Consider the following 61,979-nt stretch of genomic DNA (forward strand, 5'->3'; position numbering starts at 1 on the left):
TTTTATCTCTGGTGTTCATCACAAACTCATTTCCATAAATCTGTGTAGAAATCATTGAAAAATTTTAAAAAAGCGACGTCTGATATCTGCAGAACCTGCTTCAGAATGATCACATGATCACAGTGATCCAGTTCAGCAGACAGTTAATGAGCCCAGTCGTCTCAGTTTTGATCTTCTGTATGTGTGTAAAAGGTGAAACAGGAAGTTTAAATATAAACACCTGGGGGTGATGTAGGCCTGCAGGTCGGTTCCTTCCTCCGGAGCCAGAGGAGCGTCGCTGGCGATGTTCAGGAAGATCAGGTAAAAAGCCACAAAGTGTACGATGAGTCCCAGCAGCACCACCGGGTTCCTCCCGAACTTGTTGCACTTGTTCAGCATCCCGAACACGCCTCCTCCTGATCGCACGGAGAGGAGGAGAGAGAGAGAAACGGTTGCTTCCTGGTTCTCTCTGCAGTGTTTTTAACGTGACAAACTGCATCATGAACGAGGGTGATGAAGAAGAAGAAGAAGAAGAGACTGAAGACTCACCTAAGATCTCTCCTAAGCCGATGCAGATGCCGGAGATGCCGATCAGACTCTTGGCGTCTTTGCCGAACTGCGTCATGGCGCCGATACACGTCCCGTACACCCCGCTGTAAAAGGTGAGCTCCAAGCCTGTCGGGACAGACGGCGTGAAGTCAGACTCATCTCGGTTACATCATCATCATCAGTTTAACCTTCGTCTCAAACACGTTGAACTCACCTGAATACGCGATGGACAAGCTGAGCAGCAGCATCTCTTTAGTGACGAAGAGTTTACACGCTTTGACTGCAGACAGGAAACACACACAACATTTATAACAGTACAGAAACACTTTATAATGTAGTTATAAGTGTTTAATGTATTTGTCATCAACTAAAACAGTAAAACTGTTGTAATAATGTAAATATTATAATTGTTGATGATTGCTGTACATTAGAGCTGCAGCTAATGATTATTTTCTTTATTTTATGTATATTTTTGTCTATAAAATGGATAAAAAGTGATGAAAAACTGTCCTTTAGTTTTCCAGAGCTCAAGATAACGTCTTCAAATGTCCCAAAAACCCAAAAATATTCAGTTCATAAAGATATAAAACACATTTGAGAAGCTGGAATCAGATATTTGGTGTTTGTTTGCCAGATCTATCTGCTCTACTGTATGCTTTGTTTTTGTTTGTTTTATTTATTTGCACAAATAACAAGACGCAAAACCCCAAAAATGGATTAAAGGAGTAAAAAAAGGATGATGATGATGATGATGATGATGATGATGATGATGATGATGATGATGATGATGATGATGAGATTTAAAAAACCCAAAAAGGTTTTAAAAGACATTTCACCAAAAAACAAGAAAAACAACAAAAACATCTAAAACTGAAGAAAGAAAGAAATATAGACACACATTAATAAACTTATATCAGTTCACAACTACATTATGTTCATATACAGATAATAAAAGCTAAACAGGCTTTAAGTGTGAACAGTTGTTGTGATAAACGTACCAAAAGCATCCAGCGCTTGAGCTCCGAGACTCGACTGTGGTGAGCTGCAAAGAAAAAGCAGCAGCGAGATGAGACGCCTGCTGACGGAGGTGATTATATGAATATATTAATAACGATGTTACAGATATAACGAGAACCTTCCATCACCAGTCAACCCAGCGTGTGTGTGTGTGTGTGTGTGTGTGTGTGTGTGTGTGTGTGTGTGTGTGTGTGTGTAAAAAAGGCTTCTTGACTTTTCACAGGCTCATATTTTTTTTTCTCGGCGTTTCGCTTTCCAGCTCATCTCTAAACCGGATCGGTCGTCGTGGCGACCGTATCACAGCAGTTTCAATGAGACATGTAGAGAAGTATTTACAGTTAAAGGTCATCTGTCTCCTCTGCTGCAGGACCAACAACCGTCTCTTCAAAAATATATTATATAAAGACGTTCTTTTAATAATTTATGGAGGCAATTTATTAAATAAATGTCAAGTTAATGAAGAATTGAAAGAAAAGAGGCTCAAGCACAACGACGCTGGATGAACAATAAATTAATAATAATAATTATAATGAGTTGTTATTATTTAAAGAGCACCGTTCAAAACCCATGTTACTTCACTAAAGACAGAAAATTAAAATCATTTATCACGATACAGAAGAAAACAATTCCAGTAGTTTAAAGGACGAGTTCCCAGTGTTCCCAGTGTTCCCAGTGTTCCCAGTGTGTTAAACCAGCAGTCAGGTGTCTGTAATCATTCCTACTGGATATTCAAAGATCCTTCAAATGTGCTTTCAGTGGAAGTGATGGAGGATAAAATGCACAGTTTTATCATTTAAAGTCTGTGTGAAGCTTCTATCACATCAAGTTGATATCTGACACATTTACAGTCACGTTTAAGAAGCTGAATCAGAGAAATTTGACTTTTTTTCTTCTTAAAAATGACTCCAAACAATTATTTGATTGTTAAAATAGTTGGAAACTAATCTCTGAATAGTTGCAGCTCATGGAGTCTCAGACTCACCCGACTACAGAGCTGCTCTCTGCGAACTCCGACTCCGACGTCTCCGACGGAGCGGATTCGGCGTCGGGCTTCCGGATGAGGAAGAAGAGGAAGCAGCCGACCAGACTGATAACGGTGAGAGAGATGAAGACGGTCTGACGGTCCTTGTCTGAGACACACAGCATGAGTCACACTCTTTAAAACCAGAACTGGAGTCGATGAGCAGCAATAAACAGACTTTATAAAACATATTAAACTCTCTTCCTACCTGTTATGTGAACGTGTCCGTGCCAGGCGCAGTATATGTAGAGATTCCCAAAGAACAAGCTGCAGAGACATAAAGGACGTTGAATCAAACACATCAAACAGCACAATTCTACCAAAGAACAGAGTTAAAGGCAAAAAGATTCACCTGAACTGCAGCAGCGCCCAGAATATGCCGCTGTTTCTCCCGATGTTGGCGTCCGTGGAGTTGATGGCGAGCACGTTTCCCTGAGCGGTCCACAAGACTGGAACAAAACACGCAGACCATCAGAGAAACACACAAGAAGCAGGAAAAAACATGGAATCCACAGCTGGAAATAACATCTGTTTACCTGCTGCTGCTACTCCAACCAGCACAGACGCCGTGTAGAAGCTCCACGTATACGGATAGATGAACATGGCGATGTAACCGCTGCAGAAACACGACAACAACAGGCTGAATTCTGTTTATATTATATAGAATTATATCTTCTGTTATGATGATATGAAGGTACTTGAACCTAAATGTATCTGACAGACTCGACAGGAAATAAACTGGTTAAAACCTTCATTTAGAAACTGGAAATCAAATGTAAACTGCATTTTTTTAAAAAAAAGGAGGAGTGACGTCATGTGACGTCCACAACTAAATAATAATAGTGATTTATTGTGAGAGGAGGCAGATGTAGAGCTCTACATGACTTAGAGGATGATTTACTTTAGATGGTTAATCATGTTTCTATTCAGGGATGAAACTAACAGTTATTTTTTTGATTAATCAATTAGTTGTTTGGTCTTTAAAATGTCAGAAAATTGATCAAAGTGACGTCTTCAAATGTCTTGTTTTGTCCACAATCCAAAGAGATTCAGTTTACTGTCACAGAGACTAAAGAAACAAGAAAATATTCACATTTGAGAAGCTGAATCAGAGAATTTCAGCTTTTTTTTTCCCTTAAAAAATGACTCAAAACGATTAATTGGTTATGAAAACAGTTGGTGATTAATTGACTAATTGTTGCAGCAGTCTCTTTCTCTCATATATACATATACATATATATATATATATATATATATATATATATATATATGTTTATTTATTTATTACCATCTTCTTTCTCTCCTTCAGTTATTAATTCATTTCTTTGTTTGTCATCTTTATGCTAAATGTGTAAATATAGTAAGAATGCTGGAAGTTTACCGTCATATGTAAGCAAATATAAATCTACGTAGTGTAAAAACAGGAAGTCTGGATTATCATCGTGAGCAGAAGTTGAGGCGGGAGTCAGCGGTGAGCTCACCTGTACAAAAGCCCGCTGAAGAACATGGACAGCTGCGGTCCGATGACGGCCACCACCGACGGGGCGATCAGGTTGGATGCAGAGAAAACTCCGTAGATGATGGCCATGCTGCAGGAGGCAGACGGCACAACAGTCGGTGCTTAGTCATCATATTCTTGTTGCTTTCAAAGATTTCACTGATTCACAACGAGTTTGAAAGTAACACAGAAGTGATGTTTCCTGAAACCCGCCCTGACTGGAGCACACTGAGAAAACTTTTGTTCCCTTAAATAGTTTAGCTGAAATTTAATTATCCTTCTGGGATTTGATTATAGAAGCAGCCACCAGGTCTGCATCAATGGTGGCAAAGTCTTCAGTCAAATATTCTGCGCTGGAGCATCAGATAAAAGATAAAATGTAAAACATAACAGTTAACCTCGTGTATCCGCTGCCGTGGAACTCGGTGCTGTTGAAGCTCTTGATAACAGTTTGCTGTGAAGATGAAGAAAGATGATTGTTAAGGACTGAAAGACATAATTATCTCATCTTCAGTTATGTGAGATCAATCTGGAATGTGTCAAACCATCCCACCTCTATATTGCCGCATGTCTGAAACGCAGTAAACATGAACATGAAGCCGAAGCCGAGGATGATGATGTTTAACAGCCTCTTCCCCTCTGGAGTCATTTTGGAGGATATTTGCAAATCTCTTGATGAAGTGAATGGAAAATAAATCACCAGCACATCTGAGAATGAAAAAGCAGAAGAAGAAATCAGCAGAGTGTGTTATATCCGAGCAACATTAATGTACTCACTGCAACACTTCCTTGTTGGTGAGACAACAGCTGGTATTCTGTTTTTACACCAAACTCCATTCAGAAATCTGTAGTTTTATGAGAATCACGCGCACAGTTGAAGTCTGTGACAAATCATGTGTGTTTAATAAAATGTTGGACTTGCCAGGGTTCATTGATCACTTCGGCTTGCAATAGATCCAAATACAAATTACTTTATTTCGATAAAATATTAACTTTTAGAGATGTTTAGACTGCGCGCCGCCTCCCATCTCAGCGGCGGAACAACGCAGAAACTTACATTTCTCAAAGTTAGATTGCTTTAAAAGAAGTATTGTTTGTTTAATTTATTATATGCCGAATTATAAAGTGGGTCGTTCTGACTACTATAAGACATAAATGTATATTATATCAGATATTATCTTTGCATCTAAGCACAGGAAACCTTAATTGACTAATTTTTTAAAGGGAGTTTGTCTTCATTTCTAAAAAGGAAAGAATAAAGACTCTGGCTGACTTTACTTGACTGTATGACACAGAGGTATATTTATATATATGTCACGTAAAGCTGAAGAAAACAACTGTTAGTTTAACAGAGAAAACAACTCACCAACAGTGTTGAAGTGTTTAGCTAAACCTCTGGCTGCTCTTCTCTGCGGCTGCGCGGTCTCAGTGTGCTATTAATGACATAGTTAGCTCTTTGTTAAACCTGCGATATCTTTAGCCATTTGTCCTCTCTGTGTAGTTCTCAAACTAAATACAGCATGACTGAATCCGTCGTATAAAACAGATTATCAGCAGTTCTTTCGCGGCGCCGGTAAACAGGACCTGCCCGAAACTGGGAAAGTCATGTGAATTAATCAGCTGACTGTAATGTCGTGACCCAGCTAGCTGCTAGCTGCTAGCTAGCTATGCTTCAGCTACAAAACCGCAGATCTACAAACGCTGCGCGCGGAGGAGCTCCGTCAGCAGCGAGTCAGCTTAAACCAATCCAGTTTAGTTTACTGTGATTCATCTTCTTCTTCTGTTGTTTACTGGCGAACTACGAACCGACGTTAAAGGCGCATCAGGGCTTCCTGCTGTACCGGAGTCTGTATCATCATGACTTTAAATCACTGCTTTTACAGGCTTCTCATACGGCTCTTAGCCCAGGGCCAAAAGCTTTTAAATAACTTCCTTACCCCCAGGATAAGGGAGCTGTTAGCCTCAGGATAAGAAAGTTTTCACACTGGCACAGTCCTGGCACGCTTCAAAGTGGGCTAACCCCGATTTTAGCCCGGGGTTTGCTGGCCCTGCTCCAGAGTAGCCTTAGCCCCAAGTTTACAGAGTTATCCCCTGAAAACTGACTCAACACTGGGCTACAAGTGTGAACGCGGGCTAAAGTAAACAGTGGAGTACTAGTTGTAGTAGTAGTGGTAGATGTGCAGGGTTAATCTGGGTTTAGGTTAATCTGGGTTAACAGTGTGTGTGAAAAGGGGTTAATATATCCCAGGGTCAACACTTAACCCCCGGCTAAGCATATGTAGTGTGAAAAGCCCTAAAGTGGGATCCAGGGACCCCCAGAGGTCCTTGAGGAGGTTGCAGGGGGTCTCCAGCAAAAGGGGAATAATTTATTTTCACTGTAATTCCATCCATAAGTAACATAGTGACAGAATGACTATTTGGTCATGAGACTCATACACTTTCTGTAATGAAACATCTAAAAGCAAAAATCCTATCAGATGAGGGTCTGTGGTCTAATTTGTGTCAGTTTAGGGTCCTTGACATGAAAATGTTTGTGAAACACTGACTTAAACAACAAAGAAAACTAATGAAAAAAAACGTCATAACGAAGTTATATTCTGGACATTAAACCCATTTTGTTTAAATTTCTAGATAAAGCTCATGTGTGGAAACTTTCGGGACATTTTCACTCAAAGGCAGACATTAAAAGGAAACTAATTTTAAATCAAATTTCACAATATACAACTTCACAAGAGAGAGTTTCTTGTTTTTAAAAAATGGCACAATATACTATTTATTAAGTATTTTGAAGTACACTTACTGCTACAAGTACCAGAAATTAAACAATGTCCAAAATAAAACTCAATGAAACATCAAATAAAAGATTAAAGTCCACTTTGTTTTTTATCCTGTTAATTCAGTTATTACACAATATGTGAACATTGCAGATCTTTGTACTTTTTGTAATCACCAGAAAGAAAATATTCCTCATTTCTTTTCTTCCACTGTGATGTGGTTCAGACAATAGACTGTATATAAAGATACATAAATAATCATTAGATTATTAATAGTGAAGCATCAGTGTTAGAGCAGCATGTTACTGTTGTAGCTGCTGGAGGTGGAGCTAGTTTACACTACTTTATATACAGTTAGCTAGTTTAGTCCAGTGGTTCCCAACCTAGGGGTCGGGCCCCTCCAAAGGGTCAGCAGATAAATCTGAGGGGTGGTGAGATGATTAATGGGAGAGGAAAGAAGAAAAAACAAAGTTCTGATACACAAATCTGTTTTCAGTTTTTTGGACTTTTTCTCTAATCTTTGATTTTTGCTGAAATATTGGATCATTTGAACATTTATTGAAATGAAAGCATGTGAGAAGTTTAGAGGGAAATATCACTATTTGGTGGAGCTGTTAACAACTCATAGACATGTGAAATGTGACCCCGACTACACACTGCTTTTTGTAAGACGTCAAAAGCCAAAAAGGTTGGAAACCACTGGTTTCATCTTTAACAATGTGTTGTATTTTAAAAGCTTGTTATATTATCCATTGTGTTAAATCTTCATCTGAAAAGTAACTAAAGCTGTCAAATAAATGTAGTGGAGTAGAAAGTACAATATTTCCCTCTGAAATGTAGAAAGTAGCATCACATGGAAATACTCAAGTAAAGTACAAATACCTCAAAACTATACTTAAGTAAAGTACTTGAGTAAATGTACTTAGTTACTTTCTAGCGCTGTAAATAATTCCATATAAATAATAAATACATAAATACAAATCTTTATATACAGTCTGTGGTACAGGCCTTTTGGCAAGAACTTGCTAACCATGTGTTCAGCTTCATTGATGAGCCTTGTAGTTTGATTTTATATGATGTAATTGTATTTTTCTGAGACAAGAACAGTTCATTTCATCCTTTCAGAACATTGTCAATTTTTATGTTTCAATGGCTACATTTTATATCCACAAATGCAAATTTTCGAAAGTCTATATATGAAGAACCACTTTCTCATATATAACGTCAACAAGTTAGTTATATATAATTTGTTGACGTTTTTGTTTGCTTTTTGAGGTGATCAAATTAAAGCAGTTCCACAAGAAGGTATTAATGGAGCAAACATGATAGAGCCCCTATTTAAAGAGTAGAAGAAGTCTACAGTCACTGGTCAGTTCGAGGGTGGCGGTAAAGCACCAAGTAAAGCTGTTTGCCATCCGCCAAGAAATATCAGAAGAAGAAGAAGAAGAAGAAGCAAACGAAGAAGAAGAGGTTCGCCCACTGGACTGGGGCAGTTTGGAGCTGCAAGATGTAAGTTGTTTTGTGGCTGAAAAGCCTCCAAAATACCGCAGGCAAGACGATTTAATACAAATTACACCCTCGTATGTGTGTATGCAGTTTACCGAGCAGGTAGGCGGTGTGTCAGCCAGGATATAAAGTGTTTTGAGGAAGGCTGCGCTGGTTAAAGCATCATGAGCAGGCCCCCGCCCGACGTCGACGACTTGACTTCTCTCAAAGTGAACAACCTGACCTACCGGACATCGCCCGAAACCCTCAGACGGGTGTTCGAGAAGTACGGCCGGGTAGGCGACGTCCACATCCCCAGAGACCCCTACACAAAGGAAAACCGCGGCTTCGCGTTCGTGCGGTTCCACCACAAGCGGGATGCGGAGGATGCGTTGGACGCGATGGACCGCGCGCTGCTGGACGGGCGGGAGCTGCGCGTCGAGATGGCTCACGTCGAGGGCATCAAAGTGGACAATCTCACTTCCCTCAAAGTGGACAACCTGACTTACCGGACATCGCCCGAAACACTCAAAATGATGTTTGAGATGTACGGCCGGGTAGGGGACGTCCACATCCCCAGAGACCCCTACACAAAGGAAAGCAAAGGCTTCGCGTTCGTGCGGTTTCACAACAAGCGGGACGCGGAAGACGCGATGGACGCGATGGACGGCGCGCTGATGGACGGACGGGAGCTCCGCGTCCAGATGGCCCACGGAGGAGGAGGAGGAGGAGGAGGAGGAGGGCGGCGGGTAGGCCAGCCCCGGAGGTACGGGGGTCATGACCGCAGGAGCAGGAGGTGAGATTAACTCAGGTTTCTGTGGACAGACAACGCTTCTGATTCTAGCTGAAGGGAAACATAATTAATGATCTTTAGCGGCTGAATCTGCGTTTTTGCACCACGTACACCTGTGAAAAGGTGTTAGACATCATAGCAAAAGCCTCAACACTGTTTAACCCACTTCCAGATCTGTGAAACCCTTATTTTGCTCAGTAAAGGCCCCATGATAAGGAAATTAGAGCGTCTTTAGCTTCTATACTGTGATGAATGTCCTTTTTAACCCTTTTAGATGACATCACCAGTCATATGTGCACCTGTTAAGCAATATATGCCAAATATAATATAATATAAAATAAATTCTTATATCAAAATCCAATCATGTTTTCTTCCTGTATGACAAAATATGACGTGTGCTTATGTAGGCTTGAATCAATCAATAATATCATGACGTCAGTTAATCTATAATCTCAGGACCATCTGTTACAGAGAGCTCTTGACCTCAGCTATCATGTGAGTAAAGTCAACAACTGTGTTTACATCCCCTTAATCTCCTCAGTGTTCTCTCAATTCACTATTCACAACTTACAATTCAAGGAAAACAAATATTTAAAAAAAAAAAAAACTAAGATTCCCTAGAGCCACACCATACAGCTGGATAAAAATCAGCACCATAGTTGTAGTTTTTTCAGTTTAGGGTTGTAAATAGGGTCATAAAAAGACACGCTACTGAATATATCAGATATCTAGTGCAGCCGAACAAGTGATAACGCTGCATCTAGATGATCTGTGTTAAAAAAAAAAAGTAAAGATGTTGTTTTATTTCAGATATTTTAGCCAAAACAGGAGTTGAGCCACAACAAAATGGCTTTCTGAAGTAATTCAAACTGATGGCCGTAACATTAACCTGCTATATTGTTGAGTTATCAAAAACGCTTTTGTGTTTGTTGTGTTGAGAAATGTTAAAGATTCACTAACAGAAAACTTCAACACGGCGACAGTGAGGAAAATACTCGGATGTGATTGGCCGACCAGGGGTCCTCTGGTTGGCCAATCACAGAGCTTCAAATCCTGGATTTCTGGATCGGCGTCATACTGAATCTCAGTTCTGTGTAGCTGAGTGGTTTCAGTGATAGCAGCGTCCATAGCAACACCATAGCAACCTCCATAGCAACCACCATAGCGGCGATGGAAAGCCTGAAAAAATCTTCTCAATAACTAAAAGTAAATGACATCACTGAGTGAAGATTATGAAAAGACAATGCATCTTCCTCGCTGGAATGTTATCAAAATGCATTGTAATGCCGAAGCTATCTTAAAACATTGAACTGAGAATAAAAGTAAAGTCAGCCATGTTTTGTTTGTAGTGTATTGAGAGGACAGTGATTCTTAATCCATAAGAATGAACCATTTTATGTCATTTCTTCCTGCTGAATGGAGGATTCATAGTAGGTTGGATGAACATTTGAAACATTTCACAGGAAGACTAAAGACGGAGATTTTGATGTAAAAATACTCTGATATTGATGTTTTTTTGACATACTGTATATTTGGGAAGAGATGAAATTAACAATCAACACCTGTTAACTGTGTATTTAAATCAGAAAAAGGGGTGATTTCACTGCCTTTTTTTCCCATCCAGACCACATTAGAGCAGGTCCAGATCAAATACCACCATATGTAGACCTGAGGAGCCTCCAGAGACTCATTAAAACAGATTTAAACTTGTGAAACCTTTTCATTCTATTTGTGAAAACTGAAAAAAGGGGCTGATTTCACTGATCTTGCGGCTAGAAATTCACAGCATGTACATATGAAAGTAAATAACTCCAGCAGACTGTCTACATTAACCTAACCGCAAAAAAATAACTGTTTCTGAGTGAAAGAGTTTCTCTACATGGTCAATACGAACAAAACGGAGACACTGCCCAGCTAAAGCTCGCTAGCTATCTTCATCAGCCCTTTACTGACCGACAAGCCTGACAAACCAGAACACAAAGATCTGGAAACATGAAAAACCCTCTAAACCCGTTTCCTGTATCAGGGTATCTGCACAGGGCCGGAGTGGCTACAGGTTTTAATTTTAACAAGCAAGAGAACAGCTGATACTATTGTTTACATCCTGGTGTCATTATGCATATACATTAGTGCACAAGCTGTCTACATTACAGTTTATCATCACTGATCACCTGCTACAACTGTATTATACTATTTTACTATATTTTAACTTTCTATACGTACTGTTTGAGCGTTGTTGGAGGGAGCCTGAGATTTAATTTTCATTGCCAGATGTGCACATGACTAATAAAGAACTTCAGTGATGTTTTGTTTTGTTGTTTTTTTTTTTTAAACAGGTGTGAAAGCTTCACCTCAAACTGTACCTCCAGGGCAGGCAGTGTGACAGAGGGGCATTTCCCTGATGATGAATCCGCCGGGCCATCGCGGTTAACGTGGAACGACGGGAGGACTTTCGAGTTCCCCGACCGCCTCAGCCCCACCCCGAAACGAAGGAAACTAATGGACCTGACCGGCGCCGAGGATGAAGTCACGGATCATCTATACAACCCGGACATCATGCCTGCACAGACACCTCGAGCTTCAAAAAGTCTCGTGCTGCTGGAGAGTCTGGCAGTGCTCGCGGCAGAGAATGACATTCTGAGAGAAGAGAATGAGAAACTGAAAAGACAGCTGGAGAAACAGAAGCAAACTTTTTTCCTTTAGTCAGATTTCCTTCAATATTTCACCGGATTACCTGACGCTGCCACCGTTGGAAACACTTCAAATTTGAGCTACAGTATCATCCTGACCAGTCGATCAGTTGCTCCTCACCTTAACGAAGCTGTAACTTAATTGCAGACGACATTTCAACAAGGTTTAATCGTAGCACAACCACAGTAACCAACATCTTAACCACCATCATTGTCTGCTTCACTCAAACATCCACAGTTGTAGTGCAGGACGCTGCTCAACTGCACTGAGGTTGTCGTCTTTAGCTTTGAGAGGCTTGACACATGGTTATTTGTACAGCCAGTACAAAGGACGGAACACACCAGTGACCTGTATACTGGGAACGCCTCAGACAACTCTAACTGCCTCTACAACCAGGTGATATTATTAAGGCAGACAAGGGCTTCACAGTTCGGGACATTTTTGCCAGTGAGAGTCTTGTTCACACAGGAGGACGTGAACAATAACAGACTAATCTCCAGTGATGGGACACGTGGAGAAACTGATATTTTTAAGCATTTTGCACCACATCCAGTAACCAGTTGAACATTGTTGCTTTATCTTCTCTTCTTCCTGTTCTTCTGACTTATTTATGACTGTTAATTTTGCAGAAAACTTATTAAAAAAAAGTAATACCAGATAAATGAATGTGTTACTCTTCTTTAAATCAACATTTGTCAAACATGTTGTGTCATAACTTCACTTATTATAATTGTCACAATTAATACAAAGGACATTAGTACATAAATACAAGTACAGATATTAACTGACAGTTGTAACACAATGCAGTGTTTCTCCTGTGTCGTGCTTTGGGGCGGCGTCCTCAGGAGAGACTCAGCAGCCACATTTCTCTGTTCTCTAGTTCTCTGTTTAGCATCGTCAGGTTTGGCTAACACATTGTTGCTAACTTTAGGGCAACTCCCCTTCACTTTTCCAGCAGTCGGGGAAACAGACGAGACTTTTCCATGGATGTATTATAAGAGCTGGATACCGGACTAAAAATCATGGATGTATACAGAGAACTGGATACAGGAAGAGCGCCGGGCTTTGAAGCCAATTTGACATAGCGGTTAAACCGTGTAATTACAACGTCACGTGATGCACACTAGCCCAAAAAGACTTTTCCCCATAGACTTACATTGTGAGAGAGACGTCTGTAAATCAGTGGATACATTTTTCGGGGCATCACAACCCCCGCGAAATGACTCCTCTCACTATCAGGATTAAATCCGTTTGGTCTGATCACATTTCAAAAGCCTAGAAGAGCCGCATGATTGAATTGTTTTATCCCTGTTTTAGCCGGAGGGCTAAACTGGAAGTAGCCGACTCGGCCAGTGAAAGTCACTAGTGCGCATGCTCTATGGGCAGCACAATGCGGAAGATCCGGGTACTTTCATACTGGGAAGTTGATTTTTTTTATTTTTTTTATTTTTTATTTTTTTGGCTTCATGCGCCACTGAGCAACTTTCATAAGAATGAACGGGGCCCCGCCTCCGACGCTGTATCCAGTTCTCTTAATACATCCATGGCATCCAAAAAATACATCCAAATACATCCAAAAAAAGTTTCTAGCTTCCGGGTTTGCTTATATATATATACATATACATATACATATACATATGTATGTATATATATATATATATATATATATATATATATATATATTTCTGGACTCAGAATCCACCTCATCCCAGTACAAGTGATGACCAGGATACCAGTGCCTGTTACTGGGTGGCCGGTCTTTTGATTCCAGTTGAAACAACATCATAAAATGAGTAACAGTAATTGAAATTGTTCCAAGTGAGAATACCATCAATTCAACAGCCTTTTATTAGCACTATCCATTTATAGCACACCTTTAAACTAAGCTTTTAAAAAACCCACAGTGTCCCAGAATGCATCAGAAAAGATGAATGACTGGTAAACTAACGTTTCAGTATGGAGATGATGTTTGTAAAGTAGTACTGCAACACATCCTGAGTATATGTTAGCACCGTTTGATAAATATCTTAACATAATACAATGACTTTAAACCACATAATGTTAAGTGTTAACGTCATGTTGTGGATGATGTTCTTCTCAAACACTCTCACAGCTGCAAATTTGTTTGTTTTCATCCTTGTCCACACAAACCTGCTGCTGGTTGGACACTCGCAGCTCCTCTTCCTCTTTGCTCCTCTTCACTAATACTATCAGAGCTGAACTTTCACAAAAGTTTATGCCAACATCTCTGTTTTGTCCTCATCTGTCACAGCTGTAGTTTCATTGTAAATTAATTTCTTTCTTTTTTATTATTCCCCATATTTAAGCAATTTCTGTTTCTCCAAAAAAACCTTCTTTGCATTTTTAATTGTTTTCCTTGCATTAGTTTGCAACCTTTTATATGGAAATTATGATTATTTCAACAAAGCTTTATTTCAAAATTTTATTGCATTTTCACATTACTTCATCCACCATGGTACTATTTTATCTTTATTTTTACCTCCTAGCTTCACACATCAACACCCTGATTAACATCCAATTTTTTGCATTTAATCTGCTTATTTTTTCCCAATCAGCAGGATCACACTTTACCTGCCACTGTTTCTGATACTAAAGTAAGATCTGTGACTGATTCTGTACCATTTCCATCATTATAACTATCCCATAATATACTATGAGCATTAAAATCTCCATCAACTTTTCCTTCTAGATATACAGCTTGTTCTAATGAAAGCTCATTCCAGAGATTGTAAAAGTTAATTATTTTGACATATGATGCAGTTTTATCCTGCTGGGATGGAGAGCATCCTTACCTTTGGAATAACTGTCTAGTATGGAAACACCTCAGCGCAAGACAGGAAATGTCTTGACAAAATAATACACACAGCATCAAAAATCAAATGCCAGGAATTTCCATCCCTCACTGAGATCTACAGGCTACTATAAGACTAAAGGAAAAGGGACACAATGTTCTTCAAGACTCCTCTCTCTCTCTGCTAACCATCTTTTTAACTTCCTCCCTTCTTTTAAAAGACTGAGAAGTATCAGAACCAGTTTGTCTTGTTACAAATAGTCACTTTTTTCTAGATCTGGGTATGAAAAGGATCGAATGCAGGAATCGTTTGATTGGAGAAGTTTCGATACTACATGGTATTATTTCAGTTGATACCTTAATGGTAACTGGAATGCAAGATACACATATATACATACACGCACGTGCATATACAGATTCATATCAAACCATAATAATTCTTTACTTGGAGGAAAAGAAAAAACAAGAAGAAAAATGTTTTAAATAGGAAGATATGCCTTTAAAGTAAGTATATTACTGTTATACAAAATCAGACGTGGCTCAGTCATTTTGACCAATTTTCATCAAAGACATCAATTTGAGTTCTTAGTTTTATGTTGTGTATTTCAATATTTGGCCGATAAAGTTGGGAAAAAGTCAGAATGTCAAAAATTAAAATAAAATAAATCAACAAATAATCAGATAAAGATCAACGTCGACAAACACCTCTCAAAAAGTTAGTTTTATACGTTTCATTTTATTTTGTTTGCTTTTTGAAGTGATAAAAATAAAAATTAAAGCAGTTCCACAGGATGGCGCTGATGGGGTAAATATGACAGAGCGCCTATTTAAAGAGTAGAAGAAGTCAGCGCCTATTTACAGAGTAGAAGAAGACTACGCCCACTGGCTTGTGCTGTGTGGAGACGTGGTGAGTCGAGCTGCAAGAATCCGGTTGTTTTGTAACTGTTCAACCTTCAAAGTACCGCAGGCAAGACGATTTATTATAAATTACACCCTCGTATGTGTGTGTACAGTTTAACGAGCAGGTAGGCGGTGTTTTAGCCAGGATATTAAGTGTTTTGAAGAAGGCTGCGCTAGTTGAGCATCATGAGTTACGGTAGGCCTCCGCCTGATGTCGACGGCATGACTTCCCTCAAAGTGGACAACCTGACCTACCGGACATCTCCCGAAACACTCAGACGGGTGTTCGAGAAGTACGGCCGGGTAGGGGACGTCTACATCCCCAGAGACCGTTACACAAAGGAAAGCCGCGGTTTCGCGTTCGTGCGGTTCCACGATAAGCGGGACGCGGAGGACGCGATGGACGCGATGGATGGCGCGCTGCTGGACGGGCGGGAGTTGCGCGTGCAGATGGCCCGGTACGGCAGGCCGCCCGACTCCCACTACGGAGGCGGCGGCGGAGGAGGAGGAGGAGGGCGGCGGGGAGGCCAGCCTCGGAGGTACGGGGGACACGGCCGCAGAAGCAGGAGGTAAGAATAACTCAGGTTTCTGAGGAGAGACGACGCTGAAGTTAGATTCCGATTCCCAGTTAAAGGCCCAATATGTAACTTTCCCGCATTAAAATGTCTAAAAACAATTGTCATTATGTTATATATTTTAATGAGTTGTGTTTTTACATTATCTCAAATGTTTCCAACAATGTTAAAACATCGGAATCCACAATTTTAATCAACTTAAAGGCCCGTTTTATTTGGTCGCCTGTCAATGGCGTCATATCCCCTTTGCGCATGCGTCAGCGTTGTGTTTGTCATAAATTGGCTTTTTATCCAGTTTTAAGCCACACTTTTACAATATACTTTCTAGAGCTTGTTTGTTTTTTAACTATATCTTTGACCAGATGAAGGATTTTAGTCGTCGGACGTCTGGATCTTAAGTTATCAGAGAAACAAGCTGAGCAAATGCTAGCAGCAGCTCAGCTAACAGCCCCTACGGTCCGCCTGTGTCCGCTAAACACTGATTTTTAACATGAAAGTGCTTTATTCAGTGTTTTTACCAGTTTTAATCACAGTGTATGTTTGTTCTGGAGAGGACGAGACCTCTGCGGATAATTTGGCTCCCAGTAAAAACCTCCTGAACGATGAACACTGAAGGAATCCTAAGTAGGAAAAGCTGGTTGTTTAACAATGACGACGACAACTCCCATGATCCCACGCTACACCACGATGTTATCAAACTCCATCTTTTGTTATTGTTTTGATTGAGAGACCCAGTAGTGGCAGAAAATTATATTACATGTAATATTTTCCTCAGTTTGAGCTGTTTTCACATGGTAGACAATAACTCAACACACTGAATGTATCCAGCTCTTCCCCCAGCCCGAGACACAGGAGACGCAGCAGATCCCGCAGCAGGAGCCGCTCTCGCTCCCGAAGCCGATCCCGCTACAGCAGATCCAGGTCCCGGTCCTACTCCCGATCCAAGTCCCACTCTCCGAGGGACAAGAAGACCAAGGCCAAGTCCCCGTCCCGATCCAGATCGAGATCCAGGTCCAGGTCCCGGTCCAAGTCTAGGTCCAGAAGCCGCACCCCTTCCTCCAAAAGAGGATCCAGGTCCAGATCTAAAAGCCAGCCCAAGTCAGCAGCAGAGAATGGAGGAGAGTCCCCGTAGTGCCGAGCACATCAGCAACAGGTGAGCTTTGATAAGAAGAGGTTACTGTGCAGACAGGAATGGATTTTATCTGTAAAAGTTTAACGTTGTTAGTATCGAGGTTGGAGATTAATTAATTAAAGATGTGCTGTGGCTAATAAATATAACCTCTTTATCAGTGGTTCCCAACCTCTTAAAATAAAGTAATTCTACCTGGAACCTCGTCACACGTTGTGGCTTCTACCAGTTAAATTAATTAATTTCATTTTATTTTAATAACTTTTACAGGTTTAAGAAGATAAAATACAGTAATTAACAATGAATAAAGCAAATGTTTGAGGGTCGTCCCATCTCACGACCCCTTAGATTTATCCAGTGTCCCCTTGTTGGGGGCCCGACCCACAGGTTGGGAACCACTGACATTATTTAGCTGCAAAAACAGTTAAGAGTTGCCGTATTTAAACAGCAGCTGTTGCTTTCCTGTAGGAAACACATGTTTGGGATGGGGGGGGGGGTCTTGCTTGCCCTCTGAACTTGACCTGCAACACGAGATTCTTGTCATAACTCAGCCACAGCTCCTCATCCTCACTGAATACTAAAGCAAAGTGTTATTTAAGAAGAACAGTTCTGACGGTGAACCAAACGTGGAATTCTCTCCTTCCCAAAGCTGCTGCATCCTGATTTTTTTGCTAAAGTGGAGTTTGAGCTGAGCTGAGGCAGTATGAGGCAGGTAGGAGGTGTGAGGCAGCAGGATGAAGGCAGGAAGTGTTGGAGGTTTGGTGTTGAGGTACGTCTGGGGCGGGTGGGGTTACTGAGGTTTGTCCATTTCATCACTAAATCCATTTATCATGATTTAAGTACGACAGATTTTCAGTTAAATATATGTAGCAGGATGAGACGTTTGTTTGCATCTTCAGTCTTTAAAGCAACACGACCATGTTATCAGAGAATCTGCACACTGGTTTAGTTCAAACTGGTGCTGAGAAACACACACCAGACTCATGAAGCAACACAGTCAGTTTGCTCATTGTGTTCTTGCCGAGCGCTCAGTTCACACAACCATCCGCCGCTATTTATCTTTTTAACTGCATGCAGTCCCCTGATTGGTCGACCCTTCGGCTGCAGGGTTTACGTCATGTTGAAAGGATCAGTCGAGACGGGAGAGATTGTTTACAACTTGTGAGCTTTCAGGTCGACAGACGGTCGGTTGTGTGACAGTTAAAAGACATTATAAATTTACAATAAATCTCCACATTCATTAAATCTTAGATTAATTATATTCTTCACAACCCGGCTCAAGGCTTGACGAAGGCGGAGAGATCACACATGTAACTGAAAATAGGTTTTATTGTAGATAAATTAAAGACAAACTAAAGAGGCGGAGTGTGTGACAGCAGCCGGTTTATATAGAAGCCAGTGAGTCCTGGTGAAACGCATCACACTGACGGACTGACGTTTGTTTGTTTTTTAGGAACTTTGGTTTTATTAAGCTTCAAGTCAGATATATCAAAGCTTTCAGAAGAATCGGCGTAATTATTACTCTGATGTTGGCGTGAACGTCGTTTACAGGTTTGAATCTGCTTAATTACAGTAAATCTGATACGACACGAACGCAGCATCAGTCGGGTCTCAGTTTTCTTGATCAAAATCTTGATTGATCTTTGATTGTTGATTGAAATCTGGGCTTGTTCTTCTATCAGGTTTAAAAACACTGACGTGTCCTCCTTAGAGAATAACTCAGTTTGCAGGATCCTGTGATTAAAGTCAAAAGATGAAATGAGAAACTGATGGATTTGAGTTGATACAGGATTTTATATGAGAAGTAAATTGTGATGCGTGTTATTAAATATACACCACTGATACACATCAGGGTTTGTTTTTTAAAAAACACCAGTATTTGATTTTTTTTATTAGATTCATTTTTACTATCAGACGGCTGCAGCTAATGATTATATTCATGATTGATTGATCTGCAGATTATTGTCTCGATTAATCAAATAATTTAGTGAAAAATGCCTCCAATGAGACGTCTTCAAATGTCGTTTTTTTTCTGTCAGATTAACAGTCAATAACCCCAAAAATATTCAATTTATCATAATGTTAAAAAAAAACAAACACAAAAACAGCAAATCTTTGCATTTTTGCTTAAAGAATAATTAAAACAAATAGCTGCTGATTCATTTTCCATCAATCAACTAATCGAACACAAAAACAAACCTGTAGCCTGAAACATGACGGACATCATCGCTCTAGTCTCAGCTGTAGGGCTGCAGTCTGCTGGTCCATTAGTTGGTCGATATGCTCTCGTCCGACTGAATTCTCATTGGTCGAATAATCTCCGTGTTATTTTCATAAGGAGAAAAGTGCTGCATCAACAGCTTTCCAGGATTAATCCATTATTTCCTGCGGCGGGAGGGAAAGACTAACAAATTACCTGTGAAAACAACGGGGGTGTTTTGAATACACCCCTGTTGTTTTCACAACTTTGAACTCGCCCAACCTAACGGAGCCTGCTGGGTCTAACGGTACTCAACGTTTACTGAATCTGTGTTTCTCCATAATGACACAACGAGAACCCCCGCCAGGCCAAAAAATATATATTTTTTAATATTTGATATCCGAATGAATGGATACAGCGTTTGGGAGTCTCTGTGCAGCGCTGTTCTGGTACGTGAGTCAACCTCTGTCGTTGCCTGGGAAACCACTGGTAGCGTGGCTCCGTTAAGGAATACGTCATTGCGTAATATGTTTGCGTAGCAAGCGGGAAAGAGCGAGGGGCAGAGAAGTAACGGTGGATGCAAGCGGAGCAGAGGAAAAGGTTAGTAGTAAGTTGTCAGTCTGGCAGTAAATGTACAGTACAGACTACAGTGTGTCAGTTAATAAATGCTAAAAAGTCACGTCTGTTTCCCCAAATGCTGGAAAAGTAAAGGTTAGCTTCAAAGTTAGCAACAATGGGTTAGCCTAGTCTGAAGACACAAAACAGAGAAATACAGAACCCCCCCCCCCCCCCCCCCCCCCCCGCGCGCTACTCAGCTGATGTGTAGTTTGTTAGTTTGTTTTTTGGGGTGGGGTTTATAGAGTTTTCCAGGTAAAAGTTTGTCTCCTGACTGTTGTTTTTCATTCTGACAGTTTTCAGGTGAAGCCGTAAGAGCTTCAAGTCCAAGACTGGATCCACACAAGCAACAGAGCCGCTGTGAAAGGTTATTATTGTGTCTTCCATGCTTTGGTCTGTTTTATCCTTTTTTCTTTTTTTTTTTTTTTCTTTTTTTTTTAAATTTCTTTGTGCTGTGATTTTTTTTTTGTTTGTTTTTGGTTTTTTTTCTTCTTTTTTATAACATGTTTATTATTTTAAGAATCTGGTTTGATGTGGAGAGGGAATCTGTTCTGACCTGGTTTTTGTAATGGTTTCACTGGACACCATCAACAGCAGTATAAACCAGTTTAAAGTGGTACCAGTGGTCCCCTTTCATTCCAATTCTTCTCTCTGCAGCCTGTAACTCGAAGCAAGTTCAACTGAGTCTTTCGCTTTCTCTGCGTGTTAAACTTAACGTTTGTGACGTCAGATAAACGGCGTCACACAGACGCCAGCTGATAGCGGAGGGTGAAGAAATTAAATATTATCTCCTACGATTCTGCATCAATTCACAAATTAAATTTCTTTTTAGATGTTTGTTAAACGTGATGTTGATGGAATGAGGAAAAAAAAGCAGAACTTTTTTTTTTTTTTGCTTAGAAAATGACTAAAAGGATCAGGAAAGTAAGACTTATCGTCTCAACTCTGCGTTATCACATCTCACCTTAGTGCAAACTTTAAATACTTTTGTTCGTGTTGGGATCCTGTAGAGATGTCGGGTTTTCAGTTTAGTCCTGGAGATGTGAGTGAGTCAGTGATCTGGTTAACAACAGTTGATCTTACTTTGTGATACAGGTCTGTAGTGTCCATAGTTTTATTATCAGGTTTCATTTTCCTCCCATCAAAAGAAGCCATTTATTATCTTACTATTCTTGGTAAGTGTGGAAAAAAAAAACATCCAAAATGACAAAATCCACAGTAAACATGACGAATCTTTCCTTTGTGTTGTTTTCATATCAGAACTCACATATTTTTACATTTCTTTTATTCATTGCAGTCGCAGCTCAGGATGTGTTTGTTAGGCAGGACTGTTGTTCATCACAGATGTGTGTTTTTAAATGTAATAACATCTGGAACATACAGTACGACTATGGCTCTATGAGTTTGGAAAAGTGTGTCAGGTTATTGAAACTCGGATCATCACATACTGGACTCCAGACTCAGCGTCTTGTTTTATTCTTTTTAATTTTTTTGATTCTAATCCTGCTCATCTGTTTATTTTTTGTTTTGTTGTTTTTTTTTGTTTGTTTTTGTGCACTAGGCGCAGTTGTGTAGCAGTTGAGTTTTGCTGGTTAGCTGTTAAGGTGGCGTGTTGGATGTATCCTGTTTTCCCCAGAATGCACCTGTGACTACCGATGGTACGCTCGCTGCTGTCTCACCCTTTGTACGATGAAACGTTTCTCCCATTATGTCATGTTAGACAGATGTGACTTTTATTAAAGATTTGATGTTTTGTCTATAATGATCTTGTGTTTTTTTATTAACATTTTACTTTGCCAATTTACAACATCGATAATCGGTATATAAACAGTTAATAAAACACTATAATGAACAGCACCAGTCTAAAGTTTGGACACACTTTCTCATTGAAGTGAATGGGAAGGTATGACTGGTACTGTAGTTATAAACGGATATAAGTGTTTATTAATGCATTATTCAACAACTATAACTCTTCCTGCTGTATAAACAATTAATAACATCATAATAAAAATCTGTAATTGATTGATTTTCTATATTTGAGTGTCCTGCACCTTTTCTGAAACATCCAACTGAAGGAACAAGAAGAAAAACAGGTTTTTGAGCGGAGGAGGACTTGAACATGTAGCAGGCTCTAAAGGGTCTCATGGATGGTAAAAACCTTTACAGAAACATTTAAAAAGTTTAGTGTGCAGAAATGAAAAAATAATATTCATAAATGTGTTTTAATGAGTGTATAATCACCTGAAAATAAGAATCTTTTTTGTTTAGACATCGTTAGCTTAGAATGAGCCCTTTATATCTACATGGGGGGGGGGTCCTCGTCCACAGAGCCCGCCATGTTGCACCGCCATTTTTCTACAGTAGCTCAGAACGGACAAACCAAACGCTGGCAACAGAGAGGACCTTTCAGCCACCGTAGCTTCTCCTACATGCTTGGAAGGGGAGGATTATTCAGTTGGTTGTAATCTGCAACTTCACCACTAGATGGCACTAGATCCTACATACTGGTCCTTTAAGACATTTACAGCATTGTTGCCTACAAGCTTCATAACGTGCTGCAGCAGTGACTCAACCGAGCACTACAGCTGGTTTTGGATCCGGTCTGAAACTTTGGGCATAAAAAGTGAACGTTACATCTAAAGCACCTTCTAGACAGGCCTTTAAGAAGGACCCGCCTCCAGCTTCCTTCTCTTTGAGTGCTGTTTCTGGGTTTCCTTCCTGGAGGTCTCTCTCTTGGTCTTGGGCCGTCTCCATTTCTCTACATCACGCAGTTGATCTTCTGTAGTAGCTCAATAACTTCAGCAGGATCTGTGTCTCTCCCTGGTGAAGTCAAGCAGGGCCTGTGACTCCTATCTTCAGATCTTCTCCCTAAGTGAACAAGGCCTTGCTGCCTCTGCATTATTGTCAGTTTCCTGGTCTTCTGTGAATCTGCCAAGCTGGAGCACAACCAAGAACACAAAAGAAGACCTGGTGAAGCAAGCGACACGCATGTCTCGATCTCCTCCACTACTTTCTCTTGTGTTTCCACTTCAGACGAATCTGATTTGGTGCTTTCAAACAGACCAGTAGTGTCAAGAGCAGCCAGATTTTGTTCCATCCAGCTCTCCTTTTTTTTTTTCCTGCTGGCACCTCTGCGTCACTGACGAGGAATCTATGAGAGCGTCTGCAGCTCTGACTTGTTGGCAGTCTCTCTGTTGACAAGTAACAAGGCCATTATTGATGTCTGCTGTCTAATTGAACACAACTACAGATCACAAGTTTGACAACATTCTGCCGCCGTTCATGTTTGATCATGAAGTCAGATTTGTTTGGTTTGAACTGTGTTACATAACTGAAAAGTTAGTCAGTTATAAGTAAAAGTCTCAACTTCAAAATGTCACTTAATTAAAAGGACATAAGTATTGTCAGTCATTATACAGAATGACTTATTATATGTATTTAACTGTGTGATTAATTCTGTTGCAGTAACATGTAAACATTTTACTAATTAAGCTAATTTGAACTTCTACATCAACCTTCACGTAATGTAATCAATATGCATCATATCTTATAAACTGAAAGTTTTGCTATGTTGCATCTCTCTTATTGTATGTATTTTACAACAAATATTATTGTTTTTGACATTCTTTTGATATATATATATACATAGTCAATGGGCTGTGACTGTTTTCTGTGACTTTCTTCAGGCGTTGATAATGAGCTGATCATGTTCAGGCATCAATTGTTGCCAAAAATAGTTTTTGATGACGTCTACATGATGTAACGAGTTTGGCACCTGTGTTACGCTTCGCTCCGTTCGTTGCCGAGCCTTCAGTGTTCAGACAGTTTAGTTAACAACATACATCTGGCACAAACCCAGCAGATAACACTCACTACAAAGTTCTTTGCACTCCAGAAATCAATCAGTCAACTTCATTTGGAAAAATTCATGATTTTATAAAGTATGAACGGGTGTGTAGCAGTGACACAGGCCAGGTGTCCAACTGTCTTGAACTTTATTATTATTATTACAACTTATTTGTGTTTACAGCGTTAAAACTGCTTTAAATGTTATATCTGTGCAGCTACATCCAACCAAGCTGATCCCAGTGTGAAGTCATTTAACTGTATTCAAGCACTGATAATAAGATTTCAGGAAACTTTGACGATTATCATGATAAAACCGTTTACCGTGATATTTTTACCCACAATAATCATCGTGTGAACATCCCTCGCTTCTCTCTGGAGCAACAGTCTGTCTTTATTATACCTCCACGTCTGAGCATGTTAACCACCTCTACGCCCGTAAAGCTCAGCTGTCGATACAAGATGGAGTAAACACAGCTGTCATCGAAGGACAGGCTCGGTAAGATTCCTCTGCAAGACGCACAACAACATACTTTCGTTTCCAGAAAGCTTGATCTCAACATATCTGAAAATGTGGAGAAATAATACGAAACCTGAAACAAAAGCACATTAATATTGGCAGTGACAGAAGAGTCGCCTTTAATACTGAATTAATGAATTTGTTTTGAGAAGAATTTAGTTTGCAGACAGGAATAACACACAGGTCACAGAAATACACAACTACTACACAATAATCAAGGACATAAATATATACAATCTACATATAAAATACATATCTTAGATGTATCTTTCACTTTTTATGTACAAGGTGGTAGAAATACTCTATTTCTATTTCATATTTTTTACATAAAAAATAAAATGCAGCTGTTGGTAAACTTACTTTCACTTTTTGGAGATGTTTTATAGTTTTGAATGTTCTATTTAGCAAAAAGGTTAAAATGCATCAAAGGACAACAAGATGTACTATTAATGATTTTAAAAAGATTTGAAACTTAACACTGTTCATAAAGCCAAATGTTGGGTAGTGATGCTTTATATTAACTAAACTTACGAGGCTGAAAAAGTTTGCCGTATTTGTTTTGTAAAGGCAGCTGACCTTATCTGATCTGTCCTGATGTTTAGATACTGAATAGTTTCATTTTTATTTCATCATCATTTATATTAAACTTATTTTAGTTCCCTCCCCTGAATCACATGAGCTGTTATCTGAGATAAGAAAGGATGGACCCTGCATCTTTCTGCATCTTTAGTTTCATTCTCACCTCAGAAATAAGTAAAAAATCTAAATAGACAGGACAGGGTGAAGATGGGGCCGTCTTTGTAGGAAAGGACCCAAAATGTGGTATTCAGATCATTTACTTAAATAAAATACTTACGTATTGTCAGTAAAATGTACTTAAAGGTATCAAAAATGAAAAAGTCATTATACAGAATGACTCCTTTCAGATTATTATAGATAATATACTGTATGATTACTATAACTGTTGAAATAACATGTAAACATTTTAATGTTGTAGCTGGAGCTAATTTAAATTTATCTACTGATGCGTATTTTAATCTATAAACATGATCAACGTACATCATATTTTAAGGATTAGTCACATGGTTTGCATTTAAAATCTTAATCTGTAAAGTACGTTACTAGTTACGGAAGCTTATATATATATATATATATATATATATATATATATATATATATATATATATATATATAACAGATCAATAGTACACATAAGAAAATAAAGGAGCAGCATAAAAGCTAAAGCATAAAAAATAGATTTTAAATAAATATATATCAACACACATCTTTCAGAGGGATTGTAAATAAAAGCATAGATTTCACAGCTTTAACATTTTAACTTAGAGCTTAATTTAAAAACAAGCAGAAGAGGCTTGGACTTATTGAATTTACATTTACATATGTAAAATTTAGCAAAGAAAAAAATAAAAAAGTGAATGAACAATTTTTTCAATTTTATTAGTCAAAATTTGAAATAAACAACACACAAATAATACACGAATACAGGAAAACCATCACACAAAACACACAGTTGAACAGATCAATGAAGGACATAGAACAACATAAAAAGCACAGGAATAAAGTCATATATATATATATATATATATATATATATATATATATATTAACAATAAAATAAACAAACAACAACAAAAAACCTTTAGAAATAAGAGAACTGAAGATAATAATAAAATTTAAAAATAACACGTAAGTTATTTAATGCTTTGGAAATTTACAGATGTAATTTTATTAACGTAATTTATAAAGAGATGACGTCACTGTTCCAGTAAAGTTGAGAAATAATAGGGCGTGGTGACGCCGTCGGCATCTGTCCCATACGTACGTCAGCGACGTGCTGACGTCGGTTTCGGGGCGGGGCTATAAAGGCTTGTTTTCTAGTGCTTCGGACTCGACGATCTCCATTTTGTGAGACTTTGTGAAGGCGAGTCCAGCGTCCCCGAGGAAAGGCAAAACCCAGATACGACAAATAAAAGTCACAGTTAGCCGACGAACCGCTCGCTAACCAAGTTATTATCCGAAAGGAAAGCAAATCTTATCGTATGTCCGCTATCCAGAACCTCCAAACTTTTGGTAAGTTGAATTTTTAACCAAACTGATCCGTGAGACAAGGTGGGGGAAGGGCGAGAGCTAGCGAAGCTAACCCAAGCTTTTTATTCAAATCTAGCTGATATTTTCTTTGTTGCAAAGGTTTCTTAATAATTGTAACGCTTGTCCTTTTAAGTCATTGATTTGATATTAATGTTAAACTTTTAAAAGAGAGTCTGATTTTAGCCGACTAGCAGGCCTTTGCTAACGTCCAAACGGCCGCCATTAGGCCTACATTTAGCTACCAACGCGTTAGCTTATTCTTCATCTCCGTTAGTGGTGCTCAAGGAATCTGTTAGTCGCCGAAATCCGTAACGTGAGATTTATTTCACCCAGATTAACAGATGATATTTGGCTTCGATTCACGTCGCGTAAACCGTAAGTAGCGGTACCATGACTCGGCTGTTATCCCGAACACAGTCGTGTTTTCTGGCTGAAGGATGCCGCTAACCGCCGCTGTCGGCCTCCTGTAAGCTGTTAAGCTGTATATTTAGCTCTTACGTCTGCGCACTTCATCTGAAATATGATTCGGCTGAAGAGAGATGCCAGGTGACAACAGGGTGGATGAAGAGTTTGATTTTAATATATGGTCACTGGTAAAATTATTAAACATTTGTGTTGTGTGTGTGTGTGGTCGGGATAGGGAAGCAAAGCATCACATTTTCTGCACATAACCTAGCCTTTTCTGGAGTTTGATCTTTTTTTTTTCCATGTTTTTTTTTCCATCCAGACCCCTTTGCTGATGCAACTAAGGGTGATGACCGCCTCCCAGCCGGGACAGAGGACTACATCCACATAAGAATCCAACAGCGGAACGGCAGGAAGACCCTCACAACTGTCCAGGGCATTGCCACCGACTATGACAAGAAGAAGCTAGTCAAGGCCTTCAAGAAGGTACGGCTGCGGATGGGGGCGGGCGCTCAAATGCTTTGTGTATATATGTGTGTTTCCTGGGGCACTTTCAAGCTTCCTGGTTGTAAATACTCCTGGTAACACCCAGGTGTAATTAACCTTGTTGTTTTCAGTGATTATAAAGAGTGGTAACTACCTCAGTTTGTGGTTAATGCTGTGTGTTTTCTTGCCACCACTGATTGTTTTTCTGTTCTTGACCCTCAACAGAAGTTTGCCTGCAATGGGACAGTGATTGAGCACCCAGAGTATGGTGAAGTGATCCAGCTTCAGGGAGACCAGCGCAAGAATATCTGCCAGTTCCTCATTGAGGTGGGTATTTTATTGTTTCACCACGTGTTGTTGGGATAACTTTTCCCAGCTGTGAGTGTTTGTCTCAGCTGAGTTGTTTTCTTCTTCACGGGGGACAGCAGTAAGTCGATATGTGATGCACAGACTGAAGGTTGGGCTCATTTTAACATCGATCTCTTGTTTCTCTTTGTGCAGATTGACCTGGCCAAGGAGGAGCAGCTCAAAGTCCACGGCTTCTAGAAGCTGCTAGCAGCCCTCTCCCCTTCTCTCCTGGAAGGCCATCAAACTCCCCCCACCCCTCCCATCTCCCCCCCCACACTCTCCTCCCATCCTCCTATGTGCTGCTGTTGCTCTTCCTCCCCCCTCTCCCCCCTCGCAGCCCCACCAGCTCCTATTAGCTAACACGTGAATTACCTCTGACAAACATGGGACTCTGTAACACCACCGCCCCCCTACAACACCAGGGGGCAGGCTCGCTCTCACAAAGACACACCACTGCAGCTCCACACAACATCAGGGATGAGTGGTGATGACCCTCCCACACACTTCCTCCTTCCTCCCCCCTCCCCCTTGTTTATTTCCTTTTTTAATTTTTTCTTTTTAGGTCTCGTGCCACAATAAAAAGGAGGCACCGTTTCATGTAACTTTTTTGTTTTGTACTTCAAGGTGTTTCAATAAAACAATGAGTCTCCAGATGTTGGAGTGGAGTGGTGTCATGGGGGAACGGGGTGGGGGGGTAAGGGGGGTTGGGTGTGTGCAGGAGGGTCATGGTGTTATAACAGTGTTATCTGCTCAAGTGGGTGAATTTTTTTTTTTTTTTTTTTTTTTCTTAGAAGAACAAAGGCTGCAGTTGTAGGAGGGGAATGAAGGTGGTTTTGAAAGAAGTTTGTTTTCCATCTTTAAGTTATTTCTCTCTTCAGTCTGCCTCAGTTCCCCACTAGCAGTGTTTACATGCCCAGCTGCCTGCTGTCAGGTGCAGAGCGGAGGTTGTGTACCCATTATATCTTCACCGCCCCCACGCCAGCTTATTTATGTTTCAGGCTCTTTATTTGATGGCACATTTTTCTAATTTTTTCATTATTTTATATCAATCCAAGTTTCAGACATACGGGGTCTGTTCAGTGGTGGTCTTACATTGATCAGAGAGGCCTGTACTGAGGAATGCTGGGTCAATCGATGATGTTACTAATGACTGCAGGGTAGGAAATGAAGTCAGTTGCTGGTTAACTATCTTGTTGAATAGTCGGTAGGACAGAAGGTAGTTTCCTACTCTGGCTCTTGACCAGCTCTCTTGTTTGGTCCAATAAAAGAAAAAAAAAAATCTGGTACCAGACCTGCGGTTTTGGACACTTGAATATTTCGTTTTCCTATAATGCAATAATTTATAAACATGAGTTTAAAGACGTAGTTTAAAATCAAAGCCATGGTCAGCTCACACTGTGCTCCTGTGACTGAAGGTGATGGAGAGCAAGTCTGTTTTGCAAAATCCACATTTGGTTCAATAAAATTTCTGCAGTTGATAAATCTGTCCTGTTTTTTGTATGTGTGAGTGTGATTGTAGCTTTTCAACATCAACCTCTGTATGAAGTGGAATTTAACACTACCTATGAAAACATCAGTAGTTTTACGTGGATTGTACATGAACTTTGACACGTGACTTCCTGTTGCAGCCTTTAAAAAACAGGAACTTTATACTCATCACACAGAGTCATGTATCTCAAAATGTTCAATTTCTTGAATTTTCAATAACATTAATACATTTGATCTGTACACACACACCACAAATGACATCAGAACAGCTGAATAAGCACTTTGTTTTTCCACATATGTTTGTTTCTGCACACGTAGATCTTGTAAGTATCACGTTGACGTACGTTTACTGAAATATTCTTTCATTCCATTCTTTACTAAGTTGAAACTCTGTAGTCTTAAAATACTCCAATACAAGTAAAAGTCCTGAATTCATCTCATTACTTCAGTAAAAGTACAGAAGTATTATCAGCAAAATGTACTGAAAGTATCAAAAGCGTTAATTATGCAGACTGGCTTCTTTAAAACAGAAATCACTAACAAATACATGTAAGAACATTTTAATAATAGTATTAATAACTGTATTCCATTATATAAATATTAATTATAAATTATATATACCATATTTTTAAATAATAATACATGTTATTCATATAGCACCTTTCACACAAAGTTCATAACAATTTAAACAAAGAAATATAAACAAATAAATGTAGTGGAGTAGAAGTATAAAGTAACATCACATGGAAATACTCAAGTAAATTACAAATACCTCAAAATTGTATTTAAGTACAGTACTTGGGTGAATGTACTTAGTTACTTTCCAGCACTTATTAAATGTTTCTTTAGTCTCTGTGACAGTAAACTGAATATCTTTGTGTTGTGGACAAAACAAAACATTTGAGGACGTCGACAGATCGACATCTTTCATCATTTTCTGACATTTTATTGACCAAACAACTAATCAATTAATTGAGAAAATACTCAACAGGTTAATCTATGATCAAAATAATATTTAGTTGCAGCTCTATACTGACTGACTGAGAGTCTGAAAGACAACGTGTCATAAGTCACTCAGTTTTTAGTCACAAACTATTGAACCCAGATTATGCAAAGTCCTGCAGGGTCACTATTTGTAAAACTACAACTAGATTTACAAAACTGTTGAGCAGAAACAGAAACCACAGCTGCCTCAGCATGTGTGCAGTGGTTTGTTCTAAAAAAAAAAAAAAAACAGCCTCCCAAAAATGTAATTAATTAATTAATTCAGTTATAACAACAACAGACACTACATGCTGATTGTTCCTGTTATTCACTCATTTTCATTTCATGTAAGTAAATCCACTGCAGACACACAGCAGCTGACAGGAAGAAGAGGTCATGTTAATCAGAGAAAAATGAGCTTTTTTCTGGATGAATAAATGTTGATGTGACTTATAAGAAGTGAAGCTAAAGGGCAACGAGATTGATGAGCTTTCAAGTGTCATCAGGAGTCATTGATGACATCATCAAAAGTCAATCAGCATAGAAACTGAATACAGTAAGTCACCGTCAGTAATTAATACAAACACACATTATTAAACCATTAATCAAACCATTAACTAACAGCAGTCAACGTCACACAACCTTATCATACTTTAGCAGTTATCTGGTGTTTCTGTAGTGCTGACGAAACATTAAAAATATTTATATTTAGCAGTTTGAATTAAAGTGAAGCTGCGATCTCCGCCAAACTCCCTTTAAGAAATATGACATTAAAAATCCTGATGTTTCCGCAAGAACACATAACTCTATAAACACAAGATAAAAGGCGTCATATGTCGACAGTCTTCTTGTCAAACCTGTATCAATATAATCCATAAAGATAAACTGTATTTCTGTACAAACTTTACATTTTGGATTTTGTCGCCTCAACTCGCCACCAGCCTCCGTTAGTTAGCTGCAGTATTTTAGCGGGAGAAGACGGTGGGAATGAGAGGAGAACAGTTGCAAAAATTAAAGATTTATCACTAAAATCCGCGCTGTTTGGTGGATCAGATACAATCCGGATTAAACACCGACTCATAACGCTGTTAATTCACCGTCTGTCGTGTGTGTTTGACGGTGTTTGAGGAGTTTTTTACAGTAACGACCCGGTCTGCTGCTTCCTGTTTGGAGCTGAGAGAGCGCTCCTATTGGCTGTTGACAATGTCCACATCATTCAACTTCACTATTTGCAAGAGACTAAAAACTTAATATAATATTAAACATGTTTGATTTATCGGAACGTTAAGACGAGACAAAGACAGACACTGAGTTTTATGACACCAAACCATCGTAGATGACGGGAGCAACTCCAGCAAAACTCTCGTGATTTTATTTCCGACATTGGAAATTAATTTGTCTGATACAAATCGCTTTAATAGTCGTTTCTGGCACAAGAGAAACAAGCTCTGTAGAAAAGCTTTTCATGTTATTCACCTCATTCCTTCCAAACATACGGACAACTTTTCTGTTTTGTGTGAGTTAAGTTGAATGTAATTGTTATTTAATGCGGTTTTATTATATGGTATTTGATATAAGTGTTTGAATATTGCTAATCATCTGTCAATGTTAATAGTTCTCTGTAGGCTACGGGTTTCTGATCTGTCATGCCGATAAAGCTGCTTTGAGTCCATCTTCATCTCTCTTGTATTAAAACGTGTCTTTGCTCAGGTCCTTGTCAAGCTTGCAGTGTTTTCTGACTGCAGATATGAATCCTCAGTATTCAACAGTCTGTTTATGCACAGAAACACTTCAATAGGAATACGATAGGAAACTGATGCGCGTCAATTGACGTGACGCCGCCTGTGATCTAAACAGAATCAGCAGCTCATTAGAATATTCACAGAGGCTTTGTGACCTGATAAAGAGGTCCAGCCTGTGAAGAGACTCTGGAACTGATCCGGTTCACTTTGCCTGCACATCAGAATACCTGAAACCCTGAAGAGAAGAAGGATCAGATCAGGAGATGAGACCTCTCTGGATGTGACTCTGTTCCCTGGAGGAACAGTTTCAGGGACACAGAAGAGGGACGTGAGTAAAGAAACATCTAGAAACACCACCTACTGCAACCTAAAATAATCTGACATACTCTGGATGAGATCTGATCTGATACATGATCAAATGTATTATTGTTATTTTAGATTTTATTATTATTATTATTATAAATCAACCACCTGAACATACCCAAGCAACCACTTAATAACATCCTGAGCGCTGTTGGCTTTTAACTAATAAGAGCAGAAACACTAAAGATAATAATACTGCGTCCAGAACACGTGTAATACAATCCAGTCTAATATAACACAGAGGAAATACACCTTCTAGCAAAAATACAACACTTAATGATTCTTGTAACTAAACAAAAACTGACATCTGCACACAAAGCCGCCTACAACGTTATGTGTACAGTAATATCTTACATTAGAGATATGAGAACAGATGTAAACCAACTATGACAGCATGACTGTAGAGCAGATTATTGATCATAACCACAAGACTAAACATATTAGAAGTGAGCAGGTGGACGTGAAACTTCTACCTTCAGTGTGCACGACCTTTATGCTGTTTTTGATAAACTCCTGTGACTGTAGATTATTCACCCTCAACTCAGAATTATCAAAAACTATTTGTGGAGCACAGTGGGAGTAGAAACAGTGCAGAGAGCTCCTGCAAAAAAGTTGAATCAGGCCTCGATGTGACGCCGAGATGCTGCTTCGGTCAATCACACATATGCAAGTACACTCTCCTGGTGGATGACTGTACAACGTGAACTAAATATTTCTGTTTACATTGTGATCATTGCGGTGAAAGATAGAATAGTTGATGTCGTGATAAACTTTTCCGCAGTTGTAAAATCCAGTCTGTCCAGTTGACATTATGCAGAAGCTTCGTTTGATTCACTTTGGCTTTGAGCCCGTCGATTAGACAGATGTTTAGAGACAGAGCCCTATAAAGAGCAACAAATCAGAGATTCCCTTACGGATGCATGATGCTAGGTAGTGTCATATGTGTGTGTGTGCTACACACTTACTTAAATATGTTTGTGAGCTGCAGCTGCAGCTAATATTGCTCATCCTTATCTGCCATGTTGCTGCTTTATAGACTATTTGATTTATGTGTTTATGTTGCACCAGCTGCAGCGTCCACAGAATTTTTCTACATTTTTATTTACTTGCAGTAAGTTAATCCTAGTAAGGCTATACTGAGTGATCTATTGCATAAAAAGGCTTCTATGCGGTGCAATACAATATCTGTTGTATACAAGAAAAATATTTAAAGGTTGAAGGACTGTGTCAGAAATGTTCTTCATGCACATCTGCAAGAGCAGTAACACACAAACAAAAACCACTCGAGAATATATTGCATGAAATATAAAATATTACCATATAACATCATTAATAGTTCAATAAACTGTACAACATATTACTGACCACAATAACATTAACTGTAGACACATACATACATCCATTACCTATGTCAACAAGATACGTCTGAATTTTCTTTAAGAAAGGAGAAGTAAAAGCTCCTGTTTGGTTGCTTGCTAAGATATTTAGAGTGGTTGCTAAGTGGTTGCATCATTATGCTCCAATGATGATGAAAATTTGCTGCCTCAAAATCCAGTTCTCCAGAACCACTGTGTAGCAAATGCAAAGTCCTGCCTCCCATTAATCAGTCGTCTAGCAACATCTCAGATTGTCATGGAAGTCTTATTGAACTCCCACCACAGATGCTACAGTCTGTAAAGCCTCCTGTTGTGTCATGTTTCATGTATCTTGTGCTAAAACGTCCTGTAGTGTTATCCTCCAACTCCTTGACCCCTGATTGGTGTCCTCTCTCCTCTCAAGTTGTGCATTACTTAAAGAAAAAAAAAACGAGCAGTGCGACCCTCCCTCTCTACTGAAACTCAGTTCTCTCCCTTTGAAAACAGCCAGTGCAAAGTCCTGCCTTTCATTAATCAGTCGTCTAGCAACATCCCAGATTGTCCTGAAAGTCTTTTCGACTGATCAATTCTCTAGAACCATTTTGAAGTGTCCTCTCTCACACAACACAGTACAACACAGTAAACAGAAAAAAAACTGAAAATTGAAACAGAGCATAGGCCTAGTATATACAGCAGTATAGTAACATAATAAAGTTACAGTGCTGGGAATCACAGGATTGTTGACATTTGTGAACTGATTCAGAATTGATAGATAGACTTGATATGACTAACTCAGACTGCTGAAGACTCATATAAGCTGCACATCTACTTTTAAATGACTGTGTGGACACACTGTGGATTTTGGCCTCCATCACTTTCATTGAAAGCACATTTGAAGGATCTTTTAATATCCAGTATGAACAGGAGGAATAATTACAGCGAGGAAAACCTCTTACACTGCTCATATGGACACCTGACTGCTGGTTTAACACACACTTTAAAAATAGTGAACTAGTCCTTTAAAGCTTTTGAATGCAGGACTTCTACTTGTAATTTAGTATTTTTTCACCGTAGTATTGCTCTCTATATTTAAGTAAATGAATGAGTACGTCTTCCACACTTGTTTATTCAGTCAAACACATTTAATAACATCCCCTCAGCATGTTGATTTTCGCGTTCGCCCCGCCGTGCATCTATTTTGTCCCATCTAGGAACCCTTCTGCCTCCATGGCAACGCAGCTGCCGCCATAGCTAATCCCAGTTTGTTTTTAGCTACAGGCGGCAGAACCAGAGTCCGCTTTTATTCCACAGTTACCGATAAAAACAGGAGAATATGATCATATTTCAAACGTACCAGCGTCTGTATTTGTCACATGAGGAACATTTATGAGACTACAGGAGCTCACAGGCCGGTAAGATGCTAGCAGCGCTAAAACAAACCGCTGTTACATTAAACTAAACGGGAACTATCTTCAGTTTGGGGGATTTTACGCTTATTATTGTTTCATGTTTTTGAACTCTCTGCTACATTATCTTATTGTGTACATGTTCACGGTAGTGTAATACTCTCACAGACTCTTCACCACAGTTTGTGCATTTTATCGCCATAGTTTGACTTTAACACTACAAGTAACAGATTGAAATAATAACTTTTACGCAGTGGTGGAAAGTAACCAAGTATATTTACTCAAGTACTGTACTGAAGTATAGGTTTGAGGTACCTTACTTGAGTATTTCCATGTGATGCTACTTTCTACATTTCAGAGGGAAATATTGTACTTTCTACTCCACTACATTTATTTGGCAGCTTTAGTTACTTTTCAGATGAAGATTTGACACAATGGATAATATAACAAGCTTTTCCATTTACAAGTTTCAGTCGCAGCCCTAAGCAGATGAGACTCTGAACAATAAAAATGAAATAATTTGATCAGACAGACAACAATAGAGCATTTTGCATCTTATTAGATCATAAACAGATGCTAGACTTTTGGAAAGCCTCCATAATAACCAGATTTTACTCCATATGTTTGATTGTTTTTTCTGCAGAATTCCCAGAGATGTGAACCTTTTTGAATGTTGACGGTGTTTGCTCAGACAGAGACGATGCAGGTGAGGAAGAATTCTTGAAACTTTTTCTCTAGAAACCGTTAACGTAAGATGTAGTTTAATATCTGTGCGGTGCTGTTCCTCAGGTGCTGCCTGCCTGGGAGCTCGCCATCCCTCTGCCTGCCGTGATAATAATCGCTGTGAGTCTTTACATGATCGTTCTGGGGATCGTCCTGTGGATCCGATCCTGCCTTGAGGTTGGTGCTGCTGGAAAAACCACAGAACCACAGAACCAGAGCAGAGACGCCTTTCTCTGTACCGCTGTTTGTAAAATGTGTAAAATAACTAAAATGTGATATAGGGTAAAGAGAGAACGTCACTACTCCAGTTGCTAAATCATTATGACCAGTGTCAACACAAAACTAAAGTCACTATTGTTTATTAGTTCTTATAATCAGTGTTTGCACTTACACTACATACAGTAAACAACATAGTTACAACATTACCACGGTATTCATTAATGAAATTACATCAAGACTATACATAGACTTATACAAAACATCAGAATAGGCATCTTGTTTGACCCTTTTGTTCAGGATATGTGTATGATACCTTGTGTTTGTTGGTTTTCTTTTTCTAAATAAGAAGAAAATATCATGAAAAATATCAAATTTAAATGGGCTGACAACACAAAACAACAAAAACAATCTCAGTTCATCTAAACACACATTAAAAGAAAAGATCATATAAATGATTTTGCAGGTTTGTCTATAAGAAGAACATCTTCAGCTTCTGTTTAAAACCCTTTTTGTAGATTCCTGAGATATTATTATGTGGCAAATGTGATCATGTGTGGTTTTGACACACCCTGGTGGTGGACGCTGAGGCAGACAGCGATGCACAGAACCATTATATATTCTTTCAGTTTTAATAGAAAATATCTAAAAGTATGAATGATGTAACTTAAAATAAGTTAATACAGTAGCTGGAAACATCCCTAAAGGACATATTCATTATGCATGACCTTGGCTTGGCTTTTTATATAACAAAAATATGAATTTATAGATTAGCTGGGTTCAGCAGCAGTGGAGTCATTAAAGTGTGGCAGCGTTGATGATGATGATGATGGTGATTTTTATTTGTCTTTGTTTCCTGTCTCTCAAAGGGCCGCTGCTCTTCAACATGTGGCGATTGCTGTCCAGACATTTCTTTATGTGAACAGTGCCTCAGATTGGCTGAAATATGTGACTTTAAGCCGCCGAACCTGCGCTCATATCTGAGTAAAAACTGTCCTTCTCCTACTGTAAGTAAACATGTTCACTCCACATTCCTACTGACCATTTTCCATTTGTCCCGCTAAGAAAGGAAATTTGTCTTTGTCTCACCGACTTGCAAAGACTTGGAATTAAAACTGATGTGTTTACATTTAAAAAAAAACAAGCCTTTTCTCTCTATTTTGGCTTTTTCAGTCACACTAAGCCGGTGGTTTCCATCTCTGTAAAAACACTTTCCTAAGTTAATTTAAACCATTCTCACATCAGGCAGCAAAATCTGTCAAGAAGCTAAAATTGTGTCGTAAAAATAAGACACCACTTCCTCTCTGATGTCTTATTTTATTATATTTCAATATATCCAATCACACAAGACAGACAATGTGATGTTTGTCAAATCAGGAGTGTATATAGCACGTTATACATGTTTACAACATTATTTAAGTTCATGCAGCAGTTTATTTTGTATTATAGGTGGACTTTGATAAGATTAAGTATATACTTGTTATTATTCTGTTCTTGGGTGCTGGAATGCAGGAACATATATTTTTGTTGTTTGTGACAGTCGATGATGCTTTAAGGTAGTTTTTAATGCACATGTAAGTAAGTAAGCTTTTATTTGTATAGCACTTTTTAAAACACACAGTTACAAAGCGCTTCACAGACACAGGCAGAATTGAAACAGATTAATAAAATAGACAAACGTGACACAGAGAGAAATAAAGCAGCACATGAGAACAAGAAGGGAGGTCTATAGAAAGGCTTGCTGATATAAACGTCGTCTTTTAAACGCACAATATGTAATTTCAGCCGCTAGGGGTCTCAATCAAAACAATAACAAAAGACGGAGTGTGATGATGGTGTGAAATAGCAAGGGATCATGGGAGTTGTTGTCTTTGTTGTTAAATAACCAGCTTCACCGGGATAGGATTACTCCAGTGTTCATCATTCAGGATGTTTTTACCGGCAGAGGTCTCCTCCTCTCCAGAACAAACAGACCCGGAGATTACAGGTAAAAACACTGGATAAAACTGTTTCACCTAAAAAATCAGTGTTTCTCCGACGATGTTCGGCGACCACCGGACGTCCGGTACGGGCTGTTAGCCGAGCTGCTGCTAACACTTGTTCGGTTTATTTCTCTTATAACTTTAGATCCAGACGTTCGGTCGGTTTCTCCCGGGAGCCGAATTATCCGCAGAGGTCTCCTCCTCTCCAAAAACAAACGTACACGCAGATTAAAATCGTTAAAATACTAATTAAAGCTGTTTCACCTAAAAAATCAGTGTTTCTCCGACGATGTTCGGCGACCACCGGACTTCCTGGAGGGGCTGTTAGCTGAGCTGCTGCTAACGTTTGCCCAGTTTATTTCTCTGATAACTTAAGATCCAGACGTCCAATGACTGAAATCCTTCTTCCGGCTAAGTTTATCATGAAAATGTGGCTTAAAACTGAATAAAAGTCCATTTATAACAGTTTGTGTGGAACAACCACAACGCCGATGTATTATCTTGTATGTGTGTAAGTCTTTGGTAGACGCCATTGTAGCGGACAAACACAGCGCCGCCGTATGCATCTTGTGCGTGTTTACTCTTTGGTAGAGGAGGTATGACGCCATTGACATGCGACCAAATGAAACGGTCAGTTACTTTGATTAAATTACAGATTTCTCTGGGTTTGAAACTTGTTGGAAACATTTGGGATAATGTAAGTACACAACTCAACAACATATATAACATAGGTCTAGTTGTTATTAGGCATTTTAATGTGGAATAATTATATATTATACCTTTAAAACAGTCCAAGGATTCAGCTGATCTAATGGATTGTGGAAGATGTTTCCACAGAGTTGGGGCTAAAAATGTTAATGTGCGGTCACCTCTTGATTTGTGGTTTGTGCCAAGGATAGATAGAAGGCCGAGATTTGAGGATCGAAGAGGTCGTGAAGTGGAATGAGGAACAAGGAGCTCAGAAATGTAGCTAGGGGCGAGGTCATGTAGTGCTTTATATGTAATCAGCAGGATCTTGTAGTTTATTCTGAATCTTACCGGAAGCCAATGGAGGGACGCAAGAACAGGGATAATGTGGGTTTTAGAGCCGTTTTAGAGACATGTACATTAAATGCACCAAAAAACGTGGTGCTAAGATGTAGATTCACAGATGGGTTGGGTCTCTGTATATTAAAGAGTACGGTCTTGACCTGCTCTATGTGAAAAGTGCCTTGAGATGACTTCTGTTGTGATATGGCGCTATATAAATAAAAATTGATTGATTGATTGATGTGTAATGTGTGTACATGAGATAGCAGGTAATAACGTGTGTGTTACAGTTTGGAATCAAGCCGGTAACAGACCAGGCTAAAAGTAACTTCACATAAATTTTCAGCGAGCAGATGTTTTTCTCCTCAGTGAATTGTCTCCTTTCTTTTTCCCCCACAGTGTGTCAAATGGGACTGTGCCTGCACCTGTCAGCCTCCTGAGTGCGACTCCTGCAACTGTCTCTGCTTCGAGATCAGGATCAAGTAGAAGAAGAAGAAGAAGAAGAAGAGGATGGAGGTGCATTAATGCCAGTGTGTGTGCTGACCAACCACAACTTTTAATGACGTTTACAGGAGAGAGATGACAGAAGAAAGTGGAGCGTGACAAAGGTTTCTGTCTGGACTCATCTAGATCTGTTAAAAAACAAACCAACAATTGTTCTGTTTTTACCAGCAGATGGTATCCTTCATTACTTTTAGCTACACTAGCAGTGTTGGTGTCGGTTCAGATGTTCACATTCCCCTCAGGATGAATTGTAATAACTTCAGTGATCCATTAAAGCTGGTGATTCTATATTTTTCTTCTTGTCAACAAATCTCATGTTTGGATCCAAGCCAACAATGAACTGATCTACTAACAAGTATTGTTATTGATATATCTTATTCCTCCGTTGTTGTCTAGAAACTATTAAAAACACGTCAGTGAGTCACACCGCTGCACTGGGTCACATGTTCCTCCATCATGAAGAGTTTGGTCACGTTAGTTTGTTTAGAAACGGCTCCAAAGACTAATAACAGTGATAAGATAGTAACTCTCAGCAGTGAGGATCCTAGTACAGCAGACACGCATGTCTGGTTCTGTTTAAAGCTTCACTTTCACAACCTCTTTACTTTGTACTGAAGTTAACTGAGAAATTCAAGAGTCAAGAGGTCGTGACATGTAGCACACCAAGCTAGTAAAGCGGCGTCTGTCTCCCTCTACTGACAGAGGAATAAGATATATCAGGCTTTGATACACACACAATACTGGTTAGTAGATCAGTTCATTGTTGGTTTGGATCCAAACATGAGATTTGTTGACAAGGAGAAAAATAAAGAAAAGAAGAAGAAAATTCCTTTAACTTTTCTTGTAGCGCCACCTTCAGGTCCAAATTTGAATTTGTCCAACACTTTGTCCAACATTCCCATCAGCCTGAACTCTTCTTTGATTTTAGTGCTGTTTAGCAAATGTTAGCATGCTAACATGCTAAGCTAAAATGTTGAACATGCTAAAGCCTGTTAACGTTGTCATTGAAAGTATTCAGTTTTCCCACCAGAACTGAAGTGAGAAACAGGATCTCAACCCAAAAACTGTTGCAGCTCTGTGAGTGTTGTTTCATATGTAATTATAAATATGAGAAGCCTTTTGTGTGAGTCTGTTGATGGTGATGAAACAGTCGAATGGACTGCAGACTGCATTTACCTACAGGCTCTGCACCGCAGTGGGATCACACTGAGATCCAGACCTGGTTTTGTTGATCTACTTAAAAGTTGCTGGAAGTGCCTTCTGTATTGTATGTTTTGATTCAGTTCATTGAGTTAACATTAGAAAATATTCTACATGTAAAAATGACAAAAAGTAGTGTTGTGGTTTTATTTTATACGTTTTGAAGGTTTTATAAAATTCTGAAATGTTTTAAATTTGGTTTGAACTTGTTCTCTTTCTTCTCATATCTGCTCTGTCGGTAGATTTTGATCACCTTGAAGTTTCCACAACCCTAAAATAAATATTTAGCATAATTATGAAGCTCAACCTGCTGAAAGAATTTTACATTGAGTATATTTCTCATTTCGGAAACTTGAGCAATGTCCTCCCAGTCGGTCGTGTCATTATAAATTGTTTAAAGGATGGGTTCGCAATTTTCCAAGTGTGTTTTAAACCAACAGTCAGGTGTCCATATGAACAGTGAAAGAGGTTTTTCCTCGCTGTAATCATTCCTCCTGTTCATACTGGATATTAAAAGATCCTTCAAATGTGCTTTCAATGGAAGTGATGGAGGCCAAAATCCACAGTGTGTCCACACAGTCATTTAAAAGTTGATGTGAAGCTTATATTCAGCTTCAGCAGTCTGAGTTAGTCATATCAAGTGGATATCTGACACATTTACAGTCTTTTTAGCATCAAATTCCCTCTTTGTGTTTCCTCGGACAGTGTTTCCCTGTTGAGCTGCAGGTGGAAGTATCGTAACAAAAAGAGGGACTTTGGCACTAAAAAGACTGTAACGTTGAAAGATATCTACTTGATTTGACTCATTTGGACGCTGAAGCTTCATATTAGCTTCAGATAAACTTTTGTTTGAGTTGGTGGTCTGATGGTAGGACCTCAGGACTCTGATGTGTCAATACATGCATATATTCCACAGAGCTACATACAGATTATACAAGCAAACTATTAACGTGGACCATGTGGACAATTCCAAAAAATAATTACTAACCACTGTAGACAACAATGAAAAGACTACATAATGAAATAAACATCTTGTGGTACGCTACAATAAAAAAGATGGATTACCATGAAATTTGGCACAGATGCTAGCATGGATGAATAAACTCTTAGTCTTGTTGTTAAATTGGTCATGTCTTGATCAAAACACACTAATTCATTAATTGTTGTATGTTTAGCTGCTACATTCAAACCTGATAAGTGCGCAGTTATAAATGTAGGCTGTGTATTAGATTAAACACACATACAATCACTTTTTCTGTGCATTTCTTTATTTGTGTAAGAAAAACAAATTAACTGCTATATTAACGTCTTTTTATAAATAAAACAGAGCAACAGCATGTGGGCTCACAGCACAAAAATATGTCACTGAATCAAGTAAAAAAATTTTACTTCAGTTTAAAGCAGGTCATTATGACAACATGACAAACGGGAAAATTGTTTACAATTTTCACATTTACTGGACAGTTTTGTGTGACAGTGCTTGGTAAGACTTGAAATTGACATTTATCTTTCAAGGCAAAATAATCATCAATTTAAAGTGCAGCTTTTAAGTATTTATAAAGCAAATACTGTTTAAGTGCTTTGTCTTTTCAGGTAGTAACCTCTGTTATTGTACAGTAGCTCTGTGATATTATGACGTAGGTGATGGACAGGCAAATCATTGTCACTGTGTTCATCAGACATCTAAAATATGCTTCTTAAAGATTTTTCAGTCCATTTGTTAAAGACTGCAGGAAAACCTGTTTAACAATCATTCATGTCTAAACACTACAGAAAGTGAAAATCATATAAGATTACACATATTTCATTGTTGTGCTGATTAAAAAATAACAATAAAAAACCACATAGCTTCAAAAAACTGCAAGGCTACATATACAATCATTTGTTCAGTGCAGCTTAAATAATTCTTCATTTTACACCCACATTATCCCTTTCATTCATAGACCGAAAGCAGTTAGGGTCCAGAATCTCTTATTTGGCCAAAAAAGAAAAAAGGTCAACAATGACCAAATTATAAAACTGTGTCCAACACGAACAGCACAAATCATGTTTTATTGTTGGAATAGAGTAGAGAAGTGAGCTGGAGGTGTCGTTTTAACTAAAAATTCTAAAAAATCCTGAAAAGTTTGCCTCACCACAAAACATGAGCTGTGTCCCAATTACATATTACACACTAATTGTAATCAGATTTTGAGTGTGTAGTGTGTTCATACACACTACAATATGGTTTTTCCACAAAAAAAAGTTCAATTATCTTGTTAAAAACCTTAAAATGGCATCTCTTCCTTCTTCCTCATTAAAAATTCCAGGATCTATGAATATGCAAATATTTTTCATTTCAAAAGTTTTCCTGCTGGACACAAGATGTCTCCTACTTCACTGTAAGGTCCATTCTCAGTGTTTGTTCCACATCACACTTGTGTAAGTTGAATATTGGACCATGATTGGCTTCCAAATTATTTGTGATGTCACAATTCATGCTTGTAGTCCCGCCCCTTAAAATTACATTTACAATGAGCTCAGAGAAACTTCCCACTTTCAGTAGCTGAATGAGAAAAACAGCCTTCTAGTGTCAAACTCTGCACATGCATCATTCTGCACAGTGAAGCTAAAACATTCAACTGTAGGAACCAGATTTTTGAGTGGAGGAGACTTTAATTAAAAGACCACTCTGATGTAACCCAGCACACTTCACTTCTCTATTCCTAGTGGTCGCCAATAAAGACAGAATTGAGTCATAGATTAGTTAATGTAGCGTTAAGCCTATATTGTCTCTCATGGTTGTTTACATTCATTTGTGCCCGTCACATCATGTAAACCTATTTAGAGGTAAAGGTAGGTTCCTATAAGGTGAGGTGGAGGAACACAGAGAAGACGAAGAGATGGAAGAAGAAGAAGAAGGGGTGAGCAGGTGAGCCCCTGCTGGTGGTCGTGGTGATGGTCGTGGTAGTGGTCTGGGTAGTGGACACAGTGCTGTTAGGTGCGGTGCTGTTGGTGGAGGCTGGAGATAAGAATGCTCCCACAGTCTGAGCCAGGAAGCTCTGATAGCGGCTCAGTTTGGTGAAGACCATCACCGGATCTGCTCGTGTTTGATTGGTGGTGGTGTTGTTGCCTGACAACACAGCTGCCTGGAACCAAGAGCCGTCTATCTGACACATCATCGGACCCCCAGAATCATCCTGAACAACCAGAAAAAACGGATTAGTTCACGTCCAACATGTAGCTTCTAAAATAACTGGTGTGGACATTCAGTCACAGCATTCTGTGAAACTATTAAAAAAACAATATCTGCCTCTTATTTTTCTTGTTGCAAATCTGCCTTTTGGTGAAATCAGCAAACATTAAATCAGTATTATGATATAATTTTGAAGTTAATTCGTGCTGTTGTTTACCTTTGGACAGAGCCAGGCTAGCTCTTCCCCCTGTTTCTAGTCTTTGAGCTAAGCTAGGCTAACCGTATGCTGTGTGTAGCTTCCATAGATGTATAAAGAGAACCGAATACAGCATCAAAGGCGGGCCCCTGTTCATTCCTAAGTTGCTCAGTGGCGCATGAAGCCAAAAAAAACACTTCCTGGAAACAAACTGCGCACATTCTAAGGGCCCGATGCTCCCATGGAGCATGCTCACTAGAGACTTCTGCCGGCTGAGATGGCTAACTTCTAGTTTAGCCCTCCAGCTAACTTGAAAGGGGATAAAATAATTCAATCATGCGGCTCTTCCAGACTTTTGAAATGTGATCAGACCGGGGTCATGATTTGCCATCTTAGGAAGGGAGTAATGTCAATCCAGAAATGTCAAACTGTTCATTTAAAGATTGCAAATGCACCATGCTAACCAAGCTAGCAGCTAGCGCTATGGTCGGCTCCACCCTCTCGTCCAAATATGGTCGCTTCTGGCTCCAAAAAGTAAACATGGCGACGGTCAAATCCAAGATGGCCACAGTTAAATCGCTAAACTCGAGGCTTCAAAACGGCAGTTCACAAACCAATGGGTGAGACCACAATGGCTACATCCATAGTTTTTACAGTCTATGGTCCATGCTCTACACCTGTGATGACGTAAAATGATGATGATTCATAGGTGTTTGAAACCTCAATTTACTGTTGCTAAAGAGTAAACTACTGAGTGTCTGTTTAGAGGGAGTAGCGCATGAACCAACCTTTATTCTAGTGTCACCCTCAGGACAAATATTACATATTTAGTCCCACTATTGGTAAGGTTGTAGGAAAACCTTCAAATGAGGATTCCAAATGAATGTTGTCTTATATTCTAACATATCTGAACATGGATGAGGAGTGCTCAGCTAAATTGAAATTTAATTCCACAACTTTGAACCCAGTGGTTGAAGAAGTACTCAGATCCTTCACTTAAGTAAAAGTACCAATAGCAATAACCAGCAATGTAAAAATACTCCATTAGAAGTGAAAGTCATGCATGAAAAATCCTGCTTAAGTACATAAGCATTATGAGCCTGATGTAGTTAAAGTATTGCGGTAAAAGTACATAAGTATTATGTGCTTGATGTAGTTAAAGTATTGCAGTAAAAGTACATACGTATTATGAGCCTGATGTAGTTAAAGTATTGCAGTAAAAGTACATACGTATTATGAGCTTGATGTAGTTAAAGTATTGCAGTAAAAGTAGTGGTTTGGTCCCTCTGACTGATATATTATTATATATGACATCATTAGATTATTAATAGTGAAGCATCAGTGTTAGAGCAGCATGTTACTGTTGTAGCTGCTGGAGGTGGAGCTAGTTTACACTACGTTATATACAGTTAGCTAGTTTAGTCCAGTGGTTCCCAACCTAGGGGTCAGCAGATAAATCTGAGGGGTGGTGAGATGATTAATGGGAGAGGAAAGAAGAAAAAACAAAGTTCTGATACACAAATCTGTTTTCAGTTTTTGGACTTTTTCTCTAATCTTTGATTTTTGCTGAAATATTGGATCATTTAAACATTTATTGAAATGAAAGCATGTGAGAAGTTTCGAGGGAAAAATCACTATTTGGTGGAGCTGTTAACTCATAGACATGTGAAATGTGACCCCGACTACACACTGCTTTTTGTAAGACGTCAGAGTAAGTACCTCAAAACTGTACTTAAGTACACTATTTGAGTAAATGGACTTAGTTACTTTCTACCACTGTTGGAACCTAACGTTTATGATGTTTAAAGTCTCACAAATACCTTGATGAAATAGAGAGAAATACTATATCAACTAATGGTATATATTACTCATTATTGTCATTATTCACCTGTTCCAGTGTAAAAGATCCTGTACAAATGTTGTCACTGGTTGATGCATTCCCACAATTTACCACTGTGGTCTGGAACTGCTGCAGAACTTGTTCCACTAGAGTTGGGAAAAATAAGAAAATGGGAAAATGATTAGGGGAATCACCCAGATGTCCTAAGTGTTTGACATGATCAACAGAGCTAACGTTGTTGTGTCAGTCTGTATGTGTAGGACTCACCCCCTCCTCGCCCAGAGCTCCAGCCAGCAGCCCAGCATGTGGAGTCCACAGTGAAGGTCTGTCCGTTGTCCAGGCAGATGGGCTGGATGTAGTTGGACAGGGTGGGCCGGGCTGCCAGATGCAGCACTGCTACATTAGACCCGGTCAGGGTGCTTAGGGTGATATTTGTCACATTCAGTGTCACCTCAAAGGGGTTGGATCCATTCTGGTTCAAACGGCCCAAGACCACAGTCCACTCAGATGCTGTGGGTGAACTGTGGGAGGAAAAATCGACTCAATTAGGACTGAGAAGAACTTGAAAACCAACAGTGTATTAGTCCGTCTGTCAATATTTTCTAACTTGATATATCAGGCTCACCTTGAGAAGCAGTTGGCGTGGCTCAGCACTGAGTCCACAGCCACTAGAGTCCCGCCACACACATGACTTCCATTCTTCCGAAGGCTCGCCATCCATGGCCACATGCCAGCAGTCGCCACCGAGCTTCCTCCCAAAGTACGTGAATTCATTGGGGCGCTACCGCAGACCACAGCTGGAGAGAAAAGCAAAAGGCAGACAATGAAAGAGTTTTAAAAAAGACCAGTGAAGATAAATCTATCATTTTAATCATTAAACATCCTTCAAACCCACAGAACTTTATTCTAAATTCTAGCAGGGATCCAAACTTTTCCAAAGATACCAAACATGTCAGGCTGACTTTTGGAAAAATTTGTCCAAAATGATGCACAAACATCTGGAATATTTCTCCTCTGTTAGAATAGTGCAGCCATAAGAAGCATGGAGCCTTTGGTTTGAACATTTTCCTCAGTGTAAAGATCATTTATCTTCAATGAAGAGGCGGAACAAGCTGATACAGAATAGATCTGAAAGTGTCACACAGTGTGGAAAAATGTGTGATCTCAAAGCTTTTCAAATTTGTGGTTAAAAATCTCTCAGATCCATTCACAAAGCCTGGACGTGACAGTTACTCACGCTTGACTGTGGTTGTTGGAGAGAGTTTGGCTGGAGGGAGGTTGGCTGGAGGTGGTGGCAGGCCGGAACAGCTGACACTGAGGTCACTGTCAGTCCCAGTGGACGTGAAGGTGATGAAGCCTGGCTCGTCGCTGGTGACTTGGCTGTTGATCCAGTACTGATACTCGGACACTCTGGCGTAGACTCCTGGGACATTGGGCTTCGCACAACCTTTTCCAAAGCTCACAACTCCAGCCTGGACCCAGACACTTCCTGTCTTTGACACCATCGGACCACCTGAGTCCCCCTTTGAAGAGAGAAACATTCAGGAGTGGGTCAGGAAAAAGAATCTTTGTAGGAGGGGAAATCTAAAGGAAGAACAGGTGGTAAAATGATCACCTGACAGGAGTCCTTCCCTCCGGCACGTAACCCAGCGCAGATCATGTTGTTGGTGATTCTGTCCACTCCATAGTCACAGTTACACTGTCTGTTCCCAACAACAGGAACCTCCACCTCCATTAGGTTTTGTGGGGAAGGAAGGGGTACTAAAGACACACAAAATCAGTTTAATAAACAACACATATGGTGAAATATATTTTGTAAAGGACTCATACCACTTGTTTTGTCCACTAGAGTTCAGCAAAAACAAGTAGTGAACACAACACTGACATATTTCAGCTTTTAAGTTGACGTGTTGAACTTGTTAGTTGCTTATTTCCACATCCAGCTGTTATGGAGCAACATTGTCATTCATTTGGAGTCGTGTTTCTGTCCACCTGGTAAATGTAAGTACAATATTCACTCTCTTTTAGCTCAGTTTTTGCTCTCTACCAGCTCCTGAAAGAAATATCTGACTCTTTAGTTGCTAAATGCTGCATTATGTTCACCAGCTAGTCTACAGGTAACTGTATCTGTTTGCCATTTGGTGCCGAGCAGATACTGTACAGTGGCTTTTTGGAGCTTTTTCTCTGAAAACAGCTGCCTGCTGCGGCCCAAAACAACTCTATGAGAACACCAAACAATGAGCTGAAACTCGCTTTAAAGTTCCAGAAAGCCAAGGAGATCCAGTCGTAGTCCAGTATGCAACTTACACAAGTGTGACACGGAGAATTGAAACCTCCAGTGCACATACACTGAGAATGGACCTCACAGTGAAGTAGGAGGCATCTTTTGTCAAGTAGGAAAACTTTTGAAAAGAAAAAGATTTGCATATTCATAGATTCTGGATTTTACAGTGAGGGAGATGGAGGAGATGTGATTTTAAGAATTTCTATCAAGGTAAATGAGCTTTTTGTGTGGAAAAACCCACAAATTCATTTTTCAAAGCTAATTATTGTTATTTCCTAAAAAATGTCTGGAGGGGATCTTTAAGGTTACTGATATCAGTCAACCTGTCTGTCTGTCTCATGTCAATCATAATGTTTCCGGTGACCTCTGACCTTTCCTCTTGTGCCACAATAAGGACAACATTTCAAATGTTATTTCAGAATCTAGTGAAGTCTAGTCGGCAGTTTGCCATGAAATTTGCTGAATGTATTAATGCTCCTCAGATAAATGAACCCTTTTGATTTTAATGACCTTTCATATCACATCATTATCAGAATGTTCCTAGGATAGATAAATCATCAGTATGTTGTTTAATCTGTCCAATACTTTTGTAATGTGGGGTGTGATAAATCAAATCAAATTTATTTATAAAGCACGTTTAAAAATACCAACAGTTGACCAAAGTGCTGTACAATCATGATAACAAAGGCCATGAAAACACAATTAAGCCACAAAGACCGGTTTAACAGAAAAATGAGACTTTTCTTGGTTTTAACACACCGAGTTAAAAGCCAAGGAATAAAAATGAGTTTTAAGATAGGATTTAAAAACAGGCAGTGTAGGAGCCAGTCTAATATGTAGAGGCAACTCGTTCCAGAGTTTGGGGGCTATAACAGCAAAGGCACGATCACCCTAGGTCCTGGCACAACTAAAAGCGACTGGTCAGCAGACCTGAGTGACTTTGATGGGATGTGTGGTTGTAAGAGATCAGAGAGGTAGGTTGGAGATAGTCCATTCAGTGATTTATAGGCAAACAGTAAAATCTTAAAATCAGTCCTAAAACGTACTGGGAACCAGTGGAGGGATGCTAGTACAGGGGAAATGTGCTCTTGCTTGCGTGGGACAAGATAAAAGCATGTATGACCCTCTCATAGTCATTAAGTGATAAAAAGGACTTCACCCTAGATAAAAGCCTTAGCTGGAAGAAACTCGTTTCGACCACTGAGTTTATCTGTTTGTCTAACCTAAATTCACTGTCCATGATCACACTCAGTTTCAAAGGAATATAAATCTGTGTGTTGGCAGTTTGCCATGAAATTTACTGACCACATTAATGCTCCTCAGATAAATGAACTCTTTTGATTTTAATGACCTTTCATATCACGTCATTATCAGAACGTTCCTAGGATAGATAAATCATCAGTTTGTTGTTTAATCTGTCTAATACTTTTGTAATGTGGGGTGTGATAGTATTGTCACATGCAGATTATGTTGAAAATATAAATACAAGCTGTAAGTTACAAAAGGTTTCCGTCGCTCACTGAGATGCATTTATGAATCTGAGAGAGCACAAGTAATAGATGTGCCCCAGTTTCTGTATGACCTACCTCCAGATCCGATGTTGCCCCAGCCGGTGATCCAGGTGTCCACGCCGTCGTTGAAAGTGCTGTCTGAGGCTGCCAGGCACACTGGCAGAATGAAGTCGTTGAAAGTGACCGGTGAGGAGAGCTTCAGGAGGGAGATGTCATTATCACTAGTGCTAGGGTTGTAGCTGGGATGATTGATGATCTGAGAGACCGTTCGAGACACTGCATTGGGGTTGGACCCCTCTTGACTCTGGAGACCGAGGACCACAGCCAAACCCGCTGTGCTGGTGCTGAAGATCAGAAGAGAAACAAAGCAGTGCAAAGACATGAAGAGCAGGGCTGCAGTCGAGACTACCTCAGTCAAGCAGATACAAATCCATTTAAGAGAGAAAGATTTTTCTTCTAAACCTCTTGTATTGTTGTATTTGAATAATTGTTGGAGGCCTGAAGAGGAAAATCTCCAGAATTTCACAAGACAAAGCTAGAAAAAAGAGATCTAAATTTGAGCAGTAGAACAATAAATTTTCTTCTTTCCTGTCCTGTTAATCATTTTGAGACCCTTGATATTCATCTTGCGACCCCTTGGAGGGGTCTCATGGCATGTTGTTTTCCATCACAGTTCTACTCTAACTGCTCACCTTGAGAAGCAGTGAGCAGCCGTCAGCACCCATTCTTTGTTAATGAGGGATCCTCCGCAGAAGTGAAATCTAGATCTTTGCAGACTGACCTGCCAGGGCCAGCTGCCATTAGGGGCCGCCTGTCCTCCAACAATCCTGGTGTTGAGAGCAGGCCGACCGCACACTACAGAGAGACAGACGATAAAAACACAGAGTGAGCAATGCTCGGCCCTCCCTGAATTACCACTGTGGTTTCTGTTTGCAGGATTATAACCTTCAACTGTGGGTTAAAGATTATGATCCTGGGAGTCTGCTGGGAGGCTCTCAAGATAACAAGAGGTGAAACTATAATCTCATTTCAATATTAGTCTAAATGTTTCTTTGTTACTACTTGCTCTCTTAAAGGACAGGTTCACAATTTTCCAAGTGTGTCTTAATACATCAGTCAGGAGCCCAAATGAACAGTGAAACATGTTTTTCTTGCTGTAATCATTCCTCCTGTTCATACTGACCATTAGAAGATCCCTTCATAACGCACGTACAATGTAAGTGATGGGGACAAAATCCACAGTCCTCCTTCTGTGCAAAAATGTGTTTAAAAGTTTATCTGAAGCTAATATGAAGCTTCAGTGTCCAAATGAGCCAGATCAAGTAGATACCGTTCAATGTTACAAAAACTGTAGTGCCAAAGTACCTCTTTGTGTTACTATACTTCTTTCACAGCTCAACAGGGAAAGACTGTCCAAGGAAACACAAAGAGGGAATTTCATGCTAAAAAGACTGTAAATGTGGCAGATCTTTTAATAGCCAATATGACCAGGAGGAATGATTACAGCAAGGAGAACCTCTTTAACTGTTCCTGTGGACACCTGACTGTTGTTTTAAGATGCCTTTGAAGAATAATGAACCAGTCCTTTAAGACTGGAATTCTGGCTTTGACAGCAAATACCAACAACAATCAAACTATCAACCTTTCTATCCAACAACATGTTTAAAATGTAAACAAGTGGAAACTTTGACTTACCATCTAGTTGTGAGTGAGACTCTGAAAAACAGAAAACAAACAGCTCTTGAAACAACAATTCAGCATTTATATTCACTGATACTCAATACTACAATATTGACTACTAAACTCACTTAAACACAGATTTTTAAAATATGAGTGACACTCATTTTCCCATCTCTTCTCTCAGCTAACAGAGAGAGAGAAAAATTCCAGTCACAAAAGAGTTGTTGTTTTCGATGGCATTGCTTCAGAAATCATCACGATCATGAAAGGTTTCAATAACCAAAATTTAAGTGCTGTACCATCCTATAATTTATTGGTTCCTTTTAATGGCTTTTCACCGTCATCGAACAGGTAGGTTCAATGGTGGACTCAAGGGGGCAAAAAAAAAAGCAAAAGTGCCCTTTAAGTTAACCCCACAATAAAGCAAACATGATAAAATGTCCTCTAAGGTGCCCCCACACCTGTTCTGTAATTACTGTCTTAGTTATGGTTAATCAGGATGAAATGCTCTATAGAGTGCCTGTATGTGTAACAATCTGGGATGAAATGCCCTCAAGGATGCCTTTTCAGTTGAAGAAAATGTGATAGTGCCCTGTAAAATATCCCCACATGATGTAATGCAGAGCCATATGAGTTGCTCTTGTAATGGGCTGAGCTGGAGGTTTTGTATGGCTGCCCTTCTAGTGGAAAAAGTGCCGTTTAGGGTTCCCCTAACTTAAGTGCAGAATTGGGTACACTTTCAATGAAAAAAGGGATTAAGTGCCCTCTAGGGTGCCCCCAGGTGTTAGAAAACATGATGCCATGATGAGTGCCCTTCAATAACAAAAAACGTGGTGAAGTGCCCTATAGGGTGCCCTGCATGGGAGAAAAACATGGTGAAGTGCCCTTCCAGTGAAGAGCATGAGATACTTTGCCTGTAAAATGCCCTTATGATGGAGTAAACTGGCCATTATTGTGAACGAAAATATTTAGAACTGTCTAACTCCTAACTGACAAAGGTTTCAGGAGACATGGATTTATTGAAGCTAGACTAAGCTAGAAGAGAACAGATATTAGCAGTACAAGGGAAACACTGTTTAATGCTTCTCAATTCTGAAGGTTACCTCCTGGTGGGGAGTATTTGATCCTTCACTAGACCCTCGAGATTTACTACATGTCCAAATAAGGTTATTCTTTACTCATCCATACAGGTGTGAGGATTCTATTGGGTACTAGATCCTGAACAAGAAACTACACCGACCTAAGTGAACCATTGTTCACACATTCAGGCAACATGCAATATATTCTTAGAAGAGACAGTCTGGCCATCTGAAACAGAGCACAGCATTTCTTCCACAACCTTAGTTTCCCAAGGAGACAGCCAGCCTCATCAGGACAGCTGCGTTGCTCAGTCATCCTTAGCAGACAGAGAGATGAACTGCTCTGAAAGAGAGAGGTCATGACCTACTCTTCCAAGGTTTGCAGATGACCCAAAAATGACCACTCGTCTAAATAACACTGTCATACTTACCTTTGAGCCTAAAGAAGGAGAACTCCTCTACAATTATGGTAGGAATGAGTGTATGCTGACCATCATGAAAATAAAGAACCCTTAAAAACATGTTGTAGTTGTTGTAGCTGTAACATTGTTCCATTCAGTTGGTTCTGGTACAGTACTACTCACTAGTTTACATGGTTCTGTTGTCTTTGGGTTAGTGCAGTCTGAGCTGCCAGTGATGACTGCATCAGTTGAGCAATCATTCTCCAAACTGAAGCTGATCAAGACCCAGTTTACAAACAGATGTGGAGAAGGAAGGCTCTCAGAACCTCTGCTGTTGTCCATTGAGAGGGAAGGAAGGGAGGCTATTAACATTTACAAACTCATGGCCAAAAGAATTCTCCTTTTATTTCACCAATTTTGCTTCTCGTTTCCCTGACAAGACGGCTCAAAACAGCTTATTCTCAAAATGTTAATAGTTCCTTGTTTTTATTACAGATGTGTTTGAGAAAGAAACATTTAAAACGTTAGCCATTCCCTGTGTTATATTTCAGAGATGTTTGCTAAATCGATGTTTAAAAAATGAATACTTTTTAATTACAGAGGTGTTGTTTTCCTTACTGTATATTCTGAGCCACTGTGTAAAATGTTCATCTTAACTGGAGATGTTTTACTAAACATGGATCATTGTTCTCTGCTGATGGGACCCACTGAATGTATCAGGTGTCCTTTATATTTTTCTCCCCTGTTTATAAACTTTTATACCATTTCCCAGAGCTATTTGTTGTCGGAAAAACATCTGGAATAAAGTTTGGCCAATAATTAAATTAAATAGAAGTTGTACATCTTTCCAAATATTATTTAAAAGGATTCAAGCAGGATGTTTAAGACCTTCATACTTATGATGTTTTTTATTCATTTTGGGGGTTTTCAGCTGTGATTATACCAAGATCCAAAATAAATGAGGTCATACTAGAAGAGGGAGGACACTTTTTTGTGATTGTCATTTTTGTTTCCAGCTAAATACTACAACCATAACATTTCTGTTTTTATAAATGATGTGAAAATAGGATGTATCACTGCATCTCAGTCCAAGATCGTACTGAACATTGCAAACTGTATTAAACTGATAAAAAAATAATAAAGGTGATAAAGCTATTAATATGAGGGCAGTATTGGCATAATTTAGTCATTAATGGACACAGCTTGTTAGTTTGATGGAACAAATAAACTAAAAAATAAAGAAAAGTCTTAGAACAAACAAGCTTTTAAAACTATTGGACCTTTAAGTTAACCCCACAATAAAGCAAACATGATAAAATGTCCTCTAAGGTGCCCCCACACCTGTTCTGTAATTACTGTCTTAGTTATGGTTAATCAGGATGAAATGCTCTATAGAGTGCCTGTATGTGTAACAATCTGGGATGAAATGCCCTCAAGGATGCCTTTTCAGTTGAAGAAAATGTGATAGTGCCCTGTAAAATATCCCCACATGATGTAATGCAGAGCCATATGAGTTGCTCTTGTAATGGGCTGAGCTGGAGGTTTTGTATGGCTGCCCTTCTAGTGGAAAAAGTGCCGTTTAGGGTTCCCCTAACTTAAGTGCAGAATTGGGTACACTTTCAATGAAAAAAGGGATTAAGTGCCCTCTAGGGTGCCCCCAGGTGTTAGAAAACATGATGCCATGATGAGTGCCCTTCAATAACAAAAAACGTGGTGAAGTGCCCTATAGGGTGCCCTGCATGGGAGAAAAACATGGTGAAGTGCCCTTCCAGTGAAGAGCATGAGATACTTTGCCTGTAAAATGCCCTTATGATGGAGTAAACTGGCCATTATTGTGAACGAAAATATTTAGAACTGTCTAACTCCTAACTGACAAAGGTTTCAGGAGACATGGATTTATTGAAGCTAGACTAAGCTAGAAGAGAACAGATATTAGCAGTACAAGGGAAACACTGTTTAATGCTTCTCAATTCTGAAGGTTACCTCCTGGTGGGGAGTATTTGATCCTTCACTAGACCCTCGAGATTTACTACATGTCCAAATAAGGTTATTCTTTACTCATCCATACAGGTGTGAGGATTCTATTGGGTACTAGATCCTGAACAAGAAACTACACCGACCTAAGTGAACCATTGTTCACACATTCAGGCAACATGCAATATATTCTTAGAAGAGACAGTCTGGCCATCTGAAACAGAGCACAGCATTTCTTCCACAACCTTAGTTTCCCAAGGAGACAGCCAGCCTCATCAGGACAGCTGCGTTGCTCAGTCATCCTTAGCAGACAGAGAGATGAACTGCTCTGAAAGAGAGAGGTCATGACCTACTCTTCCAAGGTTTGCAGATGACCCAAAAATGACCACTCGTCTAAATAACACTGTCATACTTACCTTTGAGCCTAAAGAAGGAGAACTCCTCTACAATTATGGTAGGAATGAGTGTATGCTGACCATCATGAAAATAAAGAACCCTTAAAAACATGTTGTAGTTGTTGTAGCTGTAACATTGTTCCATTCAGTTGGTTCTGGTACAGTACTACTCACTAGTTTACATGGTTCTGTTGTCTTTGGGTTAGTGCAGTCTGAGCTGCCAGTGATGACTGCATCAGTTGAGCAATCATTCTCCAAACTGAAGCTGATCAAGACCCAGTTTACAAACAGATGTGGAGAAGGAAGGCTCTCAGAACCTCTGCTGTTGTCCATTGAGAGGGAAGGAAGGGAGGCTATTAACATTTACAAACTCATGGCCAAAAGAATTCTCCTTTTATTTCACCAATTTTGCTTCTCGTTTCCCTGACAAGACGGCTCAAAACAGCTTATTCTCAAAATGTTAATAGTTCCTTGTTTTTATTACAGATGTGTTTGAGAAAGAAACATTTAAAACGTTAGCCATTCCCTGTGTTATATTTCAGAGATGTTTGCTAAATCGATGTTTAAAAAATGAATACTTTTTAATTACAGAGGTGTTGTTTTCCTTACTGTATATTCTGAGCCACTGTGTAAAATGTTCATCTTAACTGGAGATGTTTTACTAAACATGGATCATTGTTCTCTGCTGATGGGACCCACTGAATGTATCAGGTGTCCTTTATATTTTTCTCCCCTGTTTATAAACTTTTATACCATTTCCCAGAGCTATTTGTTGTCGGAAAAACATCTGGAATAAAGTTTGGCCAATAATTAAATTAAATAGAAGTTGTACATCTTTCCAAATATTATTTAAAAGGATTCAAGCAGGATGTTTAAGACCTTCATACTTATGATGTTTTTTATTCATTTTGGGGGTTTTCAGCTGTGATTATACCAAGATCCAAAATAAATGAGGTCATACTAGAAGAGGGAGGACACTTTTTTGTGATTGTCATTTTTGTTTCCAGCTAAATACTACAACCATAACATTTCTGTTTTTATAAATGATGTGAAAATAGGATGTATCACTGCATCTCAGTCCAAGATCGTACTGAACATTGCAAACTGTATTAAACTGATAAAAAAATAATAAAGGTGATAAAGCTATTAATATGAGGGCAGTATTGGCATAATTTAGTCATTAATGGACACAGCTTGTTAGTTTGATGGAACAAATAAACTAAAAAATAAAGAAAAGTCTTAGAACAAACAAGCTTTTAAAACTATTGGACTACTTTACTGATGGTTGTATAATTGTATTTCTTCTCTTTTCTTAAATTTCTTTGTTTATTTTTGCTCTGGCACTATTTATCTTTCTTCATTTGAATATTTATTTGTTTTTTTTCATATCTTTAATTACCTGTATGTTTAGCTGTCTATCTTCCTCCTTGACATCATGTTCTACTGTTGTTACATTATAAAAAATTATAATTAAAGTTCATTGGACAAAAGAAAAATAATCAGAGAGAGAAAAGTGCCAGTGGAGCCACGTCCAAGGTTCAGTTGTTAGACTTATAGTACATATGAGGATTATTAATGAACATATAGGCTACAGGGGGTTTTGGGGATTAAAACTGGAATTGAAAACATGTTTCATTAAAGTAAATATGCAGCTAAACAATCAAACAAAAATGGTTTAGGCCAAAATTCAGAACAGAGTGACAAAACCTGCAGAGTCAGCACATTTTTGACAGCAAAAAAAATGCACAAAAAGTGTAATTACTGACTTAAAAAAAAGAAATCCTACAGTGTAATTACTGACCTCATGGCACCATGTGAGACATGACAGGAAGAAATGTGTAGTAGGAAATAACACCTACCTGTACAATCTAACAACAGCACACACAGCCTTAACAAACAATATGCATTGTGTTATTTATCAGTGCAATGATTGGATGTTGACATACTTCACATATCTCTCACCTGTCATGTTATTTTAAGGGACCCTGACATGTATCATTAAACCAACCAAATATTGTTTTAATTTAGACAACAAAAGCAAATTTTAGTGAAAAATGGTGATTTTTGGTTAAACGTTAATAAACATGTTGTGTCTCGTGCTTCATGTCACTACAGAATTTTTCTGTCTTAAACAAAGACCATGATCTTTCTCTGACCTTAACCAAGTGCTGCCTGCCAGTGTCCATCCATAAAACATGTAACCCAATGTGTTCAAAGAAATTTAAATTGGATAAAGTAAAAAGTAAACTGTCATCACGTCAAAAAAAATCCCCCAATTCCTAGATTCTCCAGAACCTTAGGACATGAATACAGTATCAGATGCTGTGATTTATAGTGACTCTTTACAGTCAGTGACAGGATGAATGACAGCTATTTGCTAACCAAATAAGCTAAGCTGAAGCACGAGCTGCTGCTTCCTTCACATGATTATCTGCTATAAATAGTATGTCATCATTTCATTTTTTAGCCCTCAGAACAGAGTCCTGTACAAAATAATTTCCATTTATGGATTCTTGGAGCAACAAAATCAGGTGGAGGTGAGGAGTTACTGAGTATATTTATTACCCAGTTTTCTATTTTAGGAAACTTTTCAGGCAGATATATTGTACTTTTTATTCCACTACATTTATCTGACGCCTGTAGTTCAGATTTCACATTTACATGAATTTCTCCTTAACTACTGCCAAACTTCCTTAAAATTAGTTAAACATTAAATAAAACTAGTTTATTGTTTTTGCCCTTTAGAAATGTTTAATCTTCAAAATGTTTGGACTTTGAGATTTTACTCAACTTGGACAAGACTTTTCTTTCTTTCGTTCTGCCCTGATTTGATCAATTTTATTTTTTATTTTATTATTACATCCAGTCGTGGAAAGGAATTTAGTACATTTACTCAATTACTGTACTTAAGTACAATTTTGTGGTACTTGTACTTGTTATTTTACGCTACTTTGTACTTCCTCTCTGTTTCAAGTCAGTATTTTACACATAAAACATATCATTACAATTTTAACTGTAAAGTTGTTAAAATTTGCTCTAACTTGACATTGAAATGCTGCTTAAAATGTGCATATCAATGAATCAGTATTAATATTTTAATATATATACATATATATATACACACACACACATATATATATATATATATACACATACACACACATACATACATACATATATATATATATATATATATATATACACATACACACACACACACATACATACATACATATATATATATATATATATACACACATATATATATATATATGTGTATATATATATATATATATATATATATATATATATATATATATATATATATACACACACACACTTTTTGTGTAATGAGTACTCTTACATTTTATACTTTAAATACGTTTTGCTGCCAATACTTTTACTTTAGTGAGATTTTATTGTCGTATTTCTAGTTTTACTCAGGTAAGAGATCTCAGTAATTCTTCCACTTAACATGTTAACTTTTACTCATGTTAATGCATCAATATTTTAACACTGACAGGGTCTGCTGTGTACTTTTACTTTTCTTGAGAACATTTTAAAGGATTTGCACTCCTGTTGTGTTACAGCTATATTTGTGTTACCGCTATATTTACTTAATTTGAAAATTTTATTCCCTTCCCAGTGTTCATTATAAATGTCATTAGTTCAGGTGTGTGCAGGTGAAGAGGAAGCTTACCTTGTATCAGTAGAGTCAGCAGAGTTGCCACACAGATCACTTTGTAGAGAGCCATCACTGTACAGTAAGTTCATATCAGATCTGCTCCGGCATAAATAAGCTTCCTTTACCTTCCCTCCCTCAAACACAAACACCCACCTCTCTCTACCTGCCTGACAACACACCCAACACCTTACCGCAAATCACCTGCTCCACCTCCCTCACAGCCAACATGTCAAACAGCGTCACTTCAACCCTGCAGTGCAAAGAAACAAATCCAACTATTACATTTACTCAAGTTCTAAAATACAATTATGATGTACTTGTACTTTACTTTGAGTATTTCCATGTGATGCTACTTTATACTTCGACTCCACTTCATTTCAGAGAGAAACATTGTACTTTTTTTTTTACTCAACTACATTTATTTGACAGTTTTAGTTACTTTGTAGATTAAGATTTTGCATAAAAACCCACAAGCTTAAAAAGGATGACACGGTGTGTAGTTGCGTCTCGTCTTCGAGTGATCCAATATTTCACCAAACTACTTTTACTTTTATTTTAAGTTTATTTCACTGATGATACTTCTGGACATATTTTTACATTATGTATTGATATTTTTACCAATACAAAGGATCTACATACTTCTTCAACCACTGCCAAAACCACTTTAGGGATTCAAACTGTTAAATCAGTGCTAATTAGTGCTTTTGTTTATTTATCTAAGTATCAGTTAATCTCGACATGTTTGTCAAAATCAACAGCAAGGGACGGAAGGAGCGACTGATTGTGTAATATTACATCAAACACTCAGGTGACCCCACAGACAGAAACGACACTGACATGCCTGACCGTACATCTCACTTGGCAGCATTCATGAATCTCTGCAGGAATCTGGTTGAATTTGACACTCAGACTGTTGTCAGACCTCTTTGTCAGACGTCTTTAACATGTTCATACACCTTGCAGGTGTTCTCACATAGTTTTACAAGTTTACTACAGAACACGTGTACTATTTTACTAATTTTTAAACAGATTTCCATCCATATTATTATTATAATGTTACTATTATTGATGAATTAAGGAGTATGCAGTATTTTGATGTTGCACCTGGTCATACTTTTTTAAAGTTCTACTAACTGATAGATTTAATAATATTTGACAGTTTAAATTAATGTGAGTGTGATGACTGCTGAGTGTGACTGAATTGTCTTGTTGCAATGTTATATTATTGTATTATTATTTTCCTGACTTTGTTTTGGGGAATTACAGACGCTGTATACATGTAATCTGTCTGTTTTAGTATGAAATTTCACACTAGATTTGTTTTACTATCCCTGCACTGCTGTTCAGCAGGGAAACACAAAAGTCTTTCAGTGTATTTATGGGTGTGTGAGTATTATATTAAAAGGTTAAAATGTGAACCTATCCTGTAATGTTTAACACAGCAGGAAGTAAAGATTTCAAAAATCCCTGACAGGCCAGGACTTTCAACCCTGCACATGAAAGTTTCACATGCGGAACCAACGTGTTTTTCTTCTTTGGATTAATCATGAAGTTATGGCGGAAATTATCAGAGTTGACCAAGCAACAACCTCCAGGACCGAAAAATGAAGGCAGTGCAGAAGTGCCCAAAACTGCGGTTCCTCAAATGGCCACTTGAGGCTGACTCTAAAAGCAAGCCCATCCCCATAGACCACCATGTTAAAATGCCCAACTTTACAGCAACAGCCTGGTACAAAAGACAGTTTTGGCCTCTATAGCCAATTTCCCTGTTCATGACAACTGTATGGGGGGCGAATTTTTATATAACTCACCCATTTAAATTTTATTAAGGCTTAAAGTTATGTGTAATTAAGGGCGTGGCCACTTTGAGTGACAAGTGGGTGCCATCACAGGCAAGTTACTACCACAGCAGCAATGTTGGTTAGGTTACGTAACCATGGCGTAACCCAAGATTCACAGAGTATAGATGTAGCAGTAGCATCGCTATCTCAGTGTGTGACACTTTGGTTGCCTAAAAAAGTCTTGTGTGTGAGTGTGAGTGTTTGGTTGTAATAAAAGACCCTCTGAGGAGTCAGATGTTCAGTTTTTTTCTGACAGCCTCAGTACATTTTGTTCTAATGGTTTTAAGTCTGTTTTTCGTGAGAGAAAATCACCATTAGCATTATCACAGTTAACCATGGACTGTAAATGCACCATGCTAACCAAGCTAGCAGCTAGCGTTAGGGTCAGCTTCACTCTCTTGTCCAAATATGAGCTGTGTCTCAATTCAGGGGCTGCATCCTTCAAAGGACGTGGTCTACGCGGTCTATGAAGGACAAAGCTTTGGTAGACCACGAAGGCCAGAACCAGTCTGGTCTACAGAGGATTTCCAGCTGCGTCATTAGCTGTTCCCGCCAATACCCAAAGCTGACAATCGGGAAACAGCCAGTAGAAATGGAGCCAGAATGTTTAATGTTTTTAATGTTATTTTCTAAGGCCTCATATTTATGAAATTGAATTTAAGGACCTGCAGACAGCCTGTTATTCTACTTCTTATGTACTTTGAATTTATGTTGTAAATAGTTGTAAAGACTGCTGTAGGCTAAATGAAATAATCAATGTATAGAAATAATTACTTTATTTTAATTCATTCAATATTTTTATTTTTCAACCAATCTCTGGAATAGAGAGAAAAGCCTGTCCATTCTCTGCTGTCTTCACCTCTGCCTCTCTGCAGCAATGTACCTGCTGACAGCTGCAGCTCAGCTTCAACACACCTACCTGACTGTACTGTGACAAAATAATCAAAGCTCGCAGCTCCACCAACATTTTTCCCTCACACAAAATAATAACCTCACTGACAGAGAGATGCAGTGCATTTTTATTCAGTCTGTAATGTATCTATAATAAAAATCCAAACTGTTATGTGGCTTTACAAAATAAAACAGGATTTAATATAGAATGATCTGTTCATTTTAATACATTTATCTTTAAGTAAATGTGGTGATATCTGTATATATAGAGCCCCAGAGGCAG

At 38.9% G+C, this 61,979-nt stretch overlaps 6 protein-coding genes across 9 annotated transcripts in view; 4 read left to right on the forward strand and 2 right to left on the reverse strand.

Annotated features, from left to right (window-relative positions):
• The window catches only part of mfsd11 (major facilitator superfamily domain containing 11), a 10,862-nt gene extending 4,935 nt beyond the window's left edge, over positions 1-5,927 (reverse strand). The window contains exons 1-12 of the mRNA XM_067616061.1: positions 5,431-5,927; positions 4,618-4,772; positions 4,463-4,518; positions 4,048-4,155; positions 3,103-3,182; positions 2,919-3,015; positions 2,775-2,833; positions 2,528-2,675; positions 1,527-1,570; positions 743-808; positions 529-654; positions 221-395 (exon numbers count right to left, since the gene is read on the reverse strand). Coding sequence (XP_067472162.1) covers positions 221-395; positions 529-654; positions 743-808; positions 1,527-1,570; positions 2,528-2,675; positions 2,775-2,833; positions 2,919-3,015; positions 3,103-3,182; positions 4,048-4,155; positions 4,463-4,518; positions 4,618-4,713 — 1,055 coding nt within the window. The 5' untranslated portion in view covers positions 4,714-4,772; positions 5,431-5,927. The remainder of the gene's footprint in view (positions 1-220; positions 396-528; positions 655-742; positions 809-1,526; positions 1,571-2,527; positions 2,676-2,774; positions 2,834-2,918; positions 3,016-3,102; positions 3,183-4,047; positions 4,156-4,462; positions 4,519-4,617; positions 4,773-5,430) is intronic.
• Positions 5,928-8,027: 2,100 nt separating this feature from the next.
• On the forward strand, positions 8,028-12,484 carry LOC137200903 (uncharacterized). 2 transcript variants are annotated; one of them, XM_067615612.1, is made up of 3 exons: positions 8,190-8,347; positions 8,435-9,119; positions 11,453-12,484. In XM_067615612.1, exons 2-3 carry the CDS (start codon positions 8,509-8,511, stop codon positions 11,817-11,819), a joined length of 978 nt encoding a protein of 325 aa, XP_067471713.1. In that variant the 5' UTR covers positions 8,190-8,347; positions 8,435-8,508; the 3' UTR covers positions 11,820-12,484. The 2 variants fall into 2 exon arrangements, 1 of the variants encoding a protein (XP_067471713.1); XR_010932094.1 differs by lacking the exon at positions 8,435-9,119 and having other exon boundaries at positions 8,028-8,347; positions 11,453-11,591.
• Positions 12,485-15,465: 2,981 nt separating this feature from the next.
• Positions 15,466-21,800, forward strand: LOC137200904 (serine/arginine-rich splicing factor 2-like). 2 transcript variants are annotated; one of them, XR_010932095.1, is made up of 4 exons: positions 15,466-16,088; positions 16,923-17,247; positions 20,335-20,405; positions 21,600-21,800. XR_010932095.1 is itself a non-coding variant. In XM_067615613.1 (3 exons), the coding sequence occupies exons 1-2, from the start codon at positions 15,706-15,708 to the stop codon at positions 17,224-17,226; spliced, it is 675 nt and encodes a 224-aa protein (XP_067471714.1). In that variant the 5' UTR covers positions 15,466-15,705; the 3' UTR covers positions 17,227-17,247; positions 20,335-21,800. The 2 variants fall into 2 exon arrangements, 1 of the variants encoding a protein (XP_067471714.1); XM_067615613.1 differs by having other exon boundaries at positions 16,935-17,247; positions 20,335-21,800.
• A 4,510-nt stretch (positions 21,801-26,310) lies between these two features.
• Positions 26,311-28,405, forward strand: LOC137200907 (eukaryotic translation initiation factor 1b). The gene is made up of 4 exons (XM_067615618.1): positions 26,311-26,495; positions 27,241-27,404; positions 27,630-27,731; positions 27,906-28,405. The coding sequence occupies exons 1-4, from the start codon at positions 26,465-26,467 to the stop codon at positions 27,948-27,950; spliced, it is 342 nt and encodes a 113-aa protein (XP_067471719.1). The 5' UTR covers positions 26,311-26,464; the 3' UTR covers positions 27,951-28,405.
• Positions 28,406-32,186: 3,781 nt separating this feature from the next.
• Positions 32,187-40,938, forward strand: si:ch211-198p11.6 (uncharacterized). 2 transcript variants are annotated; one of them, XM_067615617.1, is made up of 5 exons: positions 32,187-32,294; positions 35,734-35,796; positions 35,880-35,990; positions 36,899-37,036; positions 39,440-40,938. In XM_067615617.1, the coding sequence occupies exons 2-5, from the start codon at positions 35,761-35,763 to the stop codon at positions 39,524-39,526; spliced, it is 372 nt and encodes a 123-aa protein (XP_067471718.1). In that variant the 5' UTR covers positions 32,187-32,294; positions 35,734-35,760; the 3' UTR covers positions 39,527-40,938. The 2 variants fall into 2 exon arrangements, with proteins under 2 accessions (XP_067471718.1, XP_067471717.1); XM_067615616.1 differs by lacking the exon at positions 32,187-32,294 and adding an exon at positions 34,772-35,096.
• A 1,056-nt stretch (positions 40,939-41,994) lies between these two features.
• LOC137200905 (polyserase-2-like) lies at positions 41,995-59,114 on the reverse strand. Its single transcript, XM_067615614.1, has 10 exons — positions 58,980-59,114; positions 51,446-51,466; positions 50,443-50,605; positions 49,826-50,094; positions 47,571-47,716; positions 47,193-47,478; positions 46,581-46,752; positions 46,223-46,476; positions 46,004-46,101; positions 41,995-43,923 (listed from the first exon to the last, which is right to left on the reverse strand). Exons 1-10 carry the CDS (start codon positions 59,032-59,034, stop codon positions 43,588-43,590), a joined length of 1,800 nt encoding a protein of 599 aa, XP_067471715.1. The 5' UTR covers positions 59,035-59,114; the 3' UTR covers positions 41,995-43,587.
• Positions 59,115-61,979: the final 2,865 nt, after the last annotated feature.

This window comes from Thunnus thynnus, chromosome 17 (genome assembly GCF_963924715.1).
Source record: "Thunnus thynnus chromosome 17, fThuThy2.1, whole genome shotgun sequence".
NCBI lineage: Eukaryota > Metazoa > Chordata > Actinopteri > Scombriformes > Scombridae > Thunnus > Thunnus thynnus.

Bases quoted from the DNA above. Each gene is read 5' to 3' on its own strand.
- LOC137200903 (XM_067615612.1), top strand. From the start codon at position 8,509: ATGAGCAGGCCCCCGCCCGACGTCGACGACTTGACTTCTCTCAAAGTG. The intron at 9,120-11,452 runs GTGAGATTAACT...TTTTTTAAACAG, and splicing joins CATGACCGCAGGAGCAGGAG to GTGTGAAAGCTTCACCTCAA.
- LOC137200904 (XM_067615613.1), top strand. From the start codon at position 15,706: ATGAGTTACGGTAGGCCTCCGCCTGATGTCGACGGCATGACTTCCCTC. The intron at 16,089-16,934 runs GTAAGAATAACT...CTCTTCCCCCAG, and splicing joins CACGGCCGCAGAAGCAGGAG to CCCGAGACACAGGAGACGCA.
- LOC137200907 (XM_067615618.1), top strand. From the start codon at position 26,465: ATGTCCGCTATCCAGAACCTCCAAACTTTTG. The intron at 26,496-27,240 runs GTAAGTTGAATT...TTTTCCATCCAG, and splicing joins CCAGAACCTCCAAACTTTTG to ACCCCTTTGCTGATGCAACT. The intron at 27,732-27,905 runs GTGGGTATTTTA...CTCTTTGTGCAG, and splicing joins TCTGCCAGTTCCTCATTGAG to ATTGACCTGGCCAAGGAGGA.
- si:ch211-198p11.6 (XM_067615617.1), top strand. From the start codon at position 35,761: ATGTTGACGGTGTTTGCTCAGACAGAGACGATGCAG. The intron at 35,991-36,898 runs GTTGGTGCTGCT...TGTCTCTCAAAG, and splicing joins GGATCCGATCCTGCCTTGAG to GGCCGCTGCTCTTCAACATG. The intron at 37,037-39,439 runs GTAAGTAAACAT...TTTCCCCCACAG, and splicing joins AAAACTGTCCTTCTCCTACT to TGTGTCAAATGGGACTGTGC.
- LOC137200905 (XM_067615614.1), bottom strand. From the start codon at position 59,034: ATGGCTCTCTACAAAGTGATCTGTGTGGCAACTCTGCTGACTCTACTG. The intron at 50,095-50,442 runs GTGAGCAGTTAG...TCTGATCTTCAG, and splicing joins GCTGCTCACTGCTTCTCAAG to CACCAGCACAGCGGGTTTGG. The intron at 46,102-46,222 runs GTGAGTCCTACA...TCCCAACTCTAG, and splicing joins GAGCTCTGGGCGAGGAGGGG to TGGAACAAGTTCTGCAGCAG.